Source organism: Rattus norvegicus, chromosome 19 (genome assembly GCF_036323735.1).
Source record: "Rattus norvegicus strain BN/NHsdMcwi chromosome 19, GRCr8, whole genome shotgun sequence".
NCBI lineage: Eukaryota > Metazoa > Chordata > Mammalia > Rodentia > Muridae > Rattus > Rattus norvegicus.
In genome coordinates, this window is record NC_086037.1 from 18,590,132 (window position 1) to 18,662,220 (window position 72,089).

Genomic DNA, 72,089 nt, shown 5'->3' on the forward strand with positions numbered 1-72,089 from the left:
GAACATGGCCTTCTCCTGACATGTGTGCACTGTGCATCCTCACTCTCTACCCCCTGCTTTTCTGGGTTGGAAGTCTCAGGTGTAGGAGGCGCCAACCATAGGCCTCTTCCCTTAGCATTTCAGCATTTTACCCACTTGACCTTCACCAGGCATCCTTTGCTCTACACAGTTACATCAGCCTGTGAACCTCATCCTCCAGACTCTAATGAAGCAAACACCCATGTGTGTGGAGCTCTCATAGTTAGCCAGGCTAAAGGGGAAGGCAGCAAATCCTTCATGAACTCTAGAGCTCCTGAGGCCTAGGAAAATGTCTATACCGGGGCTAAACTCATGCTGCCCTGTAAGACTACATTTTTCCTTTAAACAGAAGGATGTGTGGTGGTGGTGGCACATGCCTTTGATCCTAACACTTGGGAGGCAGAGGCAGACAGATTTCTGAATTCTAGGCCAGCTTCCTCTACAGAGCTAATTCCAGGTCAGCTACACAAAAAACAACACTGTCTCCAAGAGTAAAACAAAAAGAAAGAAAGAAAGACAGAAAGAAAGAAAGACAGACAGAAAGACAGAAAGAAAGAAAGACAGAAAGAAAGAAAGACAGACAGAAAGACAGAAAGACAGAAAGAAAGAAAGAAAGAAAGAAAGAAAGAAAGAAAGAAGTGAAAGAAAGAAAGGAAGAAAGGAAGGAAGGATTCATATTTTGTATACAATGAGATGCCTCCCTGTCTATGCCTGAACCATCATGTTAACTATAATTCTTGTCACATCTGTATTAATTCAAATACTGAAGGCTAAATGGGTAAATCTTAATGACAATACAATTGGGGGGGTGCTGAAGAGATGGTTGGTTTAGTGGCTAAGAGCAGAAGACCCAGGTTCAGTTCCCAGTGTCCACATGGTGGCTCCTATTAGCCTGTAATTGCAATTCTAGGGAATCAGTCTGGACTTCACCGGCACCACACATACCACATGGTGCACAAGCATTTATTAGGTGAAACACTCAGGCCCATAAAAATAAGTAAATAAAATATATGGTTAACAGACACTGTGATTCAGGAAGTTCTTAGTGACTTTGGTTATCATTTCTCTCTCCCAGAGACCTGTCTTCCTCATGCTCAGCCTCCCTGGCTTCTAGGACATTTCCTAGCTCTGTGGAGCATGAAGTACTCAACACCATAAGCCAAGCATTGCAAAGCCATCTGCACCTTCACTGCTACACCTTCTCCATGGCTGTGTCTAAAGGGAGAGACTTGGAATCCCACAGATGCAAGGACAAACCTGTTGGGCTATATGAGCCCAGCCACCCAATAGTCAGATCTACTCCTGTCCCTGGCTATGGCATGAGGCTCTTAAGACAAATTAATCTGAAGGATCTCAACAGCTATGCTGTTAGACCTCTCATTGCTCTGCCCAACCTACAAGCTCCTTTACTGGCTCAAATTCACACCCGAACTCCTCTCCTGCCTCAGCCACCATCAGCTCTTCTACTCCTCTCCACCTGTGCTCTGAAGAATCCACACTAAGGTGGATGTTAACCTCTCCATGGACCTCCAGACGTATGCTTGTGATTACTCTTCATTGGCTGTTTTGTATAGGTAGGCGGGTTCTTCTACTCTCATGCAGAACACTGCTCACACATTTTGGAACTTACAACACCCTCTTGATTGAGAATCCTGACTAATGACTGACTGAACCTTCCATGCCTGAAGTCACCCTCTGTCTGCCAGTCCAAGATGAGAATCCCCACCCTAAGCCCATAGTGTCCAGTTTCATCTCAGAAGCTAGGCTCTGTACTACCCAATATCATTTGGATCTTGGCCTCTAATTCTCTGTTAAATCGTTCCTCTCTTCTTTAAAACAAATTCATTTTGTTGTTTGTTTTTTGAGACAGGGTTTCTCTGTTTGGCCCTGGCTATTCTGACATGCTCTCTGTAGATCAGACTTGTCAGGAAGCCAGATATCTGCCTGCCTCGGCCTCTTAAGCACTGGGATTACTGGATTGTGCCAGCATGTTTAATTAAAAATTAATTAGTGGCAGTGCATGTTGGCACATGCCTTTAATTCCATCCGTTGGGAGGCAGAGGCATTGTGAGTTCCAGGACAGCCAGGGCTATAAATTAACACCTTGTCTCAAAGAAAACAAGCCAAAAATGAAACAAAAATGTTGCAATATGGTTTTAGGAATGTAACTGAGTCTGTTCTTGAACTCTGAATCCTTCCACTTTCACTCAGGTGCTAATCAGCAGGCTTCTGTCTTGACTTTCACTGAGCACTCAGGGCTGCCAGGACTGTTACCTCTCCCAGTGTAACTCCTGACTCTCTCATCAGCATCATCACAAAACTCCTGCTAAGAATTAAGGAAACCTGAATTCTAAGGAACAGTCGGAGCTCCAGTATTTCCAAAGCTCACTCTAATACAGATGGATCCTATGCTGCAGTAAAATGGTCACAGCTGGAGGTCTTAATTCCAGGACTTGGGACAGAGGGGTCGGAGGATCTTGAATTCAAGGTTATTTTTATGTTACAGTGTTGCTCAAAGCGAGTTGGGCTGCTACAAGATACCCTGTCTCAAAACTATACCAAACACAGCTAAAATGAAACAGAGGAGTTTGAGTGGGCACAGATGGGAAAGCTCAGCACTTTATGGCTAAGCCACCTGCTGCCAGCACCAAAGTCCATGCACAGCCCCGATTCTGAGCTGTGTCTGGGACCCCACTTAGGAGCACGCACCAAAGTAGCTCAGATCCAGGGCTTTTGGTCTAAGAGGAATTCAGGCAGTCACACTTTGGATGCCAGTTCTCCAGCTCAACTGCCTGTCAGCCCAGGATCTGGTCTTAGTCATGGCTTGGCATCCCTAAATTCCTCCCAGCTGTGCTCTGAACTCACCCTGTGCCCCGTTCTGATGAATCTGCCATTCTCCATGGGAGTAGCCTCAAGAAGTCCCTCACATCTGAAGCACCACTCTGAGTACACTAAATACTGCAGGGAAGGGGCGTGGTCAGCAGAGCACCCACCCCTTTCAGCTGTAGAACATTTAGCTCTAGAGTGAGCACTGCTGTGCATTGTGGAACTTAAGCAGTATTCCAGCCTTGGCCTGGGAAGAGCCGTTGACACCCACACTTTCTGGGGTGACATTGTCTCCTGAGGATTGAGTCAAGTCAGGAGTGGCAACTGATGTTCACGAGAGACAAACTTTCTTCACCACCTGCCCATGCTGGCCCTAGGATCTGGGCTTTTTAGGTGACATGAGTGCTGAGCCCCCCAGGTAGATGGGTTTTCAGGGGTCAGGTGGTTATTGTCACCAAAGGTATCCACAAGGATAAGTCATACTGTACTAATTCCCATATTAGATCCCTTCTCATGGGTCACAGAGGTCGTGCTGGGTCCTAAATGTGGACCCAGGTTCCTGGCACTTTTGAAGAGACTGGTCAGGGCGCAGGCTTCAGGACATTTTGTTTGAATTATTTTGGGGGATTTTATTTTTACTGTTGGGGGCAAACCTAGGGCTGCCATGTGGTGGGAAAAGGCTTTGCCACAGCTGTAGATCATCCTTAATTATAAACTCCTAAATTCTCCCAATCCTGGAACTTTCTAGGTCCCTCACATGATGCAACCTTTGGGGGATTCCTCACATAGAATCATGGGGTGGATTGCATCCCAAAGAGAGACAGTGGGAAATGTTCCCCAGTGTCTGCCTGTGGCTGTGGTGATGAGAGTGGATGTAGTGACCAGTGGATGGCAGGGCCCATGTGAAACCCTTTTGGTTTCCACTTGAGTGGAATCTTCACCATGCCTTTTTTTTTTCTTGAAACACAGGTGGGCCTGGAACTTACAGTCTTCCATCACTCTGACTCAGTTTCCCATGACTGGGATCACAGGCTTAAATTACTATGCCCATCTTTCTTTTTTTGTATTTATAAATCTTCTAAAACCCAGAAGGATCTAGAATTTAAAATTTTGCGATCCAAGGCATTTCCAACAGGGGATTCTTGACCTAGGAGTGTCCAGACCAATGTTTATTGTGTGGCTACTTCATTCCTATAACAGCTTATTTTTGACAAAGAGTTCCAAGGTGTGATGTCACTGGGCATCAGGCAGTGTCCCAAATAGCAGCACTGACTCAGGTTGTAATTTAGGCTGGAGAAACTTACTAGGACCCTTGTAATCCTAGCACCCTGGGGCCTCACATGTCCTTAGTCTGATCTAGTGATGAATCAACTGCTCTTGAGGGTGGATTGGAATTCTAGTCACTGTGAGGCAGGAGCATTAGTATCCTACAGCCACTCTGGGCTCCATAGGAAGACCCTGTTTCAATGGTAAAAGGGGTCACCTGCGAGTTCTTACTGTCTTCCCTGAGGCCTTCCTGCTGGAGTTAGAATAGCTGTCTCACCAAGTTGAAGTAGAGGGCAGAATGTTGGTGCCTTCTATAATGAGGACTAGTAACAGATAGTCTATGGAAATTCTAGAAAGTTCTACAGGTATTTATGTCCTGTGCATGGGAATTGCTGGCTTCCCTGTGTCCTTTTCCTTTAATTTGCAGTCCATGGGGCACCTGGGAATGTCCCCAAACCAGGCTGCACACAGGACTTGTCCCATGATTCTCACTTGCACCCAGTGCCTGCCTGATTGTCATAAGTCTGACAGAGCCACTGTATGCTCTCCTGACACCTGCAGAGAGCACTATATGGGATCCTACCATCCCCACACTGCCCATCAGTTTCTACAATGTCCCTATATGGCACTGAGATGATCTAAGCTGCTTCCGGCCTATGTGCTGCATCAGAATCTGACCATTCCTAATTTCCTCCTCTCTCACCCACACTAGAAGCCCTGTACCCACACTAGCCCCAGCTGGCCTGTTGCCTACTGACATCTCATGGACTCTGCCCCAATCCCCTGCCCTGCCCTGCCCTGCCCCGCCCTGCCCCACCCCAATGCCCTGCCCTGCCCTGCTGTGCCCTGCCCCAAACCCCTGCCCTGCCCCAATGCCCTGCCCTGCCCTGCCCCAATGCCCTGCCCTGCCCTGCCCTGCCCCAATCCCCTGGCCTGCCCTGCCCTGCCCTGCCCTGCCCTCACTCAGCTGACAATGTGGACATCTCAGGACAGTCACTGGACAATGGCTGACACACTTGTCTGAAGACTGGAAATGTTTCTCGATCTTGGAGAGGAAAGAAGGACCCTCCAACTACACTGAACTCTAAGGAAGTTTATTGAGGTGAGGGATGACAGGGACTGTTTTGTCTCATGTCACACATGTCAGTAGAAAATATCCTAGGTATTGGATGGCGCTGTTAGCATTTACAGAACAAAGCACATAGTGTTGGGAAGGATAATAAATTATGAGTAGGATTAGAAAACCCCAAGCCTCTTCCAGGTTCTAGGAGAGCAAAAAATACCACCAAACACAGCATTAATGTGATAGGTTGGTTAAATCTAGTTACTAGATTCTAGTGTGATGCCTATGACCCTTTGTGTGTCATGCTCAGCTTATAATGACTAGAGGACCTAAGCCTGAGAGTCACCAATGCCTCTCCCTTGCTTCTCCAGCTGCTGAGCATTGAAAAGCCCTAATGAGACAGCATCTGTTTGCAGGCATACTGGATTATTCTTCTTCACTTAATCTCTCCCAGTCACCTCCACTCTCAGTAAGTCAGTTTAATTCCATAAATTGGAAATGAGTCACGTGGAAAATATACTTTCTCAATAAAATCACAGATTTCAAGGTAAAAGGTGAAACATGAACTATCCCACCTAACTTCTGGGCTTGCACAGACCTGCTCTGGAAAAGAAACATGTGGTCACAGCTGCAGTCTGGATTCAATATGGATGCTCTTGAGGTCCTCCCTAAGCTGCATAGATTGAGATAATTATCTTGCTTTCTATCAAAAGAATTCATTATGCCAAGTTGGCCTGTAGAAGGAGGCTAGTCTCTTCTGTATTTTATCAGATGTGCTTAATGTATATAATCATCGATAGTAAGTGAAAGATCTGTTTGGAATTGAAACTGAGTGGTGCTGGAGGATGATCCTGAATGCACAATGAGCAGTGGAGGCACCAGAGCCCGGTGTGGATGCCTAGCAGGCTACCACATTGAGCAGGCACCGCTCAACCACCTGTACATACACATCTCCTGAGATCTCTCTCCTTAATTGAAGGTGATCATATCCATCTAGTATAGCACATGCCCTGGAAGGACAAAAGCTACCTACAGGAGCTGTGGTGATGACTCACAGGTTAGAGCATCTGCTTCTCTCTCAGAAGAACCACATGGTCCCTAACAATCATCTACAATGGGGAATGCTATTCCCTCTTTTGATCATGAGGGAAATGCACTCAGGAGTGGCCCAGATTCATTTGAAAAAAAAAAAGATCCATTGAGTTAAATGATAAAAATAAATATAATCAGCAACAATAAAAAACACAGCATATGAATGATCAAGTGAAACAGCACCTATAAAAACCTATTTCCCAAAATGACGTTGATGGTCATTATCTTTCTGGTTTAATAATAATGCTGTATTGTAAGAAAAACTGAGGCACATGGTTCTCGATTAGGATTATTCTATATTCCTTTGTGAAAGTTGTCATTTTTTCTGCAGCTCTACAGGCATGAGTGTGTGTTACTCAATATCTGGTGCACACAGTCAATAAGGAATGTGTGTTGTAGACTGATATAGACTAGGATGAGCAGAAGACATGAGAGCATGGATACAGTATGTCAGTGATTACATCATAAAGTGTGTTTCCATAAAAAAAGTCATACACAAAAGACACCATCACCCTGTGTACCCCTTGGTGGCTTTGAATTCACTGGACCATGCAAAGATCCATATCTAGCTGTCAGTTCTAAGTCTACAGGAGGGGAAAGGACCCTTGAATAAGATGGTCATAAGAGTCAAGAGTTACAAATCAATTTTTATTCATAAGGAATACAATTTACAAAAAACAGGCATAAAATGAACAACTAAAATGGTATAAAAAATGAAAAACAGTAACAAGAATATATAACTATGATATAACAAAAAGAAAACTTCAATGAAAATCATAACCAAAAATATTTCTTAACAGCATTTTCTTAATGAACATTTAGAAACACAGTTGTAGTGCTGTTTCTCCTCTAGGACACGAGATTTCAAGGCAGTCCCCTCAGATGTCTCTCAAATGGTGTTGTCGGTATGAGAGAGGAGAAAGACCTCAATGAGACAGGCTGGCATACGGATACATAAATTTAGGGTCTCTATACAATGAGGAAATTAACTGAGAAGAAGAATATTCTCCCCAAAAAAGTCTTTGACTGTTGAGGATTGTCGTCAGCAGGGAACTCCTGACAGAGAAACTCACTCTTCAGGGGGCTGTCTTCCTGGGATCTGTCCTATTCCATGTCTCCTGCAGTTCCTGAGACCTGGGAGGAGAAGGCAGCTATTAAGACACTGATTTGGTGGGGACACGCATACCAGCTGTCAAGTTGCTGCCTTCTGTCCCTTCAGCTGCATTGCAGAGACAGCACTGATCTTTTCACTGAAATCATTGCTGATATCTCTGCAGCCTGGGGAAAGTCACCAACAACCCTCACAGTACTGTGGGAGAACAAGCTGCTCCTCAAACTTCTACCAGTGAAAACTAAGAACGGGGAAAGGAGAAAAGACCTAACTGGGTTGCAGGAAGAAAGGAGAAGGCCACATGATACTGAGATCAAAGCCAATGACCAGGACTCATTTGCCATTTGCACTTGGTTCTTATCCCTACAAGTTGCTTCCAACCATCACATGACCCCTGTATGACCTTTGTCACACGACCAAGAACTCGTTCAAAACTCTTCATAGCATCCAATCTATGACAGGGAGATGCAGTCATGTGATATGTTATTCCTCTGTCACCATTTCTGGACTGCAGTTTCAAAAAGGGCAGAGAAGTATAATTGCCAATAATTCAGTTTCTGGAGAGTGGTTAACATCCCAGAATACTTGTGCATAGACAGAGCCATGAATAACTCTATCACATGAGGTGGGTGACTGATTGGGTGTGGGGAGATTAGAAAGATGATAGGGGAAGCAAAGATGTATCCAATAGGCAAATGGTATCAGACATTGTTAATCTGACTCAGCTGCTTTTTCCTACCACATTTTGCTGGGTCTGGAGGTTGCTGGTCTTCTCCTGTTCGTCTTCAGCATTCGGGTTCAACTCAAACAAATATCGCTGTAACTCCTTGCTCTCCTGCTTCAATGTGACCAACTTCTTCTTCATACATGCCTGGTCCATCAGGAGCCGGCTGTGCAGGTTGCTGGAAACACACTCTGCATAGTAAGATCCTGAAGCTTCTTCCTCCCATTCCAACTGCCAAATCCCACAAAGTCCACCAGGACCCAGATACCCATAAAGACTTCAAGAATACATCTCCATACATGTAAGGCTGCTGCACAAACAGCAAACGGCCAATCCAGGGAAGAATAAATTGTTCCTGTGACCCAAGCACCAATAAGAGTCCATGTCTCTCCAAAAGAACAAGGGATCTACAACTACCCATGAGAGCCCAATGCATCGGGGCAACATCAATTAGTAGGCGGCAAATAACCACAAGAGAACAGTAGAACCAAGGGAGGTCATGTAAACCATGTGGTCCACACATTGAGCTTTGTTAAACCTGGTATGACCCCAGAGCCGCAGGTTGGCCTAATAACACTCTGATGCCTGAATCAGTGTAGTTCTATCCAGAGCCTTCTAAAGATGCATAGACACTGTGGTGATAACTGACAGTCCCTTATGGAACTGAATCTGAGTCCAAAAGACCCACGGCACAGTGATATTCAAACAACAGAAGACATGGACCCAGAGCTACAGGCTCTCCAGTCCAGAACAAAGAGAGGCGGGAATGGATATTCCACAAGTGATGGGCCCTTCTGACCAGTACTTACCGATAGAAGTTAATCTCCTTCTTGAGCTCCTGAAATTTCTCACGATGTTCAATGTTCTTTGTGTCTAAGTTGTGCAGTAATGACATGACCTCTTTCTCCTTTATCTTCAAGTTTTCATAAAATGGATTTGGCCTGAAGTAGGGGCTGGCCCCAGGAAGATAGAACCCAATGAACATCGAGGTTTAGGATTAGAGGAACTCAGGCTGTGTCCTGTACTACCCCAGCCCTGGAAGGACACTTTCTGAATTCTACATATTTGAATCTTCTTCAGCTTCAGAAACTTGGAATTGTGTGCCCAGGACAACAGAAGCTAAGCACCCAGATAGAGGGTCCCCTGGCTCACATTTTTCAATCAGGAGGGCTGGATCTGCATTCAAACCTGTTATGCTGTCAAGAGCCTAGGCCACAGAGCTTACCCAAACACACACACACACACACACACACACACACACACACACACACACACACATCCAGAAACCTCTGATTTCATTTTTCCTGTTTTGACAAGTGGAATGCTACAAGCCGAATAACTAATATTCTAGAGGCAGACAGTACACATAATTCTGGAGATGAGACCAGATATTGCCACAAACTTATAATCTGCCCAAGGCATACAAATGTATAGACAAATGTGACTACACAGGCAAAGAACTGTGCTGTTGAAAGTGGGGCTTCCAAAATAAAGCACTTACACCTCCATGAAACTATTATAAAGGTAAATCCTGAGGTCAAAAAACAGACCCCTAAATTCCAAAGGTGGAGGGATAGAGAAACATATAAAGGTTGTGCATATGCATGCAGACCTGTGCACACACAGACACACAAACTGGGGCACACCCACAAGAAAAAAAAAGTAAGTTCTCCAGCTCCGAAAAAAAGAACCAAAAAAAAAAAAAAAAAGAAAAAGAAAAGAAAAGTAAACAGACTCAGAGAATGAGAAAGAGAGACAAATATGGAAAGAGCACAATGAGAATCAGTAGAAATGCATGCACCATTACTGTCTCAGAGTGTAAGGCACAGAGACAAGAAGGAGCAGGCCAGAGCCTCAGGCCTTCTACTTAAGCATTGATATGAACACTGTGGGTCCTGTCACCTAAGGCTGCTGCCAGGAGATGATAGCGTTCAGTCACCTTCCTAGCAAGTACAAACACTCTCCACAAACTCACAGCACCTAGAACCTTGCAAAACTACCACCTGTCAAGGGCTTTCCAATTGTACACTGGGAACTCATGCTCCAGTGACTTTATCCCTGAAATCTTCACTCAGATTGCAAGTTCAGATTTTCAACAGGCAGAATCAGAGAGTCCATTTTCAATCTCACTCCTCAGTAAGGGTCAGGTTCTGAATCTCCTCTCTATGGGAGATGAGGTTTAGAACAAGTTCGTTTGTTTGGAGCAATGCATACCTCTTGCTCATGGATCCACCTGTCACATAAAGGAGGCGATCTGTCAGCTCATTTCTCTCCTTGGTAGTTAGCTCCAGTTCTCTATTCAGCCTCTCCTCTTCCTCGTTGGCCTGCACCTTGTTTAGGACATTTTCAGGGGATGACGTCTGTCTGCAGGCTGCTGTAGGTAGAAGAACACAAGTGAACCCTCATGGGGCGAATGCATAGAGCATACACAGACCACAGTGAGGTCCAAACAGGAGAACATGCTTGGAAGCCAGTGTCACTGCAAGGAGTTTGGTCTATGTGAAAGAGGCATCCTAAGTGGATCACAGTTCCCCCACTACTATATAGAGACCAAGAGATGTAAGCAGCCAGGTGTTCCCTATGCCCGCCCACACAGGCTTACAAGTACCAGAGAGATGCCTTCTCCAGGATTATTATCAGGTACGCAGGCTACAACCTGGTTTCAGGACCCTACCCCTCTGGTTTCAGAAGTCAGATCATCAATTCAGCATCCACAATGACTTGATTGATCAGGGATACTCAGATATCCTACACTGTTACTCTAGTCCAATAACTTTGCATTAAAAAGTCAGGTAGGGGGAGGACATGGTCAACAGATTTATTAATTCCCCCTACTGAAATGACAAATGCCCCAGAAGTGCCAATAGGTTACAGGCTCTTTCTCTACCTGCTCCATATAGTTTGGCTACTGTAGAAAAATATCTGCCACACAGAACCTCTAATATATGAAGGTAAGATTGGCCCCGTCAGCCAGAGGTAGTCAAAGGAGTTCTAAGAATATAAGGTCATGCCAGGAGCACAGTTCTCTCCCTCTTACTACTGTCAGATAGTCACTGAATTTAAAGAAGCAATGAAAGTGAAGTACATTGATGCCCTGTTTAATTCAGAAAAGTTATACCCTCCATGACTACTTATGGTGTTATTATATCAATTTAACATACCGAATGCACTGTAAAAGTAAAGACTAGAAGTTCACCCAATAATAGCATAGGCATTGCCATATCCTCCATGTGGTTATGGAGAAACTAATAATGTGAAAACCCTGACTTTCAGGAATTGTGATAATCATGGAATTCAATATCTGTGGAGATGTTCCAGTAGTTGTGGCCCATTGCTATAAAGGCCAGCTGAAGTCCCCCATACTCACACCTGAGAGGAAGCTCAACATACACTGCCCAGAACTTACTCCACATTCCCCATGTCCTGTGTCCATCATTACCTTTAGGTTTCGTTTGCTTCACTCTAGACTCTTCTCTATCAACATCAACTCTCCCAAAGCGCCTGAGAAGACGGGCAAACATGCCTGTGGATATATCCTTTGGACAGTAAGAGAAAAAGTAGGGAATTGGTTGTCACAACGATACTGGTGACATCACAGGGATTCCAAGGTCTCTCTAGGAGACAATAGAATGTCCACGAAGGGACGGCTGATGTCATGGATAACAGACTTTGCCTCCTTGCTAATGTTCTCCCTGTACTGAGCAAAAGCTGATGGACCCTTTTCAGGGGACTTCCCTGTGGCATAGCCACTGAGCACCACATGCTTCCAAAGCCAAATTTGGCTCTAGGCTTGATTGGAAAAACCTAAGTCATTGCTATGTTTCTAAATGAGTGCTTCCTCCCCAATCCCTGCACAGAAATGTTTCATCCTACCTCAAATTCTCCTCAGTCAGCAATATTACCCATTAAAGATTACTGAGAAATCACACCAGTTCCTATAAGTAGCCAAAGAGGTCTCCTGTCTCATCATGTGCAGGTGCATGAAATCACACCCAGAAATAGCCTGTAGGGTAGGTTGCGATGTGGGTGTGTGTTATAGGTACAACCTGAAGCTTTGTGCTTAACATTTGACAGTTGCCACCAGATTCCTTAGGAGAAAGAATTGCATTCATTATGGTCCTGGCAACAATGTGGTGATCTGTTAGCAGAGGAAACTGAAATATTGGATCCACCAGTGAATGCACCCTCAGGCTGAGTGTGGGGCTCTCCTCTTTGCACTTAAGTTACCAAAGTAGGATTGCTTACAGGCCTCTCTAAGCTATAACGTGTGATTTCATCTGAAAAATAAAATAGTCAGCAGATGTTGGGGGGGATGCAGCCAAAGGAGTAGGACAAGCCTAGAGACATAACTCAGTGGACAGAGTAAGAAACAAGCATCTTCACTCCTGTTTCATGGATCACCCCACAAAACACAAACGCATCTATCCTACTTAAAAAAAAAAAACCAAGTTATTTTATTGAATGCATACACTAATACTGTTTACAGTATTGGTAGCAAAGCTCATATTTTGGTGGCAGATCCATGACTTGAACTATCTTCCTGACAACATATAAAACAATAAATAAATAAATAAATAAATAAATAAGAAAAAACAGAAAAATAAAAAAACACAAAAAGCACAAGCCTTTCATGTGAAGTTACAGAAGAGTGATCCAGTGGTCACTTCTGACCAGGCCATTTTAGCTATGACAGTGTATAGTGACCCTTAATTTGATGGGTCCTATATAAAGCTTTGTGCAATATTGTCATTTTAACCAACCTCATCCAGAACATACATAACAACACAGGATATGATCACAATGTCCTTGCCGTGTATCAAGTTATTTTTCTATGTCCTTGATTGTCAGGCATATTACAGCAACAATCTGAGATGGCTGGTAGACTTGGAAGAAAGTAGATATGAAAGATGCCCGTTTGATATCAGTACAGCCATTTCTTACGAATGAGAATCTTTTAAGCTGGCCCTCGCTTAGCCCCTACACATTAGACAATAGAACAGAAAGTACAGAAAGCACATTCCCACCCACTCTCTAGGAAGCTGCTGGACCATAAGAACAGAGGGTACAGAACATATTTACTGCAGGGCAATTAGAAGACAGGAAACATCTCTGGGAAGCTGACTGACCACTATAGAAGTGAGATGTCCTTGGTACTGAATGCAGCTGTGCTATAGGCTGACATAGCTATAGCCTTGTCCTGGGAACTCCAGAAGAGAAACACCTGCCAAGACAGATATCCTTGGTCCTTGTCCTGGGAACCCCAGGATAAGAAAACATATATCAAGTCAGACGTCCTTTGTACTGAAATAGCTGCATTGCTGTGGTTACAGCCTTATCCCAGGAATTCCAGGATGAGAAACATCTGCCTAGTTATCCTTGGCACGAAATAGCTGAGCTAAGGAAACTGTGTAATCTTAACTGACTATTTAAGCTGTATATTTCTGTTGTTTGAGGCTCCTCACATTCCTCCTGTGTGAGGACCGTGTCGAGCCCCAGTGCATTGGTATCCCAAAGTAAACTTCTTGTTTTTACATCAAGACTGAGTCCTGTGTGTTCATGGGGTGGTGATTGTCCTCAGGACTGGAGCGAGAGTCTCCTCTGTCTGAGGGTCTTTCAGATAAAGCTATAGTTGTGGGTTACACACCTCAGCTCTCATTGGCTAATGCTGTCCTCACAGTCCTTGGAGGCCCCTTTGTAAGACTACCTGTTGGAAAGTGGAAGCAGCTTTATTTGAGCTCAAAGTGAACCTGACGAGCAACTTAGAGAACAAGATGGGGTAATTGAGAACCTGTCTAAAACCAGCACTGAAACCCACCCTCCATTCAAAGCATCATCTACCAATTCTTGAATTTTTACCATTCTCTGCCAACCAGTCTTTCATTCAGGAAAGGTAGAAAAGAACTGGAAATGATCTTTGTATTCTAAGGACCTCGATCTGTCTTTCCTTAGGTCCACGTTAAGAACAAATGAAATGGGTATCACCATCTGAATAACTTAATATTACCTACTCAGCATTTCTAGCCTAATACTGTGCCTATGGCAATCTCAAGCTTCCCGAGTGTTGCTGCCCCAGCAAGCAGAATGAAGAACTGAGGTCAATCCCCAGTGAACCTTTCAAGGGGTTAGAAGAAAGCCATCAGAGATACTGCACTTCTTTGTCCTTCGATTAAATCAAGATGATACAACGTGAATCTAGTGTGCTATTCAACCATACATCTTCCTCACAACCCCACCTATCTGAGTTCATTGCTTGGCAGAATTCATGCCCCACCATCCTAGATATTTCTTGATTCATTGCTGCCAAGGGCCAGGTTTCCTGAGTTTTGTTTTTTATAGAATTGGGTGTAGTCAATCATAGTTGCCCTCTGTAAGAAATGACAAATATCTATAATAACTGAATATTCTGAAGGTTTTTATACTGGTTTTATTATACATGTAACTATGAAAAGAAAACATACATATTTGATCAATGAAATGAGTAAGATTGATTTAATGAACAGAAAAATGGATGGTACTTCAAAACTTCCATGATTACATATTATCTATTTAATTCCCTCCACAATAGCAAGAAGCGGACATTATTATTTACTTAAACCGAGAAAATATTAATTGTTTGGCCTGCTTTTCTGAGCTTCCTTAAGGTATAGTTAATTGACAGAGCTGTGGTTTAAAATTAGGGTCCATATTGTTCTGTTTTAAATGTGTGACTTTTCTTTCTATTTTTTTCTCCATCTTTATTAAATTGGGTATATCTTATTTACATTTCAATTGTTATTACCTTTCTGGGTTTCCAGGCAAACATCCCCCTAACCCCTCCCCCTCCCCTTCTCTATGGGTGTTCCCCTCCCCATCCTCCCCCCATTACCACCCTCCCCCCAACAAGCCCCTTCACTGGGGGTTCAGTCTTGGCAGGACCAAGGGCTTCCCTTTTATTTCTAGTGGGTGCTGCTCTCCCTGCTCCGTGGGAAGTGGATGGGGGGAAGGCCCGGGCCTGAGGTGAGTTGGAACTGGGGTAGAAAGCATAGGGTCTCCTAGGTGAGAATGACAAACCACCACTGCTGCTGCAGCCACCATGGAGAAGCCCTTGTTCCTGCTGCAGGGAGGAGAGTCTGGTGGCCACAAGATGGCTGAAGGGGAGCTGAGAGTGGAAAGCTTCATCACCCGCCTGCTGGAGGTATGAGGATATCGTCCGGAAAAAATTGTGCAGATGACTGGAGCAGAAGTCCGAGGGCTGTGTATCACGTCTCGTGAAATCTTTCTTAGCCAGCCAACAGCTGTGAACACAGGTTTCTTTTGGAGCGCAGGCCTGTGCAGGCTGAGAACCTAGGTGGGACAGTTCAAGCTACCCTTTTTCCATGGCCAATCTCAGATCATATTCAGAAAGTATTTCTTGGGCTAAAGAGATGGCTTAGTGGTTAAGAGTACTGACAGCTCTTCCAGAGGTCCTGAGTTCAAATCCCAGCAACCACATGGTGGCTCACAACCATCTGTAATGAGATATGATGCCCTCTTCTGGTGTGTCTGAAGACAGTCACGGTGTACTTGTATATAATAAATAAATAAATAAATAAATAAATAAATAAATAAATAAATCTTTTAAAAAAAAGAGTGTTTCTTCCAAATGAGGAATTTCCAATTTATGGAATTGAACTAATGGTGGAAGTGACACAGAGAGTTAAAGTACAGAAGGAATAATCCAGAATGTCCACCAACAGTTGCTGTCACACCAGGACTTTTAAAAGCTCAGCTGCTAGAGAAGCAATGTAGTCTTTGGTTATTCTCAAGCTTAGGTCTTCTAGTCATTATAAGCTGACCATGACACAAAAAGAGTCATCTATATCAAAATAGAGAATAGTAACTAGATTCACCGCACACTATCACATTACTACTGTATTTGAGGTTCTCAGTTAATATCCAAGAACCTGGAAGAGGCCTAGGTCTTGCTACACATACTTATAATTTATGTCCCCATTGTCAGCTGAGATTCTTCATGCAGCCTGGGGTCAAGGAGGTCATCCCACAAAGCACAAAACACCCATCTCAGATAAACATGTATGGTTTATTGAATCCAAAACATCCATGAATTTCAGGACACAATTAAATGTTGAAACCTAAGGATAATAGATATAGAAGAGAATTAAGATTTCTAGTTCATAGATCCAGTAAACACCTTCAACAAATCATAGCAGCAAACCTCCATAAGGTAAAGAAAGAAAAGGCCATAAAGGTACAACAAGCCTACAGAACATCAAACTAATTGTACCAGAAAAATTCCTCCATTCACATAATAATTAAAACGCTAAATGCACAGATCAAGAAAGAACATTAAAAGGGGTAAGGTATAAATATCTAGTATCAAATAAATTCAGACGTATTTGAATTACAGCAGACTTCTCAACAGAGATTCTAAAAGTCAGAAAATCTTGGGCAGATGTAATGCAGACACAGGCTCCTATATCCAGCATAATCCTCAATCACCATAAAAGGAGGAACCAGGATATTTCATGACAAAACCAAATTTAAACAATTCTTTTCTCTAAGAAAGCACAACAGAGGCTAATAGGAGGAAAACTCCAAGACAATGAACTAAACTATACCCAAGAAAGACCAAGAAATTAATCTTCTCTCAATAATTTAAAAAAAGATAAGCACACAAACAAAATTTCACCTATAACCAAAAAAGAAGAGAAAGCAGCAATCATTGGCTTTAATATCTGACCAGATCCTCTTTCCCTAATCCCCAAGCTCCCAGGGGCCAAACTGCCAGCCAAAGTGTATGCAAGGATGCTCTATGGTTCTAGGTGAGTCCTGTAGCCCCACCAAAGGCAGATCCTAGAGGTGTGAGGTGGGAATGGATATGTGTGGGTGCAGGAGCACTGTCACATAGGCAAAGCTGAGCAGAAATGGGATGTAAGGTTTGATGAGGGGCGTGTGGAAAGCAGGACAACAGTTGAAATGTAAATAAATAAAATAACCGATTAATAAAAAATTGCCAAAAATAAAATAACAAGTAAAAAGGTAAATGAAAATTAAACCAAACCAACCAACCAAACAAACAAAAACCCCTGTAGTGTATTGGCCTAATTCTGCTTGTATTTTAATGCTAATTTGTGGAACTCAGGACTGGTTAACCCCAAATAACTGACCCTGCTCCCAGTTAACTGTGATTATAAAGAAGCCAACAGCCAACAGCTGCACAGCAGAGAGATGGGGGAGGTGAGCTTTGAGGGCTTTGCTAGAGAGGATCATGAGGAGGGAAGAAGGAAGTAGAAATTGCCAAAGAATAAAGGAAGAACATGTGTGATGGAGAGGAGAGAGGAAGAGGACAGCAGCCATGGTTAAGAGAGAGGAGAGCCTGGTCCTGACGGCTGTCCAAGTGGAACAAAAACAGTCAAGATGCTACACAGTCAGTAAGAGCAGCTCTCAGGCGAGCAGAGATCACCAGAGACCCCAGACCAACAAGATACGCAAGCATAACTCCATCCAAACTCCCTCTCAATATCCCGTGTCCTCCATGGGTCTGGCCTCAGCGTGTGTCCTGCGTCAGCACATGTGTCTGTCTCAGCTGACATCACTCTGCCCATCAGCCCGAGCCCCAGGAAACAGGGAGAAACTACAGCAGCCCACCAGAAGGTTTTTTGCTGTGGTTCTATGAAGTCCCAACAAATGCAGCTCAACTACAGAATGCAAGGCAGACCAATGCATGTGTGTCCTTAGTGCAGAACCCTTCATCATGTGTCCTTTCACATGCGTGCTTTAGCAGAACATCCTTTTACCTGTGTCTACCTCAGTTAAATGTTCCTTCACACATCTGCCTTAGCCTTTCACCTGTGTCCGCTTCAGGGAACCACTCCTTCAGGTGTAGAATTTCTCAAGATTAGCAAACTGCATACAGAACATTCAGACCAAATCAAGGTGTGTGGTCAGCATGTCCTTGAGCCAAGTCCCTTCTCCTTGTCAGTGACAGCAGGCGTGTTACAGCAACAATATGAAATGGCTGGCAGACATGGAACAAAATAGCAAAGCTATTCTGGGGGATGTCACACCATACCAGCCACCAGCTCAGCTGAATTTTTAAGTTTTGATGTTACAAGTGAATATACTTGACCTTCAAAAACTGAGAGAGCCCACTTTTAATATGAACTATATAATCTAGGCCAAGACCGCCTCTAGGGCAAAGGCCCTCAGCCTGTGGGTCGTGACCCACACAGGGTCTCCTATCAGATAGTTTATACTACAATAAAGATTCATTACAGTAGCAAATTTACAGTTGTGAAGTAGCGACAAAATAATTTTGTAGTTGGGGTCACCACAGCATGAGGAACTGTTCTAAAGGGTTGAGGCCATAGGAAGGTTGAGAAACACTGCTCTAGGAAATTATGTTTTCTTTCTCTTTCATATTTTTCAGACAGAATCTCAAACTGTAGCTGAGATTGGCTTGGCTTGGAACACGTGTGTAGTTCATGCTGGCATCAGACTTATGGCAATTCTCCTGCTTCAGCCTCCTACTCAGGAGCCTACCAGGGTGAGATCACAACCACGGGTAATGGGATTGCTGTTCTTGGTTGTCAACTTGAGTGTACCTGGAATTAACTAATGCCAAATGGCTTGACGCCCTGTGAGGGGGATCTCTCTCTCTCTCTCTCTCTCTCTCTCTCTCTCTCTCTCTCTCTCCTTCCTTCTTTCTGTTTTCCTCTCTTCAACCCCCTCCTCTTGGTCCTCCTCCTCTTCTTTGTTTTTTTGAGACAGGGTTTCCCTGTGTAGCTCTGGCTGTCCTAGAATTCATATTGTAGACCAGGCTGGCCTTGATCTCAGAGATCCACCTGCCTCTACCTCCTGGATGCTGAGGCTAAAGGCATAAGCACCATTGGATTTTTTTTCTTAATTAAATTTTCTGAAGCAAGAAGACCTAATTGTAATCCAAATCTTGGAGATCAGAAGATAAATCTTTAATTCAGATCTTTTGAGATGGAATGGCCCACCTCTAATCTGGACCACACCTTCTTTTTTCTTTTTATTTTTTTCATCTTTATTAACTTGAGTATTTCTTATTTACATTTCGATTGTTATTCCCCTTCCCGATTTCCAGGCCAACATCCCTCAACCCTTTCCCCTCCCCTTCTATTTGGGTGTTCCCCTCCCCATCCTTCCCCCATTAGCGCCCTCCCCCCAACAATCATGTTCACTGGGGGTTCAGTCTTGGCAGGACCAAGGGTTTCCCCTTCTGCTGGTGATCTTACTAGGCTATTCATTGCTACGTATGCAGTTGGAGTCCAGGGTCAGTCCATGTATAGTCTTTGGGTAGTGGCTTAGTCCCTGGAAGCTCTGGTTGGTTGGAATTGTTGTTCATATGGGGTCTTAACCCCCTTCAAGCTCTTCCAGTCCTTTCTCTGATTACTTCAACGGGGGCCCCGTTCTCAGTTCATTGGTTTAATGATGGCATTCAGCTACGTATTTGCCGTATTCTGGCTGTGTCTCTCAGGAGAGATCTACATCCAGTTCCTGTCGGCTTGCACTTCTTTGCTTCATCCATCCTATCTAATATCTGTATAGGTATGGGCCACATGTGGGGCAGGCTGTGAATGGGTGTTCCTTCTGCCTCTGTTCTAAACTTTGCCTCCCTATTCCCTGCCAAGGGTATTCTTGTTCCCCTTTTAAAGAAGGAGTGAAGCATCTGCATTTTGGTCATCCTTCTTGATTTTCATGTGTTCTGTGCATCTAGGGTAATTCGAGCATTTGGGCTAATATCCACTTATCAATGAGTGCATACCATGTGTGTTTTTCTGTGATTGGGTTAGCTCACTCAGGATGATATTTTCCAGTTCCATCCATTTGCCTATGAATTTCATAAAGTCATTGGTTTTGATAGCTGAGTAATATTCCATTGTGTAGATGTACCACATTTTCTGTATCCATTCCTCTGTGGAAGGGCATCTGGGTTCTTTCCAGCTTCTGGCTATTATAAATAAGTGTGCTATGAACATAGTGGAGCATGTGTCTTTGTTATATGTTGGGACATCTTTTGGGTATATGCCCAAGAGAGGTATAGCTGGATCCTCAGGTAGTTCAATGTCCAATTTTCTGAGGAATCTCCACACTGATTTCCAGAATGGTTGTACCAGTCTGCAATCCCACCAACAATGGAGGAGTTTTCCTCTTTCTCTACATCCTTGCCAGGATCTGCTGTCACCTGAGTTTTTGATCTTAGCCATTCTGACTGGTGTGAGGTGAAATCTCAGGGTTGTTTTGATTTGCATTTCCCTTGTGACTAAAGATGTTGAGCATTTCTTTCGGTGTTTCTCAGCCATTCAGCATTCCTCAGCTGTGAATTCTTTGTTTAGCTCTTAGCCCCATTTTTTAAATAGTGTTATTTGTTTCCCTGAGGTCTAACTTCTTGAGTTCTTTGTATATTTTGGATATAAGCCCTCTATCTGTTGTAGGATTGGTAAAGATCTTTACCCAATCCGTTGGTTGTTGTTTGGACCACACCTTCTGCTGGCTCATATCAAGGACATGGAAAAAGGAAGTTTGCTTTATTAATTTTCCTTCTTCTTCAGGATTCCTGCATGTACTGAAGACCAGCTGAAATATCCAGCCTTATGGACAAAACCGTTGAGGTCCTGGAGTTGCCCCATAAACCACACAAACTCTGACCTCACTTAGACAGGGATGGTTTATTGAATGCCCACTGTAAGACTGATCATCAGAGACGTAGCTGAGAATTTGTCAGGCTAGGACCCTGGATATTTTTCTATGTCAGTTTATAAAGACTAAAATGTGAGCTCATAGGCAGGTGCTGGAAGGTCTGTCTGGTTGTCAGCCCTGACTCAAGCCATTTTAGACAACAAAGGTTCATACTGACTTTTTATCTGTTTAAAGATTTATTTATTTATATATAAGTATACTGTAGCTGTCTGCAGACACAGCAGAAGAGGGCATCAGGTCTCATTACAGATGGTTGTGAGCCACCACTGGGATTTGAACTCAGGACCTCCGGAAGAGCAGTCAGTGCTCTTAACCATGGAGCCATCTCTGCAGCCCTCATATTGACCTTTAATTTTATTGGTCCTACATGAAGCTTATAATTATGAAATTTAAGATTAAGAAACCTCACAACATAAAGAACTTCCTTCCAGTGGTTCGGGAATGGGTGGGTGGGGGAGCACCCTCAAGGAGGCTGGGGAAGGGGGTGGAATGCAGGGTTATTGTAGGGGAAACTGGAAAGGGGGTTAACATTTGAAATGCAAATAAACAAAATAACCAATAAAAAAACATACACAAGTTATGTGATCATTCCTGACCCTGCTCTGAGTTAAATTATTTTCAGACAACCATGACAGGCAGACATATTACAGCAAGAATATGAACTATCTGGCAGGCATGGAACAAAACGGCTACAGCTATGCTAGGGGGATTGGCTTCAACAGGGGCAACTACTGCATTTTAGACCTTCCATTCCTTGTTGAATTAGCTGTACCACAGCCTATAAACCATTCTAATAAATTTTCTTTCTCTATATACAGTCATTCTAGGAGGGATGATTGGTTATGCATTGTTAAATGCAATGCTGATCATGAAACCCCATCACTTCCACAGCAATATGCAAGTGTAAGTAAGTTACTGAACAATTGAACAGAAATTAAAATTTACTGCATTTATTGCGTGTATCAGAAGGCATAGGGAACACCTGGCTGCTTATATCTCTTGGTCTCTATAGAGTAGTGGGAGAACTGAGACCCACTGAGGAGGTCTCTTAAGCGAAGACCAAAGTCCTTGCAGTGACACTGGATTCCAGGCTTGTTGTCCTGTTTAGGCCTCACTGTGGTCTATGTACACTCTATGCATTCTCCCCATGCAGGTTCACATGGACTGAACTCAGAAAGCTGGGGTTGGCAGAAAGATGCATGGTTAAATAGCCCACCAGGTTCACATTGTATCAGCTTGATTTAATCTAAGGACAAAGAAGTGGAGTTTCTCTGATGGCTTTCTTCTAACCCCTTGAAAGGATCACTGGGGTTTGACCTCAGTACTTCATACTTCTTGCTGGGTCAGCAACACTCAGGGAAGCTTGAGATTGCCATAGGCACAGTATTATGCTAGATATACTGAGTAGATGATACTAAGATGTTCAGATGGTCATACCCATTTGCATGAGTTCTTAATGTGCACCTAAGGAAAGAGAGATCAAGGTCTTCAGAATAGGAAGATCATTTCCAGTTCTTTTCTACAATTCCAGTCTGAAAGACTGGTAGGGAGAGAATGGTAGATAATCAAGAATTCATAGATGATGCTTTGAAGGAAGTGTGGGTTTCTGTGCTGGTTTAGACAGGGTCTCAATTATCCCATGTTGCCCTCTTCCTACCTGGCCAGGTTCACTTTGAGCTCAGATAAACCTGCTTCTACTTTCCAGTAGACAGTCTTACAAGAGTGGCCTCCAGGGACTGTGAGGACAGCATTAGCCTTTGACAGTTGAGGTGTGTAACCCACAACTATAGTTTTAGCCACTTTGTTCCATGTTTACCAGCTATTTCAGATTGTTGCTGTCTATGGCTGACAATCACGGACACAGAAAAATAACGTGATAGAGAGCAAGGACATGGTGATCACATCCTTTCCTGTTCTGTATGTTCTGGATGAGGCTTGTTAAAATTCCAATATTGCAGAAAGCTTTATATAGGACCCATCACATTAAGCATCCCAGTGCACTGTTCTATCTAAAATGGCCTAATCAGAACTGACCACCAGATCACACTTCCTGCAATCCTCATATGAGAAGCTTGAGCTTTTTGTTTTGACTTTTTTCTTTCTTTCTTATTTTTTGCTGTATAAGTTGAGAGGAAGATATTTGGGGCCATGGATCTGCCCCCAAAATCTGGGGTATGGATCTGATCAATCAGTGTTGGTGTGTGCACTCAATACAGTATCCATTTTTTACTGTGACAGGTGCTTTTGTGTTTGTGGGGAAGCCCATGACCCAGAGCACAAGTGCTGGGTCCTTGCTCTATCCACGTAGTGATGTGTATAGCCTCGTCCTACACCTTTATCTGCACCCCCTATATCTCTTGACTATTTTATTTTTCTGATAGAGGCTCAGCTTCTGATAGAAGGCCTGTCAGCAGTGCTCCTTTGGCGACATTGGCGCAGAAAGGAGAACCCCACAAGCAGCATGAGGTTCCCTTCATTGGTGGCTCCAATATTGCACTTTTGTCTGCCAACTGGTCTCCACACTGTTCCTAGCACCATAAAGACTTCAACTCTTTTAACTAAGGAATTTTCTGGCAATTGTCAATTGCTAAGCACACGACTTCATGAGTGTTCCCCTAACACACGCCCATGCTGTAACCTACCATGCAGACTATTTCTTGATGTGATATAAAGCACCTGTACATAATGAGACAGGAGAACTTTTGACTGCATATTCAAGCTGGTATGAAATCTCAGGAAGTTTTAATGGCTAACATTGGTGAATGAGGACAATTTGAGTTAGTGAGACATTTTTTGGGAAAGATTTGAAAGGAAACATTCATTTAGATGCATAGGAATTACTAAGGTTTTATAATCAAGCCTTGAGGAAAATTTGGCTTTGGAAGCAGGAGATGCTCAGTGGCTCTCCCCAGGAAAGTCTCCTGGAAAGGGCACCTCAGCTTATGCTCAGTACAGGGAGAACATTAGCAGGAGGCAAAGTCTGCTCCCCATGACATCAGCTGTCCCTTCTTGGACATTCTATTGTCTCCTAGAGAGTTCTGGCATCCTCTGTGATGTCACCAGTGTTGTAGTGACGACCAGTGCCCTAGTTTCTCTCAGTCTGAGTCTGGCGGTTACAAGCTAAGACATGTTTTCCCGTCTTCGCAAGCGTTTTGGGAGGGGGAACATCGATTGTGGAGAGACTAGAGTGAAGGAGTCTGGCCTTTCGTCTCAAAGTAATGATGGACAAAGACAGCACTTCTGGGGAATGTTGAGTAAGTTCTGGGCAGTGTATTTTGAGCTTCCTACCGGGGGGCTGCAGGCTTAAGCTGACCTTTCTAGCAATGGGCCACAACAACTGGAGCATCTGAAAAGGAATTGAATTTCCATGAATATCACAATTCCTTAAAGTCAAGGATTTCAGAACTTTAGTTTCCCCATCCCCACTGGGAGGATATGGTAAGGCCAATGCTATTATTCTGTGAACTTCTGGTCTTTACTTTTCAGTGCATTTGTTATGTTACATTGATATAATAACACCATCAGTATTCATGGAGGGTCCACCTTTTCTGAGTTTAGACAGGGCAGCAATGTATTTCACTATCACTGCTTCTTTAAATACAGTGGATATCTGACAGTAGTAACAGGGAGAGATTGTGCTCCAGGCAATAACCTTATGTTCTTAGACCTTCTCTGATTTCTTCTAACTGGCAGGGTCATCGTTTGCTTTATATATTAGAGGTTGTATGTTACAAAATTTTTTTTTCAATACCAAAACTATTTGGAACGTGTAGACCAAGATTCAGCCTGTAACCTATTCACACTTCTGGGGCATTTGGTATTTCTCATAGGGACACTGATAAGTCTGTTGAACATATCCTACCTGGAAATGCGTTTTAAATCCATGTTTCTAAAATACCAAAAGTATTTGGAACATGTGGACCAAGATTCATCCTGTAACCTATTGGAACTTCTCGGGCATTTGGTATTTCAAATAGGGGAACTGATAAGTCTGTTGACCATGTCCTCCATGGAAATGTGTTTTAAATCCAAAGTTGTTGGCCTAGAGTATCAGGGTAGGACATCTGAGTGTCTCCAATCACTCAAGTCTTGTGGATGGTGAATTTATCATCTGAGTTCGAACCCACAGGGGTGAGGGTCCTGAAACCAAGCTGTACCCTGTTCAGCTGATGATAATCCTGGAGAAGCCATCTCCGTGGTCCATGTAAGCACCTGATGTCCGGCATAGGGAACACCTGGCTGCTTACATCTCTTGGTCTCTATAGAGTAGTGGGAGAACTGAGATCCACTGAAGAGGCCTCTTAAGCATAGACCAATCGCCTAGCAGTGACACTGGGTTCCAGGCTTGTTCTCCTGTTTAGGCCTAACTGTGGTCTATGTACACTCTATGCATTCTCCCCATGCAGGTTCACTTGTGTTCTTCTACCTACAGACGCTGGGAGAGAAACATCATCCCCTGGCACTGAACTAAGCGAGAAGCAGGCCAAGAAGGAAAAGGAGAGGCTGATTAAAGAGCTGCAGCTCATTACCGAGGAGAGAAATGACCTGAGAGATCGCCTGAGGTTTCTGACAGAGAGATCCATGAAGAACAGGTATGAATCGCTCCAAATGCTCTTGTTTCATTCCTGGGTCAGCAAGGTCACCTTCATCTTATCCTATTAAGGTTTTGGGTTCTAGAAAGCTGTGCCTCCCTAACCACCCTGTACTAAACCTCACCTCCCATATAGAGGAGATTCAGAACCTTGACCCTTCCTGAGGAGCGAGATGGAAAACGGACTCATCTGCTTCCATTTATTGAAAAGCAGATCTTGTGGTCTGAATGAAGAATTCGGGGATAAAGTCAGGGAGAGTGAGTGTCTAGTGTGCATTTACAAAGCCCTTGACAGATGGTGGCTTTGCAAGATTGTAATTGCAGTGAGTTTATGGTGAGTCTCTGTACTTGCTAGGCAGGGGACTGAGTGCTGGAAGATCCACGCAGCAGCCTGAGGGGCCTGGTACCAAACTGTTCATCTCAATGCTTGAGTAGAAGGTCTCAGGCTCAGGCCTGTTTGTTATTGTCTGTGTGTCTTGCCCTCTGAGACAGCAATGGTGGATGCATTTCTCCTGGTTTTCACAGTACTCTCTGTTTCCATATTTCTCTTTCTCTTTCTCTGACTCTGTTTTTACATTTCTCTTTTTTGTGGGTATTTCTCAGTCTGTGAGTCTGTATGTGCATACATCCAAATGCATATGTACAACATTTATATGTTTATATTTCCCTCCACACTTGGAATCTAGGGGTCTATGTCTTGGCCTGAGTATTTACCTGTAACACATTCATGGTGAAGTGAATGCTTTGTTCTGGGAGCCCCACTGTCAACAGCACAGTTCTTTGACTATGTGGCCACGTTTGTCTGTTTATTTGTATTCCTTGTGCAGATTATAATTTTGTGTTGATATAAGGTCTGTTATCAAAACAGGAGAAAAGAAATCACCGGTTTCTGGGTGTGTTGGGTTGGGGGAGCATGGAGAGGTGTGGCCTAGGCTCTTGATAGCTTAACTGGCTGGACTGCAGATTTCCTCTTGATTGAACAAAGGGAGCCAGGGAAGCCTCCATCTGGATGCCGAGATTCTGGTGTCCTGGACGCAGAAAAACACGTTTCTGAAGCTGAAGAAGATCCAATATGTAGAATTCAGAAGGTGTCCTTCCAGGACTGGGGTAGTACAGGACCCACCCTGAGCTCATATATTCCTAAATGCTGATGTTCATTGTATTCTATCATTTGGGGCCAGGCCACACTTCAGGCCAAATCCATATTATGAAGACCTGGAGAGAATGGAGGAGGCGGTCATGTCAATTCTGCACAACTTAGAGATGGAGAACACTGAGATCCATGAGACCAACCATAAGCTGAAGAAGGAGATTACCTTCTCTAGGTAAGTCCTGGTCAGAAAGCCTATCACCTGTGGAATGGCCATTTCTGACTTTCTTTGTTCTGGATTGGACGGTCTTCAGCTCTGGTTCTATCTCTTGTGCTGTTTACACATCAGTGTGCCAGGGTCATTAGGACTCAGTTTTCAGTTCCACAAAAGACTGTTACTCATCCCAGGATTGTCTAGGCATCTTCAGAAGATAGAACAGCACTGATTGAAGTCAGCAGGTTATTAGGCTGACCTGGACCTATGGTGTCATACCAGGTTTTACAAAACTCAGTGTGTGGACCACATGGTTAGCATGACCTTCTCTTGGTTCTACTGACCTCCTTTGAGGGTGTTTGCCCACTACTAATTGATGTTGCCCCCATGCATTGGGCTTTCATGGATAGTTGTAGATCCATGTTCTTTTTGAGAGATGTGGACACTAATTGGTGCTCAGGCCAAACAAATAATTTATTCTTCCCGGAATTTACTCTTTGTGGTTTGTGCAGCAGCCTTATATGTATCAAAATGAATTCTATTAAGTCTTCATGGGTATCTGGGTCCTGGTGGAGTTAGTGGCACTCGGGAGTGGGAATGGGAGAAAGGGGCAGCATGATCTTACTATGCAGACTGTATTTCCAGAAACCTGCTCAGCCAGCTCCTGATGGAGAACACATGTAGGAAGGAGTTGGTCCCACTGAAGCAGGAGAGCAAGGAGGTACATCTTGATTGTGCACTGAACCAGAAATATTTGGTTGACTTCAACAAGAAAGATAAAGACCAGCAACGTCCAGACCCAGCGTCATCTGGTAGGGACGAGCAGCTGTGTTAGCTTAAAAATATCTGATAAAGGTTGCCAATTTGATACATCTTTGCTCTCTCCTACCACCTTTCTAATTTACACTGACAACCAGCCAACCACCTCATGTAATGGAATTGTTCATTGCTCTGCCTATGCACAAGTATTCTGGGAAGCCAACCACATTTCAGAAACTGAATTATTTTGCAAGTATATTTGTCTGCTCTTTTTGAAGCTGCAGTATAGAAATGGTGACAGATTAATAACATACCTCATTATTGCATATCCACGTGATAGATTGGATGCTCTGTAGAGTTTTGAACAAGTTCTTGGTTCTTTGACAAATGACACTCTGTGGTCATGTGACTTCTTGTGTAGGAAGCACCTTTGCGGGATAAGAACAAAGTGCAAATGTCAAATTAGTACTTGTCATTGGTTTTAACCTTGGTGACATATGAACATCTACTTTCTTCCTGCCAACCCAATGAGGTTCCTTCCATTGCCCTGTTCTTGGTTTGCACTGGTATAAGTCTGGGTCCCATATTGGCAGCCCACATTACTTTGAGGCTCTCTGGAGATTTTGCCCTTCCCAAAGAGTTAGCAACAATGATATCAGTTAAAAGGTCCATGTTGACTGTCCAATAGAACTGAGATGGTAGTAGGCAGCCTTCCGACAGCTGCCTTGCATTTCCCCACCAAATCAGTGTCTGAAAAACTGCCTTCCTCTCCCAGGTCTCAGAAAGTGCAAGAGAGCTGGAATTGGACACACAGCAGTAAGAAAGCTTCCTGAAGAATAAGTTGCTTTCTCAGGAGTCCCTGATGACAAATATCCTGAATGGTAACAAATTTTTTGGATGAGTATTCTTCCTCAGAGTTAATTTGTCATTGCTTAGAGACCCTAAATTTATATACCACTAAGCCAGCCTGACTGATTGAGGTCTTACTTTCTTCTCAGAAAACAGCACTTGAGAGACAACTTGGGGGACCTCCTTTCATTATGTGTGCAAGAGGAGAAACAGCAATACATCTGTGCTTCTAAATGTTCATTAAGAATGTGCTGTTTAGAAATATTTTCGTTATGATTTTAATTGAAATTTTCTTTTTGTTGTTTCATATTTATATGTTCTTGTTACTGTTTTTATCTTTTCAAATATTTTTAAATATTTTAATTTATTTGTTTTAATCCTGTTTTGTTGTAAAAATGAATTCCTTATGAATAAAAATTGAATTCTATCTCTTGACTCTTAAGACCATCATTCTTATTCAAGGGTTCTGTCCCCTCCTGTGGACTTAGAACTGACAGGTGGAGATGGATCTCTGCATGTTCCATGGATCCTGGGCTAATTAGTGAATTCAAAGTCACCAAGGGGTACCCAGTGTGACAGTGTCTTTTGTGTGGATAATGTGGCTGTTTCTCGGACACACACTTTATGAAGTAATCACTGACATGCTTTACCCAATTGTTAGGGTCCATGTGGTTCTTCTGAGAGAGCAGCAGATGCTCTACCCTGTGAGTCATCACCACAGCTCCTGCAGGTGCTTTTGTCCTTCCACATCATGTACTGTATTAGGTGGACAGGATCACCTCCAATCAAATAAAGAGATCTCAGGAGATGTGTATTCACAGGAAATTTACTGAGCTGTGCATGCTCAATGTGTTAGCTTGCCAGCCATCCCTACAGGGCTCTGGTGTTCCCACTGCTCATTGTGGGTCAGGATCATCCTGCAACATCACTTAGTGTCCATATTAGAGCAGATCTTTCACCTATTATCAATGATGACCATATTTATTCTGCACATCTGACAAAATACAGATCGAAATTAGCTTCCTGTTGGCCAGATTGGCATAATGAGTTTTTTGATTGTTAGCATGAAAATTATTTTAATCTAAGCAGTTTAGGGAAGAACCTCAAGGACACCCATAGTGAATGCAGCCTGCAGCTGTGAACACAGGTTTCTGTTGGAGAGCAGGCCTGTGCAGGCCCAGAACCTAGGTGGGACAGTTCAAGCTACCCTTTTTCCATGGCCAATCTGGGATCATATTGAGAATGTATTTTTTCCAAGTGACTGATTTCCAATTTATGGAATTGAACTAACTTACTGAGAATGGAGGTGACTCAGGAGTTAAAGTACACAAGGACCAATCCAGTATGTCCACAAAAGCTTGCTGTCACCCCAGGGCTTTTAAAAGCTCAGCAGCTAGAGAAGCAATGTAGTATTTGGTTATTCTCATGCTTGGGTCTATTCATTCAGTATAAGCTGAACATGACACAAAAGAGTCATCTGTGTCACAATAGAAGCTAGTTGTAACTAGATTCCCCCCACACTATCACATCACCACCGTATTTGAGGTTCTCAGTTACTATCTAAGAACCTGGAAGAGGCCTGGGTCTTGCTACACAAACTCATAATTTATGTCTTCATGACACTGTGTGCTTTGTTCTGTTGATGCTACCATTGGCATACAATACCTTGGATACTTTGTGCTGACATTTGTGACATGAGACAATAGTTCATGTCATCCTAACCTGCATAAACTGTCCTTAGAGTACGGTGTAGTCAGAGGGGCCTTTTTTTTCTCTCTTAATTTTCAAAATATTTCCAGTCTTCAGACAAGTCTTCAGCCATTGTCCAGTGCCTGTCTTGAGATGTCCACATTGTCTCCTGGGAGTATTCATCCAGCCTGGTCTGTAATTTTGTAGAAGAGTAATAGGGTTCCAGCCCTAGGATTTAATTCAGTGTGATTGTACTTTCCAAACATGGTCAAAGCCCTACATTCCACCATAGCCTGTGTGCTTTAGAGAAAGAAAATAAAGAACCACATTGCACTTGAAATTTCTCCTCCAACAAAAGGAGAGCCTGCATAGGGCCTTTAAGTAACTCTAAGTCCCAGCTTCTGCATAACTCCCTCCATTGACTCCATTATTGGTGTATTTTCATTACTGCTCACTTTATTTTTGGTGTGCAAAGAACGTGTACCATGTCAGTAAAGTGTGTGTGTGTGTGTGTGTGTGTGTGTGTGTGTGAGAGAGAGAGAGAGAGAGAGAGAGAGAGAGAGAGAGTTTGTGTTTGTTTGTGTTTCTGTGCAGATGTTTGTGTATGTTCATCCATGAACTCACTATCAATTTTCATAAAATGACTTAGAAGACTGTAATGAAAACTGTCGAGGTGCATGCAGACGTGTGTTACTAGTGTCCCACGGCACCTGGCAGGTAACACTGAAATGGTGGTCTACTATAATACAGCCTAAAAACAGGCTGTGGATGGTTTACACAGAGATTGTGACGTCATCACCACTAGAGAGAGCAGCAAAAGCTTCATTTATCACATGCCGCTGTTACCAAGATGAGGCAAAGCCTTATCCTACAGAGAGTCTGGTATGATTTGATGGCAGGAAATAAACTTAGTACTAAAATCATTCAATTACAAACGAAGAGGATAATACAAAGAGTCATAGGAAGCAAGAGCTGTTTTTTGAGGAGATCCATAAGAGAAACAACCCCTTTCTGAAACGAAGTACACACCACAGTGTCAATACCTAAATTATCAAATCAGAAATGAAAAGGGGGATGAAGCAATAGACATGTGAGTGAATTCAACAATCATTAGGGCTTCTTCAGAGTCCTTCACTATAGAAAAGTGAAAAATCTATTTGATATTGGTAATTTTTCTACACAGATAACAAATACCAAGTTAAATCCAAATGTGGGATTTAACTCATAAGATTATTCTCATAAGAAAATAGATTTAAACGATGCCACTACAAAAATTAAAAAATATATATGAGGGCCACTAGGCTTTAATGCAGCCTTTCTACCAGACGTTTAATGACGACCTAATAACAATAGTGCTTCAATTATTCCTCTGATTTGAAAGAGAAGGAACATTGCCAAACCCCTTCTCTGAGTTTCTCTTTTTACCTAGAATTCCTGAGTCTGTTGCTTCTTCCATTGTCACCCCATCAATAGAGCTGCAGGGCGAGTCTGTCCCGCCCCAGAGCATATCTGCCAGTTGACAGGGCTGGGTTTTGCTCTGCTTGCCCCTGCTCCTGCCCCCGCCCCTGCTCTTGCCCCTGCCCACGCCCCCGCCTCACACCCGCACTCTACATCGCCTCCGACCCATCCCCCCTCCCAGTCCCACCACCGCCCTCGACTCAGACCCGTCCCAACCCCCGCCCCCAGCCTGCCCTCGCCCCTACCCTGCCCCCGCCCCGACCCCCCCACACCTGTCCTCTCCTTCACCCCCCCCCCCGGCCTCCGCCCTCGCCGCCGCTGCTTGCGTTGCTACCATTCCGTCTTCAACTCCCCTGTCGACCCCACCGCCACTGCTGCTACCTTCTCCCACTTCTTCAGCCCAAGACTTTTGAGATCCCGGCTTGCAGCGCTCTGCACTAGGAGGCTAACGGAGGTGAGGAGAGCCTAAGGGACAGACCCCAGGCCTGGCCCCAGAGACTTGTGTCTCCCCCCTCCCCCGAAGTGCATTCCCCCAGTTCTCCATTCTGGGTTCAGTTTGTGGGGACCCCAGCAGGTGGCAGGCTTTGCTGATCCTCAGGTGTGAGTCTGGGACAGTGGTGGGACTTATGGTTGAGGGAAGTCTTTCAGGTAAATGCAGGCTTTTCTCAAACTCTTGGACCATCTGGTGCCCTCCCTGGGGTCACAGGACCTGTGGAAGTTGGGAAGCCACTTTTCACTGTCCTGTGTGACTTTCCCTGCAGAGTGAGCTCTCCTGCAGGAGATACTCTCACATGCTTCTTTAAAAGCACCTGTTCCTCAGATCCAGATCAGTTATGAAAACAGGCTTCTTCATGTCAGTGTGCCAGCTCGGCCTCCCAGCTCAGAGCTGCCACACCTAAGGATCCTCCAGCCCCAGTACTGGTTGGGTCTCATGGAGGAGTTAGAGCAAAGCGCCCCTTCTGAGAAGTGACTCAGAACAGAAGGTTCCTACAACCCAATGAGGTCTCTTCCAGTTGCCCTGTTCTTGGTTTGCACTGGTGTAATTCTGAGTCCCAGATTGGCAGCCCACATTGCTGTGAGGGTTGCTGGAGATTTTGCCCTGCCCACAGAACAGAAGGTTCAGAAGAAAGGCCAGTTTGGCATAATGAATTCTTTTGATAGATGGCAACAAAATTATCTTAATCTAAGCAGTTTAGGGAGGAACCTCAAGAGCATCCATAGTGAATGCAGCCTGCAGCTGTGAACACACGTTTCTTTTGGAGAGCTGGCCTGTGCAAGCCCAGGACCTAGGTGGGACAGTTCAAGCTACCCTTTTTCCATGGCCAATCTGTGTTTGTATTGAGAAAGTATTTTTTTCCAGTTGACTGATTTCCAACTTATGGAATGGAACTGACTTACTCAGAGTGGGGTTGACTTAGAGAGTTAAAGTACAGAAGGAATAATCCAGATGTCCACAAAAGCTTGCTGTCACACCAGGGCTTTTAAAAGCTCAGCAGCTAGAGAAGCAATGTAGTATTTGGTTATTCTCATGCTTAGGTCTAGTCATTCATTATAAGCTGACCATGACACAAAAAGAGTCATCTGTGTCACAATAGAAACTAGTTGTAACTAGACTTATACCACATTATCACATTATTACTATATTTGAGGTTCTCAGGTATGATCTTAGAAACTAGAAGAGGCCTGGTTCTTGCTACATATAGTCATATTCTATATCTTCACAACACTGTGTGATTTGTTCTGTTAATGCTACCATTGGCATACAATACCTAGGATATTTTGTGCTGACATCTGTGACATGAGACAATAGTTCATGTCATCCCTTACCTGAATAAGCTGTCCTTAGAGTACAGTGTAGTGGGAGGGGCCTTCTTTTCCTGTGAGATTGCAAACCATTTCCAGTCTTCATACAAGTCTGTCAGCCATTGTCCAGTGCCTGTCTTGAGATGTCCACATTGTCAGCTGAGAGTCTTCATCCAGCCTGCCCTGTAATTCTGTAGAACATTAATAGGGTTCCAGCCCTAGGAATTAATTCAGTGTGACTGTACTTGCCAAATATGCTCAAAACCTAGTTTCCACCCTAGCTCTGTGTGCTATACAGAAAGAAAATAAAGAACCCCATTGCACTTGAAGTTTAGCCTCCAACAGAAGGAGAGCCTGCACAGGGCCTTTAAGTAACTCTAAGCCCCAGCTTCCCCACAACCCCGTCCATCGATTTCTTTATTGGTGTGTTTTCATTAATACTCACTTTCTTCTTTGTGTGGAAAGAATGTGCACCATGTCAGTAAAGTGTGTGTGTGCGTTTGTGTTTGTGCATGTTCATGCATGAACTCACTATAAATTTTCATAAAATCACTCAGAAGTCCCTAGTGAAAACTGTCGAGGTGCAGGCAGACTCATGTTACTACTGTCTCATGGCACCTTGCAGGGAGCACTGAAATCGTGGGCTACTTTAATACAGTCTAAAACGAGGCTGTGCATGGTTTTCAGTGAAATTGTGACGTCATCCCCACTACAGAGAGCAGCAAAAGCTTCATGTATCACATGCTGCTGTTACCAAGGTGAGGCAAAGCCTCATCCCATAGAGAGTCTGGTAGGATTTGATGGCAGGAAATAAACTCAGAACTAAAATCAATCAATTACAAACAAAGAGAATGATACAAAGAGCCAAGCAAAGCAAGAGCTGGCTTTTTTTTTTTTTTTTTGAGAAGATCCACAAGACAGACAAACCACAGAGCCTATATCTAAAGTACCAAATCAGAAATGAAAAGGGGGATATAACAAAGGACACTGAGTGAATTCAACAATCATTAGGGCTTACTTCAGAGGCCTTTACTAGAGAAAAGTGAAAAATCTATTTGATACTGGTGATTTTTCTAACAGATAACAAATACCAAGTTAAATACAGATCTGAGAAGGTAATGAATAATTCCCATAAGAAAATAGATACAGTCATTAAAGGCTGCCACTCCAAAAATTAAAAATAATAATAATCAGGGCCACATGGCTTTAATGCATCCTTTCTACCAGACTTTTAATGAAGACCCAATAACAATAGTGCTTCAATTATTCCACTGAATTGAAAGAGAAGGAACATTGCCAAACTCCTTCCCTGAGTTTCTCCTTTTACCTAGAATTCCTGAGTCTGTTGCTTCTTCCATTGTCACCCCATCAATAGAACCATTTAAAATGGGATGTAATCGATGTCTGGAGCCTCATTCTTTCCCTTGACCTCCATGCGGTGTCCAGAAGGCATGCCTGTTCTCATGGACATGGATTCATCTCTTTTTGCTGCAGCAAGAAGAAAGCCAGCAGAGGAGGCAGGAGCTTACAAAGAATCAGTAGGATTTCTAGAAAAGAAGCATCCAGATCTCCATTCTCAGAAAACCCCTGGCTTGCTCTCATGTGACTGGGTCCTCAGACACCAGCAGCCTTAGATGAGACCAAGGAAAGCTGTGCAGAGTCCTGGGTCCCCAGGTTCTTGACCTCCTGAGTGACAGCTGTAGACAAGTCCTCCAGGGAATCCTTACAGCTGGTGACATCTGGACAAGGTGAACCAGATGCCAAAATGAGACATGGGAGAGAAATCCTAGGCTGTTTGGAAGGAATCAGTCTCTGCTTTTGCTTCTGTCTCTGTGTGCCCTGCTGCTATGATGTTCATGGGGAGCTCTCATGCCAGTGGGTCTCCTCCTAATGTGTTTGTTGTTGCAGATGTCCTGGATGTTCTGGACCCCATCAGAACTCAGCCCGTGCTCAGTCACGGAGGTCAGCACCTTCCTGTCCATCAGGTCATGAGACCTGAGACAGTTGAGGTAACGGCAGTTGGCCTGGGTGAAGTGCTCACAGACTTGGACTCTCTTGCATGGCTGTGGCTTCAAGCAGATCTGTTTGTGGCTGTCTCCTTTGTAGTAACTTTTGCAGGAGAAAAGCATTCCCCTGTACCAGGAAGAAGGCCGGCTCCTCTTGGTTAAGCCCAGAAAGCTCATGATTCTTCAGGACCTGGAAGCTCTGTTCCTAAAAACTTGGTGTGGATATTTGCAGAGGTTTCTCTGGGATTTTGCATAATGACTCTGTCCTAGAAGTTTGAGCTTGCAGAGGCTTGGGCAATCTGTAGCATGGTCCCTGGATGCACTTGAGATTGAAGCCACAGGCTTCAGTAGTAGCCGCCACCTACAGCGTGATCCCTGCCTGATCTCCAGTCTCCAATAGGAATAAGCAGTCTTGCCCAGCAGCTCATAGAGCTCTGCCTCTGGAGCCTGATCCTACTCTGCAGTTCCTTTAAGGTCATGCAGCCCCTGTGGGTCCACAGGATCTTGGTGATGAAACAGTCTGCCCCAGGATCCCCCATGGTGCACTATGGCTGCAGCTGCTCAGGCTTGTGAGCTGGACTCTGCTTCGTGGAGAAAGGAAACTGGAAAAGGGGATAACACATAAAATGGAAATGAAGAAAATAACCAGTAAAAATTAAAAGACTTAAAGTCATCATCTCAGGAGAATGAGTGGGAAGCCAGGTCCTTAAGCAGGCAGGTTCTCCACAACAATGCATGCTGGGTTCAAGACTGGACATGAGGTGCCCTGAGCTTGGGACTGCCAGGCTCCTACTGGGAAGAGAGCTTTCTTCTTCATTTCCGTAAGTCTCTCTAGTTTTCTTTTAAGGCTTTCATCTCATCATTGACTTTCCCAATGACCTTTTATGACAAGCCATTATGGTTAACAAGAATTAAGTAAGGGCTCATTGAGCTGTTGGTAGTTGGAGGTCTGGGGGAAGCCCTGGACAGAGAGATCTTGCCTGCCAGGGGTGGGATGTGCATGGTGGGAGGGACTAGTGGAGTGTCATTGGCCTCAGTATGCACAGGCTTGGGGCTGGTGCCTGGCTGCCTGGTGCGCCTCTGTGGCTACTTGGCCTGGGTCCCACCGCAGATGCCCATGGTGGTTGCTGGCCAGTTGTGCTTGCTCTACCTGTCCTCGGGGCTTCTGGCGGGGCTGACCACAGCCTTGAACATGGACAACCGTGGACAAAGTGGGCCGGAAATCAGAGGATCATGGGAGCATCTTCAACTTCCCCCTCCCCAAGCACTGGCAGTTGCAGCTGGAGGACAAGCCACTGTGAGTTTCCCCACATCCAGGCAGGTGTTCTGCACCACCAGGAGAGCAAGGGCAAGCACTGCTGCCACCAGTCCCACATGGGCAAGGCCTATTTGCTGACTGGCAGGGCTTCACTTTGCTCTGCCTGGCTCTGCTTTGCCTTGCTCTGCCTGTGGGCTCTCACTTCTTTGCCCAAAGACTGTTGAGATCCCAGCTTGCCTCACCTTTCAATAGGCACCTCTGTGAAGTGAGGAGAACCAAAGGGACAGAAGGCTGACCTGGCCCTGGAGACTTGTGTCTCCCCCTCCACCAAAGTGCTTTCCTCAGTTCTCCACTCTGGTTTTAGTTTGCAGGGATCACAACAGGTGGCAGGCTTTGCTGAGCCTCCCCTGTGAGAAGGGGACAGTGGTGGGACTTATGGTTGTGGGAAGTCTTTCAGGGAGATGCAGGCTTTCTCAAACTCTCCAACCATCCATCCAGTGCCCTCCCTGGTTCCCATTCCCTGTGTTTGTTGCGAAGTCACTTTTCGCTGTCCTGTGTGACTTTCCCTGCAGACTGGGCTCTCCTGCAGGAGAAGCTCTCACATGCTTCTTTAAAAGCCCCTGTTCCTCAGATCTAGATCAGCTGTGAAAACAGGCTTCTCCATGCCAGGGTGAGAGCTACCCCTCCCAGCTCAGAGCTGCAACACCATAGGATCCTCAGGCCCCAGTGCTGGGTGGGTCCCATGGAAGAGTTAGAGGAAAGCTTCCCTTCTGAGAAGTGACTTAACACAGAAGGTTCACAAGTGACAGTCAACCCCCAAGTATTTCTTCCAGGAGAAAGCACTCAGCTCTCCCCTTTAAACAGTTTAGGCTCCCACATGGCCCAGTTTTGTGATTGGGGAAGATTTTCTGGAGCTTAGTTGGCCAGTCAGAGTGGGGCTACATTCTTTTTTTTTTTTTCTTTATTAACTTGAGTATTTCTTATTTACATTTTGATTGTATTCTCTTTCCCGGTTTCCGGGCCAACATCCTCCTAACCCCCCCTCTTCTATATGGCTGTTCCCCTCCCCATCCTCCCTCCATTACCACCCTCCCCCCAACAATCACGTTCACTGGGGGTTCAGTCTTGGCAGGACCAAGGGCTTCCCCTTCCACTGGTGCTCTTACTAGGATATTCATTGCTACCTATGAGGTCAGAGTCGAGGGTCAGTCTTTGGGTAGTGGCTTAGTCCCTGGAAGCTCTGGTTGGTTGGAATTGTTGTTCATATGCGGTCTTAACCCCCTTGTGCTCTTTCAGTCCTTTCTAAGATTCCTTCAACGGGGGTACCGTTCTCAGTTCAGTGGTTTAATGATGGCATTCGCCTCTGTATTTGCTGTATTCTGGCTGTGTCTCTCAGGAGAGATCTACATCCAGTTCCTGTCAGCCTGCACTTCTTTGCTTCATCCATCTTATCTAATTGGGTGGCTGTATATGTATGGGCCACATGTGGGGCAGGCTCTGAATGGGTGTTCCTTCTGCCTCTGTTTTAATCTTTGCCTCTCTATTCCCTGCCAAGGGTATTCTTGTTCCTCTTTTAAAGAAGGGGTGAAGCATTTGCTTTTTGGTCATCCTTCTTGATTTTCATGTGTTCTGTGCATCTAGGGTAATTCAAGCATTTGGGCTAATAGCCACTTATCAATGAATGCATACCATGTGTGTTTTTCTGTGATTGGGTTACCTCACTCTGGATGATATTTTCCAGTTCTATGCATTTGCCTATGAATTTCATAAACTCATTGTTTTTGATAGCCGAGTAATATTCCATTGTGGAGATGTACCACATTTTCTGTATCCATTCCTCTGTTGGGTTTTTTCCACCTTCTGGCTATTATAAATAAGGCTGCTATGAACATAGTGGAGCACGTGTCTTTTTTATATGTTGGGGCATCTTTTGGGTATATGCCCAAGAGAGGTATAGCTCAGTCCTCAGGTAGTTCAATGTCCAATTTTCTGAGAAACCTCCAACTGATTTCCAGAATGGTTGTACCAGTCTGCAATCCCACCAACAAAAGAGGAGTGTTCCTCTTTCTCTACATCCTCGCCAGCATTTGCTGTCACCTGAGTTTTTGATCTTAGCCATTCTCACTGGTGTGAGGTGAAATCTCAGGGTTGTTTTGATTTGCATTTCCCTTGTGACTAAAGATGTTGAGCATTTCTTTCGGTGTTTCTCAGCCATTCGGGTGGGATCATCCCAGGCAGGGAGGGGATCTGACTCTGCAGGCCTGGCCACCCTCTGCATTCTCCCAAAAATAATTTTTAGTCAGTTGTAAATCTGAAGTGAAACTTGTTTTTTGTCAACTCAAACGGTTGACATTTCAAGTCTCACACACCGTGTGAGAGACACACATTTATCCACAGGGGATTTGAACTTACTTCTATAGAAATGACTGTGGGCCAACAGAGGGAAAGAATTCTTGCCTTTAGCATTCTGTCTGTATCAGAGACTACATGGACTGGCTTCCTGGACAGACATGTCCAAGCAGACAGACATTGTAATGAGGGAAAACTTAGGCAAGAAATGTCCTGGGGACAGTGATTTCAGATTGTGCCTTTAGCCAGGAATCTCTGTTGTCATTAAGGCAAGCAGTCTTGGGCCTGCCAAAACTTGCCAGTATTTCAGGGCTCTTACAACTGCTCCAGGCACTTCTGAGGTGAAAGCCTTTCATTAAAAAAAAAAAGTTTATAGAGCAATATTTCTCAACCTGTGGGTGGCAACTGCTTCACAGAGATTGCATATCAGATACCTTGTACATTATGACTCATAAGAGTAGCAATATTATTTATGAAGTAGCAATGAAATAATTTTATGGAGGGGATCATCACAGTATGAAGAGCTGTATTAAAGGGTTGCAGCAGTAGGACTGTTGAGAACCACTGCCATAGAAGCTGACACATGGGAGCTGACTCCTCAGCTGAGTAGAGAACCAAGACAAGGGATACTGTGTCCCACCCTAGAACCCAGAGGCAGAATCTATCCCAGGAGTCTGTGGGCTCACCTTGTCTTAAATTCTCCCAGGGTCAAGAATAGCATTGATCATCACAGCAGAATCAGCTTGCACAGCCCACATCAGGCCCATGGCTTCCCTTTACAGAGAAGGATGTGGGTCTGAGTGACAGCCAGTGAGACTGAGGGGACCCTGATACTCATTTGCTTTGAGCTGTGGTTTCTTCACCTGTAAAATGGGGGTGTTTCTGCTGAATTGGGTTGTAGTGGAGATTAACAGAACATACAACCTGCTCAGTGTCTGCCTGGCATGGACCCTGCTGGTTAAATGGAAGCTGTCGATGGTGACGAGATTAAAAGCAGAATTTCTAGCCAGATAGTGTTAGTTGTGGGGCGCCATACAAGTGTTCTAAGCATTTTCTGATTCTAAGACCGCCTCACCTTACAACCTAAGGCTCTTGCTTTAAATTTTAAAAAAAGAATAAATATAAAATACCAATATGAAAAAATCATAATCAGAAATGAGCTAATTCCTGTGAAGTCATTTAGCTTTACATTTTCTGCTTCTATTTCCAAGGCATCTAGAGTAGCACTATCCGAGATCCTAAAGCCTTCTATTATGGTGCTACCCATTCATTCCTCTCTCCTTGAGGACTTCTCAGGTGACTTACCAGAATCAGATGGCTTTTAAGATTGTTCCCATCAGGTGCGATCTCTTTGTCCATGGGCCTTGCCCAAAGCTGCAGGGCCAACCTGTTGTTTTACAATCCAAAATTCCAGACATTAATTTTACCAATGAAGTTTCAGGAGTCAGATGCTGAAGTCAAGTAAAGCTCCCAACTGTCTTTCCTGATTCACTGACCTCCCAGAAGAAGAGCAGTCCTGTTCCCTCTGAACACTTTCTTAAAAATCCTTTAACTCAAAAACTTTCCATTGGTTTAGTTATCTAGATTTCCTTTCACGTTGTGTCTTGATCTGCTGGACCTAAGTGCACTTTTTACCTTTGCCATAAATGTGTGTGGTAGGTGAGCCATACCGTAATTAAGTCCATGTTTACATGAATAAACAACTCTTGCTTTAAATGTCTGTGCCATGGCCCTGCTATACCACACACTAGTTTTTCAGTAAATAATACATTCTTGGAGATCACAGTGTGATCAAATATTTTGTAACATGACTTAGTAACGTTCCCTCGATTTTATAAATCAATTTCTTTGACGAGGATTCTGGGTGTTGTCTGTCAGGTCTGAGTGCATCATCTTGGGAATCCCAAGGAACATCAAACTTGGGCTTTTGAAACTGTTGCATATGGCCAACCCGGAGCAAAAACCACCCAGGAATCTACTGATACTTGACACACATTAATTCACCTGCCTTTTTCATATAGTTTATGGCAAGAGGTCACCATTCTTGACCTTGTTTCATTATAAAACGTGGTACTAGATGTAAGAGTTGGGATCAAGGAGATCACCCCACAAATCACAAAATACCCATCTCAGATAACCATGTATGGTTTATTGAATACAAAACATCCATGAATTTCAGGACAGAATTAAAAGTCCAAACCTAAGGATAATAGAATAGAAGAGAATTTAGATTTCCAGTTTACAGGTCCAGTAAGCATATTCAGTAAATCATAGCAGAAAACATCCATAAGGTAAAGAAAGAAAAGACCATGAGGGTACAACAAGCCTACAATATGCCAATTTAATCATACCAGAAACAATTCCTCCATTAACATAATAATTAAAACACTGAATGCACAGATCAAAGAAAGATCATTAGAAGGGGTAAGGTATAAATAACCAGTAACAAATAAGTTCAGACCTATCTGAATTACACCAGACTTCTCAACAGAGACTCCAAAAGCCAGAAAATCTTGGGCAGATGTAATGCGGACCAAGGATCCTATACCCAGCATAATTCTCAATCACCATAAATGGAGAAACCAAAATATTTCATGACAAAACCAAATTTAAACAATATTTTTCTCTAAGAAAGCACAACAGAGGATTGTAGTAGGGAAACTCCAAGACAATGAGCTAAACTATACCCAAGAAAAACCAAGAAATAAATCATCTCTCAATAATTTCAAAAAATGAAGCACACAATCACCATTTCACCCATAACCAGAAAAAGAAGAGAAAGCAGCAACTATTGGTCTTTAATATCTAACCAGACCCTCTGTCACCAATCCCCCAGCTCCTAGGGAATAAACTGCCAGCCAAAGTATATACAGGGTCTATGGTTCTAGGTAACTGTGTAGAAGGGGACTGATTTAAGTGGCACCTATGTGGTGGGAGGCCATTGACTACGCTGAGGCCTGTTGCCCACCAAAAGTAGATGCTGGAGTTGTGAGGTGGGAATGGATATATGTAGGTGGGGGAACACTGTCATATAGGCAAAGCTGAGCAGAAATAGGATGTAAGATATGATGAGGGGAGTGTGGAAAGCAGGACAACAGTTGAAATGTAAATAAATAAAATAACCAATTAATAAAAAAATAGCCAAAAATAAAATAAAAAGTGAAAAGGTAAAAGAAAACTTACACCAAAACAAAACAAAAGAAATCCTTGTAGTGGATTGGCCTAATTCTGCTTGTATTTTAATGCTAATATGTAGAACTCAAGACTGGTTAACCTCCAAAAACTGACCCTGCTCCCAGTTAACTGTGATTATAAAGAAGCCAACAGCCAACAGCTGCACAGCAGAGAGATGTGGGGGGTGGGGGGAGCTTTGAGGGCTTTGCTAGAGAGGATCATGAGGAGGGAAGAAGGAGGAAGAAGCTGACAGAGAATAAAGGAAGAACATGTGTGATGGAGAGGAGAGAGGAAGAGGACAGCAGCCATGGTTAAGGGAGAGGAGAGCCTGGTCCTGAGGGCTGTCCAAGTGCAACAAAGAGCAGCCAAGATGCTACACAGTCAGTAAGAGTTGAGCGTTATTGTTTGGAAAGTAGATCTGATACCATGGAGGGCAGGCAGCTGCCCAGCTACTGTGCTGATTAAGGCATATGATGAATAAATTTACAAAATATGTATAACCAGTAAGGAGCTCTATAGAGGATCCTAAAAGGAATACTTTAGTTTGAAGAGAAGGATAAAATACCAGAGGAAACAGGAAATAATTTAACAAAACTAGAACAGTCAATCAAAAGAAGCCAATAAAACCCACAAAAATTAACAAAATTAAATACATAGGTTTAAATAATATTTGCACGTTACTAAACTCAATTCCCCAGTAAACAGACATACATTTAGCCAGAAACAGGATCACCATCATGAGAGATGTAGAGGATATACTAGGGAAACAGACCTAAGACACAGGTCCCTATAGCAATTCTATGCAGTTTCTCTATCCAGCTGACAGAATAGATTTCAAACCAATCCTGTCCTGAAGATGTAAGGACATTCATTTCATACTTTGCAATTACCAAAAGATACTACAATTCTAAATATATACATATTAAACACAGCAGTCACAAATTTAAATATATAATTATCAGATAGATGTGAAATTACCCATTAGCTATAATAGTGGTTGTGATTGTTTTTAATAGTCTATTCTGACCACTTGGCAGATCACATGCAAATAAACAAAAGAGGAGGAGCAGAATTCAGTGACATCATCAGTCAAATGGACCTAACAAACTACACTGAACTATACATATATTTTCTATCAGCCTGTGGATCTGTCTCCAAAATTGACCACGGATTAGGACACAGAACAGCCCTCAGGAAAGATAAGAAAGCTGAAGTAGTGTCACGCATTCTATCTAAGCACAAAGGAATCAAACTGGTATCACACAATAGAAAGTGCAGTCAGGACACACTCTCGTGGAAGGTCAGCAACACAAACAACACACTACTGAAAGGGCCAAGGGAGAACACATAAGGAAAAATTAAAATTCCTAGAAATGAGTGACAATGAAAACACAACCACCACAGATCTATGCGATACAACATAGTTTTAGGAATTATGTTGCAGTCAGCAAAGCCAGAGCAGTGGATCCATCTAATCCCTTTGTCATGCATCAGAAGTAGAGAATGTGGACTGTGCCCTGTTGGGTTAATGCCTTGAACTGGCTCACCACATTCCCAATTTCCCTTTGCAATGATAACATATTTTTGGCATTACACATTGGATGTATGCAATTTGCCTTTTGATTTCATAGGGGAATAATTAAGGGACTTCCTGGAGGGTCGAAAAGCACTGTGGATAAACTGTGTAGAGACTGAAAGACTACAGGGGTTTTGGAAGCTGAGCTAATGTATTTTTATTATGATATGTTTAAGAACCTATGGGGAATTGGGAGTGGAATATGGTGATTTGAATGATAATGGCCCCCATAAACTCACATATATGAATGTTTGTTGCTGGTTAGTGGAAATATTCGGGAAGAATTATAAGATACGGATTTGTTGGAGGAGTGTATGGGATTGGGCTTTGAGGTTTCCAAATTCAACACCATCTATAGTTAACACTAGCTTTCTCTGTCTCTGACTTGCACATATGATGTAAGCTCTCAGCCAGTTCTCTAGAAACATGGTGTCCTACCTCCTGCCGTGTACCCCAGCATAATATTCATAGACTCATGATCCTTGAAACTGTAAGCTGAAATAAACTCTTTCTTCTACAAGTTCCCTTGCTCATGGTGTCTCTTCACAGCATAGAAAAGAAACTAAGATTGGAAGGAACAGTTAAGTGAAAATTTTCTCAATAATATCCTGGAAAATAAAATTCAGACATTTACCAAAAGTGTCAGGTACCGTGATCAAGCTGGCTTGACTGCAGAGGTGCAAGAATGTTTCAACAAATACAAATGAATAAACAATTCACCACAGAAAACCAAGAACAGGAAACACATGATCACTGCAGTAGAGGCAGACAATCTCTTTGGCAAAATCCCACAGTGATTAATGCAAAAGTCCTGGAGAATCCGGGATATGGAGAAGACATACCTTAACATTATAAAGGTGATATGCAAGGCCAACAGCATCCTAACTGGAGGAAATCATAATGGATTTCCACTAAAATCAGGAATAAGTCACAGATGTTCATTCTTTTCATCTAATTCAACTAGTATGTGAAGTCTTATCCAAACAATATGACAATAGAGAGATGGAAAGGCATGTTAATACGAAAGAAAGCAGTCAGAGTATTCTCATTTGCCGGCGATATGATCCATATATAAAGACCACGAAACCACTAGCAAACTCCTATGGCTCATGGACACATTCACTAAAATCACAGTAAAATCAATAGAACTCCTGTATACTAACAATAAATATGACGAAAGAAGCCAAGAAAACAAACCCATTCAGAATAAAAATCTTGTAATATCTAAGGAAGTAAAGACTTGTTAAAATGAAATCATTAGGAAAAATAAAAAAAACTGAAGAAACCAGAAAATGAAGAGGCCTCTCATTTTCATGTATCAGTATGATTTATATTATTATATTGTATCCTACCAGAGTCATCTACAGGTTTAAATCCATCCCATTATAATCCCATTACAGATCTTCATGGGAATGAAAAAAAATCTCAGAACTCACATGAAAGCACAACTGAGCAGGGCAGTCAGACACTGCTAACTAATAAGACAGTAAAGCACTGCGGGAGGCATCACCTTTAATGATTTCACCTTCATTTTGGGGAATAGTAAAAAAGAAAAACCAGCATGTTAATATCATGAGAGCAGACACAGTGCCTAATGGAATAAAATTGAAGAGCCTGATATTGGCCTATGTTCTTATCAGCATTTGGGTTTTGAGAAAAAGGAAAACAAACAAACAAAACAAAAAACTCACAACCCCCCCTCCCACCACCACACACAAGTGCAGTTTTCAACCTGTGGGTTGCAAGCCCTTCAGGGAACAACCACATATGAGACATACTTTATACATGCTATTTACATTACAATTCAAAACAGTAGCCACCTTACATTTATGACTTAGCAATGAAATAATTTGGTAGTTGGGGTTGGTTACCACAATGTGAAGAACTGTATTCCTTGAGTTGTTCTTGGTCATAGTATTTTTCTGCAGTAACAGAAATGTGACTGATATATAAACTGGTACCGAAGTGAGTGGAGATGTTTGTGAGGAATCTCTTGATTTTTTGGAGGAGGGTGGGAGACTTTGGATTGGGAAAACTGTTGAATTATTTAAGGAGATCTTAACAGTTCTTTTAGTTTGCCACATGGGAGACATAAGTATTGTGAGTCTGTGCAAAATAGAGCCTCTCTGATGAAACTTCAAAGGATGGCAGGAACTCAATTGGTGACTGGCTTAGAAGCAATTGATATAATTTTGGCAAACAATCTGTCTCTTTACTGCCTGTTTACTAAGAAGTGACCTGAAGATAAATAAAAAGCTAATTGACTAATTGTTTTGAGCAAACTTCAAGGGGTAGATATCCGGTGACCTTCCTCATATGGTAAGAATGTATGTTTGTATTTTTCATTGTTAATGTAGCCAGGACTTCAGTTAATCCCGCCACATTCAGGGTCTGGACGCATAGGAAACTGCAAGATCTCCCAGGATTTGGAAAATGTCCCAATTGTTGTAAGGTCCCTAAAACATGTTGTCACCCCACATACATTGGGAAGCAACTTAAAGGAACATGACCCCCTCATTCTCAAGAGGAAGGGTGGGTGGGTGGTTATTTGTCTGCCGTGGGCTGTAGATGATTATTGTCAGTTAGGGGGTTGGTTGCAAGTTCTTACTGGCCATGGTCAGGGAGGAAACAGTAAAGCAGATTCGAATCAGGGGTGTCTTTCTTCCTTTCTCTTTCTCTCCTCAATTCTCTGTCTAATGTTGTGGGAAATCAGGAGAAGGGACTAAAATGACAAAATCATAGATCACTGTATCTCTATTTATACTAGAAAGCAATACCAAGTCTCAAATATTTTAGGATGGCATGGATTTTTGAATGATGATAGAATTTAAAATTGTACTTGCATAAATGATTCAATTCATTTTTAAGATATAAGTATATGCAACTTATTCACAATGTGGTGTAAAATTCTAATTTTATAAAATTACTACTGCACACTGCCGTGGATAATTAAGGAATTCAAGCTAGTACTTTCCAACTATAAATAATCAGTCTTCCAGTCATGTTAGGTACTGCTTTAGTTAGGTACAGAAATAAGCTTTATTTAACTTCCTGTGTATGTTTTTAAAGTTAGGTAGGAAGTAAATCCCTTGGGAAAAAAAGCCACATTTGTCCACTGAGATAGACATTACATACAAAGGTGGTTCTCAAATCCTTTAGAGATCTGAAGAATCTGCCATTTCAGATGTTAAAGGCTTTTCACAGTGGGAGAGACCTCAACTCCTGGTAGTGTCCCCAATCTATTCTGAAAAAGATGATGGGCTCTAAAGAACCATTGGGTGAAATACTACCTACTTACCTCTACTGCTGCCAGAAAGCTGTCCAGACTGTGCAGAAGTTGATCATGGGGAAGTCTGTGTCCCAGTTTTTGGAAAAAAAAAATAGGATAGTCCTTCAAGTGACCTGCTTCAAAGGATTGTTGTCAGAGCTCCTGGCCCAGTGAGTTGAAGGTGGATGCCACAGTGACACAGGAATATTTGCTGACTGACTCCCAGGGTAGCCAACCATTTCTGTTATTTCTTAGGTTTGGAAGCTGTTTGCTCTGAATTTCCTTTTTTTCAGGCAATATTTCTCCTCCTCAGATCTTGGATGGGGTTGAAGATTAGATAGTTTAGTCTTAACCTTTTCTTGTTATGAGAATCAGAAAAACAAACTTGTTCACCATCGTGCAGAGATGTGACAGCCAGGAACCTGGACAGGAACAGGGTGGACATGGGAGGCTCAGAAAGCAGGGCTCTATGGACACTCCACAGCAGTATCAAAACTCCTGTGATAACCGCTCTGGCACCATAAGTCCTGAGAGAGGATGGGGATGCCAGGAGAGTGTGCGTGGTCTGCCCACTGCCTGGGACTTTTAAAAGCTTGTACCGGGGGTTGGGGATTTAGCTCAGTGGTAGAGCGCTTGCCTAGGAAGCACAAGGCCCTGGGTTCGGTCCCCAGCTCCGAAAAAAAAAACAAAAAAAAAAAACAAAAAAAATAAAAGCTTGTACCACCCCCGAGCACATAGAAGAGCTTGAGCAGAAAGAGGCCGATGCCCAGAAGCCTCTGCTGTGGTAGGAGGCAGTTATGGCGGTTGGAGGTGGGGGTAGAGGTGGAGGAGGGATGGGAGAAGACCGAGGAGTTTCCCCAAAAGACAAGAACAGACACCATCCTTACTACTCCAGAACCCACGCCAATCCCACACCACCCCTAAAATGCCCAGTCCACTGCCAAACCTCCCCATGCCAAGCATTCACAGCTTCATCCCCACTGTGCTTATTTCTTATTTTTTTTAACTTCTTATTTATTCTCTGTGAACCTCACATCCTGCAGCTCAACTCCATTCATCTGCCCTTCCCTCAGGTCTGCACTTCACCCTTGCATCCTGCTCTAAATCAGAGCAAAAATAATCTTCATGTGGAAGCTGAATAAAGAAAAAGAAAAAGAAAATTTGTACGCAAAAAATGTGTCAAATTTTAAGGATGAAAGACATAAACGCTTAAATTGTTTGGAATTAATGAAAGTACATTTGGTCTCAGAAGACTTATTATGGTTAATAAATGCAAGTTATGATAGATAAGGGATACAAAGCTTAAAAAGTGATAGAAAATGATTTAGGTACAAAATTTTAGACTAATATAATTTAGATAATGAAGTACCTTCTCCAATTTTGCAAAATACGAATGGACAGAATATTGTGACAGTAATTCTTACCTGATGCATCTCATAAGTTTTCTTATTTTATCTAGCTTATTAATGTTAAATTAAAGGTATTTCTTGGAGTAAAAGGGGAAATGCTGAGGTGACCTCCCTTTGTACTAAGGTGTGTCAACTTTCAATTGTTAGTTCTGTACTGGCAGTGAGCTAAGTGCTGGCAGGATTTCTCTTGTCATTTCTATGTCCCATCATCAGCTTTGCTATTTTGTGGATGTTTGTCCTTCTCACCAGCTCAACAGAAGCTAAGAGATGTATCAGGTGTTGTCTCACTGCCGATTGGATGTAATAAAGATCTGATGGCCAAGAGCTGCGTCAGGAAGTATGTGGGCAGAACTTCCGGGCATAGAGAGGGACATAGGCAGAGGCAAGCTGAAGCAGGAGATTCAGAATAGACATGGGCAGGAAGAGATATGGAACAGACCACGGCAGAGGGGTAAAGAGCTAAGCAGCAGGTGGGTCTCAATGGTAGAAAAATGGGGTTAATTTTTAGAGAAGATGAGGGACTGCCCAGTGAAAGGCCTAAGATTCAAACTATGTTCGAATTCTCCATGTCCCATTTACATCTCAGGCAGCTCTGTGAAAATAGTACACAATACAGTATTAACATGGCTTTGAGCCTGTGGTTTGGTTACTTTTGGTCACTGTTCCTCAAGACTGCAGGAGAAGGAACAACACACAGGGCAAACACATGAAAACCATGTGCAGCTTAGAGTGGAAAAGATCACTAAGAAGTTTAATGTCACAGCAAATTCATGTGCTGAAGAGGAGGGTGACATAGTTAAGGAGATGAATGTTATTAACGATAAGCCTCCTGCCTCTGTGCTGGAGAGAAGTGGAAGGTGTCCTCAAGGCAAGACTCTTACCAATTAAAGTTCCAACTTGGAAAAGGGAGCTCAATAGATTTCGTGCTCCTACAAAGCAAGTGCATAGGGAAGCTGCTGCAGTTGTCATCCAAGCAGGCAGCTGACAGGTCAGTGCACCTCATGTGGCACAGAATTTGGAGGAAAAAAGATTTTAAGATTCAGGATGACATGAACAGGACCAGGCGACTCTCGCATTTATGTTTTTATTATTTGAGGCTTGAATTAGAATGATACTCATAGTCTCATGTTTTTTAGTTTTCTTTCATTATTTTATCTACATTTCCAATTTATCTCCCACTCCATGTTCCTCTACATGACCCCCTCTTCTGTCCCCCCACACCCTCTCCCTATGAGATTGCTCCTCCACCCGCCAATTCACTCCCACCTCAGAGGCCTAAGTTCCAATATCATGGTTCATGAAGCTTCCTCAGAAACAAGGTTCTCCCGTCCCAGTGATCCCAGATAAGCTAGTCCTCTGCTACATATCTACCTGGAGACATGGGCACACCCTGATTCTTTTATTAGTTACCTTAGTTAAGGTGTCTTTTCACAGCAATAGAGCAGTGACTGACAGGCTTAAATTCACTTTGCATCCCAATTGCTGTCCTTTCTCTTGTTACTTCTCTCCCATAGTTCCTCCCCAATGTCCTCACACCATCTCCTCTGAGAGAGTAGAGGAATATCCCTCAGAGTGTGCCTCCACCAAGACACATCAAGTTTTTGTAGGGCTGGTGCACCTTCTCCCACTGAGGCCAGGGAAGACACCTGAGTTAGGGTATCAGATTTCACAGACAGGCAAACCTTTGGGGATAGCCTCGGCTCCAGTTACTTACAACAGTGTATGTAATACTGTATTAAACTTAGTAAGGTTTATTTACCTTCACCTGGCAACTCATCCTGAGAAACAGTGCTCTGGCCTGATGCTTTTGTTTTCAGCCCTATCTTCCTCTTTCTTCTGTGCTTACCACTGTAACACAGGAGAAGCTTCTAATATTAATGTTGCCAGATCTTTCCGGTCTTGGGGGATAATTCTATTCTGAGTTGTATATGGATTTAATATCTTCTTTACGTATGATGAATGTATACTTCAGGAAAGGACTGCTTCCTTGTTTCTATTAAGATCTAATATGACGAAAGGATTCTGATTAATATTCCAGAATCGTAGGCCACCAGGTTGGTATGTCATCACTCGCTGAAGTGAGGTGAATTTTATAACACCTTTTGGCCACCCACTTTCAATGTCATTATGTGGTATTGCCTTAGGCTCTTTTCTACATTCCCCTGCCTTTGGCTGAGTATATGTTTGAGGTCTCTCTGTGACTGTGCAAAGAAGTAAGAGCTAGGGCTGGGCCACAAAATAAGAAAGTACTTGTTCATCCAAAAACAAAAACAAAAAACAAACAACCAACCAAAAAAAGCTCTAGGGTAAAATATCGGTGCTAGTGCTGAACTGAACTGTCAGAGGTAATTTTTTAAAGTAAATAACACTATCTTGGGGCTGATAATATGAATCAAATATCCTGCAACATAAGTTTGCAATGTTGCCTGCATTTTATAAATCAAGTCTGACCACCGTTTTGGTTCTTTCCAATCATGTCTGAGTGCATCATCACGGGAACCCCAAAGAAAATCAGAAATGGGTCCTTGAAGCTGATGCACAGGGCCAGTATAGACCTGAATATTACAGAGGACACCTTGATTCTTAACACAAGGGATCATTTCTCCATCCCTCTTGTCACATAATTTATGACAAGATGTCACCTTTCCTAACCTTAGCTTCTTTTCCTAAGTGCTGCTGAAGGGAAGATTTGGTGTCAAGAGGTCTGGACTCAGACCACAGGAACACTGATTCATTTAAATAGGTGTAGTTTATTGAATGCACACACCAATACATTTCAACCAGAGCAACAGCTCACAACTGTGTACTGGACATTGCTAGGCCCAGCTCATTGCAAAATCCACATGGGCTAAAGCACAAGTGCTGGAAATGCTGCTGTCTATGGGCCCTGACTCGGGTCATTTTACACATAATTGTTCCTATTTTCCTTGAATCTAATGGGTCCTATGTGAAGCTCATAGTTGGGGAACTTGTTAAGATTAACAAACCTCGTAACATACAGAATATAACAGGGTATGTGACCAGCACCACACAGTTCAATAGGTTTTTTTGTTTTTTATTAGTTTGTTTGTTGGCATCCATGATGTGGAGGCGTATTACAGAACAATAGGAAAGAGCTGGCTGCTGTGTAACAAATTTGCTGCTATTAAGGTAGGTATGGGGGCAAGACCTCAGCAACAGCCCTTAAGATGGAAAGGAGATGATGTGTTTGATACCTGAAAGGAGCTGCCTCAGCTGTGTTTCTCTGCCTGCTCAGTGCCCATTCACCATCACTCTGTCCCTGAAGAGGACCTCAAGGTCTGCCCCCTGCTGCCTGTGAGCCAGGACTAGGCACAGAAAGGCAAGGCCACAGCACTGGTTTCCAATTCCTCAGTAATGCTGGATTTCCAATAATGTACTTGTATACACAAATACACTGTGGTAAGTTACAATATATACTAATCATTTCTTACATAGGACAACAGTTGATTGACTAAAACTAATTCTATTTTAAAAAAAGAAAAGAATCCTGGCTCTTGTGGAAATATACAAAGAAATATCTACGATGGTGGGCAATGAATTCTGCCATGGACTGAACTCAGAAAGGTGGGGTTGTGAGAAAGATGCATGGTCAAATAGCCCACCAGGTTCACATTGTGTCAACTTGATTTAATCTAATGACAAAGAAGTGGAGTATCTCTGATGGCTTCCTTCTAATCCCTTGAAAGGATCCCTGGGGATTGGCCTCAGTACATCACACTTCTTGATGGGGCAACAACACTCAAGGAAGCTTGAGATTGTCATAGGCACAGTATTATGCTACATATACAAAGTAGATAATACTACGATGTTCAGATGATGATATCCATTTGTATGCACTCTTAAGGTGAACCTAAGGAAAGAGAGATCAAGGTCCTTAGAATGGAAAGATCAGTCCCAGTTTTTTTTTTTTTTCTACCATTCCAAACTGAACGACTGGTAGGGAGAGAATGGTAGATAATCGAGAATTGGTGGATGATGCTTTGAATGCAGGGTGGGTTTCTGTGCTGGTTTTAGACAGGGTCTCAAGTATCCCATGTTGCCCTCTCCCTGGATGGCCAGGTTCACTTTGAGCTCAGATAAACCTCCTTCCACTTTCCAATAGATAGGCTTACAAGAGTGGCTTCCAAGGACTGTGAGGACAGCATTAGCCTTTGACAGTTGAGGTGTGTAACCCACAACTATAGTTTTAGCCACGTTTTCCCATGTCTACCAGCTATTTCAGATTGTTGCTGTTCTATGCCTGACAATCGGGGACACAGAAAAAAAAACTGATAGAGAGCAAGGACATGGTGATCACATCCTTACCTCTTCTGTACGTTCTGGATGAGGTTTGTTAAAATTCCAATATTGCAAAAAGCTTTATATAGGGCCCATCTCATCAAGGGTCACTGTGTACTGTTCTATCTAAAATGTCTAATCAGAACTGACTACCATATAACACTTCCTGCAGTCCTCATATGAGAAACTTGGGATTTTGTTTTGACTTTTTCTTTTCTCTGTCTCTCTTATTTTTTGCTATATAAGTTGAGAGAAAGATAGTTAGGGCCATGAATTTGCCCCCAAAATTTGAACTATGGATATGATCAATCAATGTTAGTGTGTGCATTCTGTAAAGTATTCATTTTTCACTATGATAGATGCTTTTGTGTTTGGTGTGGTGGCCATTTCCCAGTGTACAGGTGCTGGGACCTTGCTCTATCCACTTAATGATGTTTATAGCCTCATTTTAGACCTTTCTGTGCACCCCCTATATCTCTTGACTATTTTATTTTTTTGATAGAAGCTCATGGTATATCTTACTCAGGCCTGTGAGCAGTGCTCCTTTGGCGACATTGGTGCAGAGAGGAGAACCCCACCACCAGCATGAGGTTCCCTTCACTGCTGGCTCCAATATTGCACTTTCCTCTGCCAACTGGTCTCCACACTTTTCCTAGCATTTAAAGACTTCAACTCTTTCTCCTAAGGAATTTTCTGGCAATTGTGGATTGTTAAGCACATGACTTCATGAGTGTTCCCCTAACACACACCCATGTTGTAACCTACCATGCAGACTATTTCTTGATGTGATTTAAAGCACCAGAACATAATGAGACAGGAGAACTTTTGACTGCATATTCAAGCTGGTATGAAATCTCAGGAAGTTTTAATGGCTAACATTGGTGAATGAGGACAATTTGAGTTATGATGAGACATTTTTGTGTAAGATATGGAAGGAAACATTCATTTAGGTGCATAGGAATTACTAAGGTTTTTTATAATCAAGCCTTGAGGAAAATTTGGCTTTGGAAGCAGGAGATGCTCAGTGGCTGTGCCCTGGGAAAGACTCCTGGAAAGGGCACCTCAGCTTATGCTCAGTACAGGGAGAACATTAGCAGGAGGCAAAGTCTGCTCCCCATGACATCAGCTGTCCCTTCTTGGACATTCTATTGTCTCCTAGAGAGTTCTGGCATCCTCTGTGATGTCACCAGTGTTGTAGTGACAACCAGGGCCCTAGTTTCTCTCAGTCTGAGTCTGGTGGTTACACCCTAAGACATGTTTTCCCGTCTTAGCAAGCGTTTTGGGAGGGGGAACGTCGATTGTGGAGAGACTAGAGTGAAGGAGTCTGGCCTTTCGTCTCAAAGTAATGATGGACAAAGACAGCACTTCTGGGGAATGTGGAGTAAGTTCTGAGCAGTATATATTGAGCTTCCTGTCAGGGGGGCTGGAGGCTTACGCTGACCATTCTAGCAATGGGCCACAACAACTGGAGCATCTGAAAAGGAATTGAATTTCCACGAATATCACAATTCCTTAAAGTCAAGATTTCAGAACATTAGATTCTCCATCCCCACTGGGAGGATATGGTAAGGCAAATGCTATTATACTGTGAACTTCTGGTCTTTACTTTTACAGTGCATTTGTTATGTTACATTGATATAAAAACCCCATCAGGAGTCATGGAGGGTCCACCTTTTCTGAGTTTAGACAGGGCATCAATGTACTTCACTATCATTGCTTCTTTAAATACAGTGTATATCTGACAGTAGGAAAAGGGGGAGAATTGTGCTCCAGGCAATAACCTTATGTTTTTAGACCTTCTCTGATTTCTTCTAACTAGCAAAATTTTTGATCACACTGTGATCTTCATGAATGTATTATTTAATGAAAAACTATTGTGTGGTATAGCATCGCCAGGGCACAGACATTTAATGCAAGAGCTCTTTGTTTACTGTGAACATGGACTTTATTACTGTTCAGCTCACCTACCTCACACCTTTACTGCAAAGCTAAAGGGCACTTAGGTCTAGAGCAACTCAAGGCACAACTTGATAGGAAATGAAGATAAGTAGGGCAATGGAAAGTCTTTCAGTTGTAGGATTTTTAAGAAAGTGTGCAGAGAGAGCTACAATGCTCTTCTTCTGGGGGAACAGTGAATTAGGAAGGACAGTTGGGAGCTTTACTTAAATACAGCATCTGACTCCTGAGACTTTATTGGTAAATTAATGTCTGGAATTTTGTGTTGTAAAACAATGCATTGCCTTTGCAGCTTTTGGCAAGGGCCATCGACAGAGAGATCACACCAGCTGGGGACAATCTGAAAAGAAATCAGGTTTTCTTAAATCACCTGAGAAGTCCTCAAGGAGAGAGGAATGAATGGGTAGCACCATAATAGAAGGCCTTAGGATCTCAGATAGTGCTACTCTAGATGCCTTGAAAATAGAAGCAGAAAATGAAAAACTAAATGACTTCACAGGAATTAGCTCAATTCTGATTATGATTATTTCATGTTGGTATTTTATACTTGATTCATTTTTTAAAAGTTTTAAAATAAGAGTCTTCGGTTTTAATTTGAGGCTGTCTTAGAATCATGAAATGCTTACACTCTGGGCAACTAAACTCCAGGAAATCTTCTCCAGTCATACAGCTGGGTCATATGTGAGGCAACAACTGTTTAAAAGGGAGAGCTGGTTGCTTTCTCCTGGAAGAAGCACTTGGGGGTTGACTGTCACTTCTGAACCTTCTGTTCTGAGTCACTTCGCAGAAGGGGCACTTTGCTCTAACTCCTCCATGGGACCCATCCAGCACTGGGGCTGGAGGCTCCTATGGTGTTGCAGCTCTGAGCTGGGAGGGGTAGCTCTCACCCTGACTTGAAGAAGCCTGTTTTCACAGCTGATCTAGATCTGAGGAACAGGTGCTTTTAAAGAAGCATGTGAAAGTATCTCCTGCAGGAGAGCTCACTATGCAGGGAAAGTCACACAGGACAGGGAAAAGTGGCTTCCCAACTTCCACGGGGCGAGCGAACCAGCGAGGGCACAGGATGGTTGAGGAGTTTATGAAAGGCCTGCATCTCCCTGAAAGTCTTCCAGCAACTCTACATCCCACCACTATCCCAGGCTCACAGGTGAGGATCAGCAAAGCCTGCCACCTACTGGGGTCCCTGCAAAGTAAACCTGGAGTGGTGAACTGGGGAAAACACTTCAGGGGAGGGGGAGACACCAGTCCCCAGGGCCAAGCCTGGCATCTGTTCATTTGGCTCTGGCTTCTAGGTGTTGCCTAGTGCAGGGCTTGGTGAGCCCAGATCTCAAAAGTCTTTGGCCAAAGAAGTGAGAGCCCACAGGGCAATGCAAACCACGGCAGGGCAGGGCAGGGCAGAGCAAAGCCGCACTCCAGCAGACAGTGTATAAGCTATGGGCTCGCGGGACTGGCAGGAGCAGGGCTAACCCTTGCTCTTTGGGCAGGGCAGGGCGGGGCGGGGCGGGGCGGGGCGGGTCGGGTCGGGCAGGGCAGGGCAGGGCAGGGCAGGGTGTTCCGCACTCCAGCAGACATTGTATAAGCTATGGGCATGCGGGACTGGCTCATTATAAGGCAGGGGAGTAACACACTCCTTCTAAACAAAGAATGACTGTACTAATAATCTAACCTTAATATTTTGAATTTCTTGTCCCATATAAAGAACTGCCTCTTCTAGAGCATTCGCCCTGTCTTCAAACCCTCCATGTATCTTTCCTTGAATCAATAAAGCAATACTAACATTCTTAGATAACTTAGATGAGCAGTGTGGACCTCTCTAACCAAAGAAGTAGTAGATAAGGCAAAAGGAGACATTGCACCAATCAGAGCAGTAAGACCCAGAATTAAGGCAACCACAAAACGCCTACCTCTACGAAGTACAGAGGAGGCATGATGAATGGCCTCTATGCCAGGATCAAAAAACCATGTCCCATTAACATAGACAGGCAAAAGTACATAAGGAGGTTGTCGTACTATGACAAAAACATTTTTCCTTGTAACAGTAAGACAATTAGATAATTGACAATTTATGCAAGTAACATGATAAACACCATGACCATCCTGACAAGGGAAAAACCGCCATGCTCTTCAGAGGAAAGAAAGGAGAAAGGAGCAGCCACACAGGCTAAAACGGAAGCAGAAACTCTCTTAACCTCAGAACGAGGTCTAATAAGGGTTACTTTATGAGGAGCAGCCCAAAGACGCTATAGATCAGGCTGAACAGGAAGCAAGTGGGAATTAAAAATTGGGGGAAAGGTAGGGGAAGCCCATCCAGGGGCGAACCAGGCATTAGCAGGGGAGGTCGGTAAGGAAGCATCTCCTTTGGTAAACCTATACTGTTTCAATTGCATAGATAATCATGTTCTGGACTACTAACAGACCAATCTAAAAGTTTAAAAGTTTGAGCTGTAGGGCTAAAGGGAGTAAAGTACGCAGCTTTGGAGAGAAAACCGCAAGACCACCATTTAGGGTAGCCATTAATAGCAATATTCTCCCAAACAGAGATCAGCTCCTCGCCATTCTAACAAGCAAACAAAAGGGAAGGCAAAGGACCTGAAGAAGATGGAGGAGAATAATGAAAGCCTCCTTTAAAAGGTAAAAATAATTTTAGAAACTGAATGTCTCGCTGACTGGTGGAATCGTCACTACAAGCATATTTTCGAGGAGTTGGAGACTCTGAAATTAACTTTCTCTCCTCTAAAGAGAAACACCCTTTAATGTCATTTTTAACAGTAAAGCATGTGGGAAGGGAGTCAGCGATTCCAGAATAGTTGTAGCAAGTCAAAGTTCGTTCTTTGAAATAAGAACTACTTTCTCCTCACCTTGACAAGGCCAAATTCCCAAGGGGCCACATGAAACAAGGGAGGGTCATGTAAATAAGCCCAGTAGGAGTCTTGGGCAGCAGCATAGAGAAAAATAATTACCTGGGTGAAGAGAAGTGAAAGCATAGCAGGAGAAGATTGGAGGGAGTAACTGGGAGGCGGAGAGGAAGCACGCTATCTCTTGCAGCAGAGACCAATTCTTGAAGCTGATCCCAAGTTGGCAACAGCGTGGTAGATGAGCGACCATGCAGCTGAAGCCTGGTGAAAGCAGAAGTGAGGCGCTGCTCAGAGCTGTCTGGCGTCTTCAGGAATGAGGCACGCTCCGCTCTCATCTTTCGCTGTCGGTTGTTGAGGGGAGACTTTCTGCTTTTCTGCCCTGGGATTGTATGATCTGATGAGGCGGTCCGGAATCCAGACTGGTGACTCGGCATCCTGTGGAAAGACACATGCATGCCCCCTTGCGGAGGAGAGAAGAACATCTGGTCCCTTCCACGTAGATGAAACAGCTTTCTGCAAATCTGACGGACGGTGATGTTCCCTAGGATCGCAATGGCGCTGTTGCAGATCTACCTTGAGAATCTTTTTTTCCCTTTTCTTCTTTTTCTTCCATCTAAATTAAACTGGGTATTTCTCATTTACATTTCAAAGGTTATTCCCATTCTCATTTCCAGGCCAACATTCCCCTAACCCCTGCCCCTCCCCTTCTATATGGGTGTTCCCCTCCCCACCCTCCCCCCATTACCGCCCTCCCCGGAGGAATCCAGTTCACTGGCGCTCCAACCTTGACAGGACCAAGGGCTTCCCTTCCACTGGTGCTCTTACTAGGCTATTCATTGCTACCTATGAGGTCAGAGTCCAGGGTCAGTCCATGTATAGTCTTTGGGTAGTGGCTTAGTCCCTGGAAGCTCTGGTTGGTTGACACTGTTGTTCATATGGGGTCTCAAGCCCCTTCAAGCTCTTCCAGTTCTTTCTCTGATTCCTTCAACGGGGGACCTATTCTCAGTTCAGTGCTTTGCTGCTGGCATTCGCCTCTGTATTTGCTGTATTCTGGCTGTGTCTCTCAGGAGAGATGTACATCTGGTTATTCAAATAATTACTTACAAAAAGAGCATGATAATAAGTGAGTGGTGGAGACATATTTTAATTCTCCTCCCTGTACCTTAGCCATTTGTGTCTTTAATATTTGGTTAGATCTCTCAATAATTGCCCGCCCTTGAGGATCATATGGAATGCCTGTAGTGTGTCTAATAACAAATTTAATACAAAAGTTTGCAAAGGCTTTAGATTGATAAGCAGGACCATTATCAGTTTTCAGATGCAGCAGGATGGCAAGAAATGCAAAAGAAGCAAACAAATGCTGCTGTACATCCTTGAATGCTTCTCCCGTCCTGGCTGTGGCCAAAATAACTCCAGAAAGGTATCAACAGTAACTTGAACAAAGGAAAAATTTCCAAAACATGAAACATGAATTACATCCATCTGCCTTAGGATTCCAGGCTTGAGTCCTTGAGGGTTAACTCCAGGCAGAGAAGCTGGAAGTGTTGTAGGACAAGCAGAACAATGTTTTACAATCTGACGAGCTGCCTCTCTAGTCAAAGAAAATTGATATCTCAGTGCCTGAGCATTTTGGTGGTGAATACCATGGGAGGCGATTGCTCTACTAACATCATCTAAAAGCGCACCCTGAGTCAATAAATTTGCATATGAGTTTCCTGTGACTAAAGGTCCAGGAAGATTAGTGTGAGCCCGAGTATGTCCCACAAATTCCAATTGTTTAAGAATCACAACATCAAGCAACATCTAGTTTCACAGAATTCACCAGAGGAGAAGGAGAAGGAAGTAGGAAAGTCAGATATAATAGAATAATTGTGCACACCGAGGCCGTCTGAAAGGCAGCCACACAGAAATGAAATCTATACAGCCGTTGTCCAGGGCTAAGGTTAGGAGAAATGGGAACAACCAGTCTTTACAAAGAGCTGCTGTGGGCTGCTGAGATGTCTCCATCCTGGCCTGCTGCTGGGAGTCCCTGTCATCTATGTTGTCCCCAGCAATTATTGACCCTATGCACCACATATTGAGTAATATACAGAAAAATTGCCGCAGAAAATTGACAACATTCACAATGGAATACAGAAGTCATCCTAATGGAGAACCATGTGCTTCAGCTTTTCTTGCAATACAGCATCAATATTAACCCCAGAAATACTGACCTTCAAAGTCTTGTTGGGAAATAGGTTTTGATAGGTGCTCTTGTCCTTGACCAGAAGTATGCTGTGTTTTTATTGATGTAGATTAGACATAGTTTTATCATTTATGTCAATGGGTCTTTTTTTCTACAGTCTGTCTGTGGCCTGTCCTGGGTGAATTTCCCTCATAGTCCAAAGGAAGGAATCCCATTCCCCATTGTATATTATTGTTAGGGACCACGTGGTTCCTCTGAGAGAACAGCCGATGCTCTAACCTGTGAGTCGTCACCACAGCTGCTGCAGGTGGCTTTTGTTATTCCACATTAGGTGCTGTATTAGGTGGACAGGATCACCTCCAATTAAATAGAGAGATCTCAGGAGATGTGTATTCACAGGTAACATACTGAGCCGGGCGTGCTCAACGTGTTAGGTTGTCAGGCATCCCTACAGGGCTCTGGTGTCCCCACTGCTCATTGTGGGTCAGGGTCATCCTCCAGCATCTTACTTATTTTTATAAGTCTTTCTAGTTTTCTTCTAAGGCTTTCATCTTATCAATACACTTTCCCAATGAGACTTCATAACTAGCCATTATGGTTAACAAGAATAAAGAGGGTCATTGAGTGGTTGCCAGCTGTGTTTGTGGGAAAGCTCCTGACAGAGAGTGCAAGCCTGCCAGGTGGTATCGCTCATGGCAGGAGGGACTAGCAGAACTGCTGTGGCCTGGGTGCACATGGGCTAGGGGCTGGAGCCAGGCTGCCTGGTGCCCCTCTCTGGCCACTTGACCTGGGTCCCAACATGTGTCCATGGAGGTCTTAGTCCCGTTGTGCTTGCTCTACTTGTCCAGTGGCCTTGTGGCAAGGCTGAGCACAGCCTTCAACCTGGATACCCGTGAGGAAAATGATATCCGGAAATCAGGAGATCCTGGAGTCTCTTTGGCTTCTTGCTAGCCAAGCACTGGCAGTTGAGGCTGGAGGACAAGGGTCTGTGAGTTCCCCAACTTTTCCCATCCCACCTTGGTTACTTGCCCCACCAGAGAGAACAAGGGCACTCTCTACCACAGCACTTCTTCATGCTCATAGCCTATCAGCCTGCTGGCAGGGGCTTGAATTTGTTCTGCCTGACTCTGCCTGACCCTGACCCTGACCCTGACCTGTCCCCAGCCCTGGCCCTGGCCCCTGACCCTGACCCTGACCCTGACATCTCCTACTTCTTCAGCCCAAGACATTTGAGATCTGGAGTAGCCATTCCCTGCACCTGCCCTGCCATTGGAGTCTAAAGGCAGTGAGGACAGGCCCAGCTGACACTTGTGTCTCCCCATCCCCAGATGTGTTTTGCACAGTTCTACACTCACTGCTTAGTTTGAGGGACCCCAGCAGGTGGCAGGCTTTGCTGACCCTCAGGTGTGCACCTGGGGCAGTGGGGGGACTTATGATTGAGGGAGGACATTCAGAGAGACGCAGGCCTTTCTCAAACTCTCTGATCATCCATCCAATACCCTCCCTGGTTCTTGCCCAGTAGAAGTTGGGAAGCCACTTTTCGCTGTCCTGTGTGACTTTCCCTGCATAGTGAGCTCCCCTGCAGGAGAAGCTCTCACATGCTTCTTTAAAAGCACCTGTTCCTCAGATCTAGATCAGCTGTGAAAACAGGCTTCTCCATGTCAGTGTGCTAGCTCCTCCTCCCAGCTCAGAGCTGCAACACCAGAGGATCCTCTGGCCCCAGTGCTGTGTGAGTCCCATGGAGAAGTCAGAGCAAAGTGCCCCTTCTGAGAAGTGACTTAGAACAGAAGGTTCAGAAGTGACAGTCAACCCCCAAGTGCTTCTTCCAGGAGAAAGCAACCAGCTCTCCCTTTTAAACAGTGAAGGCTCCCACATGACCCAGTTCTGTGACTGGGAAAGATTTTCTGGAGCTTAATTGTCCAGAGTAGGGCTACATCCTTGATCCATGCTCATTTCCACAACAAAAAGTCCTCCTCCACAACCCAGGCCTTGAGGTGAACCCAGGTCTTTCCAGGACCAACAGACCTGAGAGAACAGAGGGCAGTCCAGGGGAGAGAAGAGACCAGAATGATTTTAAACTGGAGAAAACTCCCATACTAGCCATTTAACAACTTTTGTCCAGACCGTGGACTGCAGAATCTTAAGATAACACTTTTCTGATAACAGCTGATAAGTGAAGCTGAAGTCTAACCTGGGTGGGATCATCCCAGGCAGGGAGGGGATCTGACTCTGTAGGTCTGGCGAGCTTCTGTGTTCTCGTGAAAATAATTGTTGGTCAGATGTAAATCTGAAGTGAGAGTTGGTTTTTGTCAACTCAAACGGATGACATTTCAAGTCTCACACACTATGTGAGACACATATTTACACTCCAGGATTTGAACTTACTACTGTAGAAGTGACTGTGCCAACAGAGGGAAAGCATTCTTGCCCTTAGCATTCTGTCTGTATCAGACACTACAGGGACTGGCTGCCTGGACAGACACGTCCAAGGAGATAGACATTGTAATGGAGGAAAACTGAGGTAAGAAATATCCTGGGGAGAGTGATTTGTGGTGGTGCCTTTAGCCAGGAATATCTGTTGTCATTAAGGCAAGCAGCCTTGAGCCTGCTAAAACTTGTCACTACCACAGGGCATCTCTGCTCTTATAACTGCTCCAGGTCCTTCTGAGATGAAGGCCTCTCTTTAAAAAAGAAAAAGAAAAAGTTTATTGAGTAATGTTGCTCAACCTGTGTGTTGTGACCCCTTCTAGGAGAGTGTATGTCAGATACATTGCATATCAGATACTTAGCATGCTATGACATAAAAAAGTGGCAATATTAGTTATGAAGTAGCAATGAAATAATTTTGTGGTGGGGGTCACCACAGCATGAAGATCTGTATTAAAGGGTTACATCATTAGGAGGGATTTGAACCACTGCCATAGAAGCTGACACATGGGAGCAGACTCCTCAGATGAGTAGAGACCCATGCAAGTGATACTGTGTCCCACCCTAGAACCCAGAGATAGAATCTACCCCAGGAGTCTGTGGGTCACCTTGTCTTAAATTCTTCCAGGGTCAAGAATAGTATTGATCATCTCAGCAGAGTCAGCTTGCACAGCCCACATCAGGCCCATGGCTTCCCTTTACAGAGAAGGATGTGGGTCTGAGTGACAGCCAGTGAGACTGAGGGGACCCTGATACTCATTTGCTTTGAGCTGTGGTTTCTTCACCTGTAAAATGGGGGTGTTTCTGCTGAATTGGGTTGTTGTGGAGATTAACAGAACATACAACCTGCTCAGTGTCTGCCTGGCATGGACCCTGCTGGTTAAATGGAAGCTGTCGATGGTGATGCATTTAAAAGTAGAATCTCTAGCCCGATAGTGTTAGATGCCGGGCGCCATACAGGTGTAAGCATTTTGTGATTCTAAGACAGCCTCACATTAAAACAGAAGACTCTTTTTTAATTTTTTTTAAAAAAAGAATCCAGTATAAATCACAACATGAAATGATCACAGTGAGGATTGAGCTACTTCCTGTGACGTCATTTAGTTTTTCATTCTCTGCTTCTATTTTCAAGGCATCTAGAGTAGCTCAGTACGCGATCCTAAGGCCTTCTCTTATGGTGCTGCCCATTCATTCCTCTCTCCTTGAGGACTTCTCAGGTGACTTAAGAAAACCTGATTTCCTTTCAGATTGTCCCCAGCTGGTGTGACCTCTCTGTCCATGGCCCTTGCCAAAAGCTGCAGAGCCAATGTGTTGTTTTACAACACAAAATTCCAGACATTAATTTTTACCAATGAAGTTTCAGGAGCCAGATACAGAAGTCAACTCCCAACTGTCCTTCCTAATTCACTGACCTCCCAGAAGAGCATTCTTCTTCCCTCTGCACACTTTCTAAAAATCCTTCAACTCAAAGACTTTCCATTGGTTTACTCATCTTCATTTCCTTTCAAGTTGTGCCTTGATCTGCTCTGAACCTAAGTGCAGTTTTAGCTTTGCAATAAAGGTGTGTGGTAGGTTAGCCTTACCAAATAAAGTCCATGTTTACATCAAACAAACAACCCTTGTGTTAAATGCCTGTGCCATGGCAATGCTATACCACACAATAGTTTATCAGTAAATAATACATTCTTGGAGATCACAGTGTGATCAAATATTTTGTAACATAATTAGTAATTTTCGGTCTATTATATAAATTAAGTTCTTTGACGAGGATTCTGTTGATATTTGTCATATCTGAGTGCATCATCATAGGAAACCCAAGGAACATCAAACCTGGGATTTTGAAACGGTTGCACATGGCCAACTGGGAACCAAAACCACCCAGGAGACTACTGATACTTAACACACATAAATTAACCTACCTATTTTCATATAGTTTATGTCAAGAAGTCACCATTCCTGACCATGTCTCATTATCCAACGTTCTACTAAATGGAAGAGTTGGCATCAAGGAGGTCACCAACAAAGCACAAAACACCCATCTCAGATAAACATGTATGGTTTATTGAATCCAAAACATCCATGAATTTCAGGACACCATTAAAAGTCCAAATCTAAGGATAATAGATATAGAACAGAATTAAGATTTCCAGTTCATAGGTCCAGTAAACATCTTCAACAAATCATAGCAGAAAACTTCCATAAGGTAAGGAAGAAAATGCCATAACTGTACAAGAGACCTACAGAAGGCTAAATGAATTGTACCAGAAAAAACTCTGCCATTCACATAATAATTAAAACACTAAATACGCAGATCAAAGAAAGAACTTTAAAAGGGGTAAGGTATAAATAACCAGTAATAAATAATTCAGACCTATCTGAATTAAACCAGATTCTCAACAGAGACTCCAAAAGCCAGAAAAATTTGGGCAGATGGAATGCAGACCCAGGCTCCTATACCCAGCATAATTCTCAATCACCATAAATGGAGAAACCAAGATATTTCACAACAAAACCAAATTTAAACAATATTTTTCTTTAAGAGAGCACAACAGAGGAAAATACGAGGAAAACCCCAAGAAAATGAGCTAAACTATACACAAGAAAAACCAAGAAATTAATCAACTCAATAATTTCAAAAAAGGGAAGCGAACAAACATGATTTCACCTATAACCAGAAAAAGAGGAGAAAGCAGAAACCATTTGTCTTTAATATCTAACCAGATCCTCTGTCACCAGTCCAGCAGCTCCTAGGGACCAAACTGCCAGCCAAAGTATATGCAAGGATGGCTCTATGGTTCTAGGTAACTGTGTAGAAGAGGACTGACTTAAGTGGCATCATGTGGTGGGAGGCCATTGACTACCCTGAGGCCTGTTGCCCACCGAAGGGAGGTCCTAGAGGTGTGAGGTGGGAATGGATATGTGTGGGTGGGGGAGCACTGTCACATAGGCAAAGCTGAGCAGAAATGGGATGTAAGATATGATGAGGGGAGTGTGGAAAGTGGGACAACGTTTGAAATATACATAAATAAAATAACAAATGATTAAAAAATAGCCGAAAATAAAATAAAGTAAAGGGTAAAAGAAAAATTAAAACAAAACAAAGCAAAAGAAATCGATGTGGTGGATTGGCCTAATTCTGCTTGTATTTTAATGCTAATTTGTAGAACTCAAGACCTGTTAACCCCAAATAACTGACCCTGCTCCCAGTTAACTGTGATTATAAAGAAGCCAACAGCCAACAGCTGCACCCCAGAGAGATGGGGGAGGTGAGCTTTGAGGGCTTTGCTAGAGAGGATCATGAGGAGGGAAGAAGGAGGAAGAAGCTGCCAGAGAATAAAGGAAGAACATGTGTGATGGAGAGGAGAGAGGAAGAGGACAGCAGCCATGGTTAAGGGAGAGGAGAGCCTGGTCCTGAGGGCTGTACAAGTGGAACAAAGAGAAGCCAAGAAGCTACACAGTCAGTAAGAGCAGCTCTCAGGCGAGCAGAGATCAGCAGAGACCCCAGACCAACAAGCTACGCAAGCATAACTCCATCCAAACTCCCTCTCAATATCCCTTGTCCTCCATGGGTCTGGCCTCAGCCTGTGTCGTGCTTCAGCACATGTGTCTGTCTCAGCTGACATCACTCTGCCCATCAGCCCGAGGCCAAGGAAACAGCGAGAAACCACAGCAGCCCACCAGAAGGGTTTTTGCTGTGGTTCTATGAAGTCCCAACAAATGCAGCTCAACTACAGAATGCAAGGCAGACCAATGCATGTGTGTCCTTAGTGCAGAACCCTTCATCACGTGTCTTTTCACATGCGTGCTTTAGCAGAACATCCTTTTACCTGTGTCTGCCTCAGTGAAACATTCCTTCACATATCTGCCTTAGCCTATCACCTGTGTCCACTTCAGGGAACCACTCCTTAAGGTGCAAATTTCTCAAGATTAGCAAACGGCATACAGAATATTCAGAACAAAACAAGGTGTGTGGTCAGCATGTCCTTGAGCCATCTCCCTTCTCCTCCTCAGTGACGGCAGGCATGTTACAGCAACAATATGAAATGGCTGGCAGACATGGAACAAAATGGCAAAGGTATTCTGGGGGATGTCAGACCGTACCAGCCAGCAGCTCAACTGAATTTTAAAGTTTTGATGTTACAAGTGAATATACTTGACCTTCAAACGCTGAGAGAGCCCATTATAATATGAACTATATAAACTAGGCCAAGACCGCCTCTAGGGCAAAGGCCCTCAGCCTGTGGGTCGTGACCCACACAGGGTCTCCTATCGGATAGTTTACACTACAATAAAGATTCATTACAGTAGCAAATTTACAGTTGTGAAGTAGCGACAAAATAATTTTGTAGTTGGGATCCGCACAGCATGAGGAACTGTTCTAAAGGGTTGAGGCCATAGGAAGGTTGAGAAACACTGCTCTAGGAAATTATGTTTTCTTTCTCTTTCATATTTTTCAGACAATCTCAAACTGTAGCTGAGATTGGCTTGGCTTGGAACACGTGTGTAGTTCATGCTGGCATCAGACTTATGGCAATTCTCCTGCTTCAGCCTCCTACTCAGGAGCCTACCAGGGTGAGATCACAACCACGGGTAATGTGATTGGTGTTCTTGGTTGTCAACTTGAGTGTACCTGGAATTAACTAATGCCAAATGGCTTGACGCCCTGTGAGGGGGAGATCTCTCTCTCTCTCTCTCTCTCTCTCTCTCTCTCTCTCTCTCTCTCCCTCTCTCTCTCTCCCTCTCTCTCTCTCTCTCTCTCCTTCCTTCTTTCTGTTTTCCTCTCTTCAACCCCCTCCTCTTGGTCCTCCTCCTCTTCTTTGGTTTTTTTGAGACAGGGTTTCCCTGTGTAGCTCTGGCTGTCCTGAATTCATTTTGTAGACCAGGCTGGCCTTGAACTCAGAGATCCACCTGCCTCTACCTCCTGGATGCTGAGGCTAAAGGCATAAGCACCATTGGATTTTTTTTCTTCATTAAATTTTCTGAAGCAAGAAGACCTACTTGTAATCCAAATCTTGGAGATCAGAAGATAAATCTTTATTTTTTTTTCTTTTTTAAAGCATTTTTATTGGATATTTTTTATTTACATTTCAAATGTTAACCCCTTTCCCAGTTTCCCATCCAAATACCCCTTATCCCATCCCCCTCCCACTTCTTGCACAAGGATGTTCCCCACACCAACTACACACTCCTTCCCACCTCCCCATCCTGACATTCCCCTACACTGGGGCGTTCAGCCTTGGCAGGAACAAGAGATTCTCTTCCCATTGGTGCCCAACAAGGCCATCTTCTGCTACATATGCAGCTGGAGTCTTGGGTCTATCCATATGTACTCTTTGGGTAGTGGTTTAGTCTACCGAAAGCTCTGGTTGGTTGGCATTGTTGTTCTTTTTTTTTTATTAACTTGAGTATTTCTTATATAAATTTCGAGTGTTATTCCCTTTCCAGGTTTCCGGGCAAACATCCCCCTCCCCCCTCCCCTTCCTTATGGGTGTTCCCCTCCCAACCCTCCCCCCATTGCCGCCCTCCCCCCCATAGACTAGTTCACTGGGGGTTCAGTCTAAGCAGGACCCAGGGCTTCCCCTTCCACTGGTGCTCTTACTAGGATATTCATTGCTACCTATGGGGTCAGAGTCCAGGGTCAGTCCATGTATAGTCTTTAGGTAGTGGCTTAGTCCCTGGAAGCTCTGGTTGCTTGGCATTGTTGTACTTTTGGGGTCTCGAGCCCCTTCAAGCTCTTCCAGTTCTTTCTCTGATTCCTTCAATAGGGGACCTATTCTCAGTTCAGTGGTTTGCTGCTGGCATTCGCCTCTGTATTTGCTGTATTCTGCTGTGTCTCTCAGGAGCGATCTACATCCGGCTCCTGTCGGTCTGCACTTCTTTGCTTCATCCATCTTGTCTAATTGGGTGGCTGTATATGTATGGGCCACATGTGGGGCAGGCTCTGAATGGGTGTTCCTTAAGTCTCTGTTTTAATCTTTGCCTCTCCCTTCCCTGCCAAGGGTATTCTTTTTCCTCATTTAAAGAAGGAGTGAAGCATTCACATTTTGATCATCCGTCTTGAGTTTCATTTGTTCTAGGGATCTAGGGTAATTCAAGCATTTGGGCTAATAGCCACTTATCAATGAGTGCATACCATGTATGTCTTTCTGTGATTGGGTTAGCTCACTCAGGATGATATTTTCCAGTTCCAACCATTTGCCTACGAATTTCATAAACTCGTTGTTTTTGATAGCTGAGTAATATTCCATTGTGTAGATGTACCACATTTTCTGTATCCATTCCTCTGTTGAAGGGCATCTGGGTTCTTTCCATTTTCTGGCTATTATAAATAAGGCTGCGATGAACATAGTGTAGCACGTGTCTCTTTTATATGTTGAGGCATCTTTTGGGTATATGCCCAAGAGAGGTATAGCTGGATCCTCAGGAAGTTCAATGTCCAATTTTCTGAGGAACCTCCAGACTGATTTCCAGAATGGTTTTACCAGTCTGCAATCCCACCAACAATGGAGGAGTGTTCCTCTTTCTCCACATCCTCACCAGCATCTGCTGTCACCTGAGTTTTTGATCTTAGCCAATCGCACTGGTGTGAGGTGAAATCTCAGGGTTGTTTTGATTTGCATTTCCCTTATGACTAAAGATGTTGAACATTCCTTTAGGTGTTTCTCAGCCATTCGGCATTCCTCAGCTGTGAATTCTTTGTTTAGCTCTGAACCCCATTTTTTAATAGGGTTATTTGTTTCCCTGCGGTCTAACTTCTTGAGTTCTTTGTATATTTTGGATATAAGGCCTCTATCTGTTGTAGGATTGGTAAAGATCTTTTCCCAATCTGTTGTTTGCCGTTTTGTCCTAACCACAGTGTCCTTTGCCTTACAGAAGCTTTGCAGTTTTATGAGATCCCATTTGTCCATTCTTGATCTTAGAGCATAAGCCATTGGTGTTTTGTTCAGGAAATTTTTTCCAGTGCCCATGTGTTCCAGATGTTTCCCTAGTTTTTCTTCTATTAGTTTGAGTGTGTCTGGTTTGATGTGGAGGTCCTTGATCCACTTGGACTTAAGCTTTATACAGGGTGATAAGCATGGATCGATCTGCATTCTTCTACATGTTGCCCTCCAGTTGAACCAGCACCATTTGCTGAAAATGCTTTCTTTTTTCCATTGGATGGTTTTGGCTCCTTTGTCAAAAATCAAGTGACCATAGGTGTGTGGGTTCATTCAGAAGATAAATCTTTAATTCAGATCTTTTGAGATGGAAAGGCCCATCTCTAATCTGGACCACACCTTCTTTTTTCTTTTTATTTTTTTCATCTTTATTAACTTGAGTATTTCTTATTTACATTTTGATTGTTATTCCCCTTCCCGATTTCCAGGCCAACATCCCTCAACCCTCTCCCTCCCCTTCAATTTGGGTGTTCCCCTCCCCATCCTTCCCTCATTAGCGCCCTCCCCCCAACAATCATGTTCACTGGGGGTCCAGTCTTGGCAGGACCAAGGGTTTCCCCTTCCACTGGTGCTCTTACTAGGCTAATCATTGCTACATATGCAGTTGGAGTCCAGGGTCAGTCCATGTATTGTCTTTGGGTAGTGGCTTAGTCCCTGGAAGCTCTGGTTGGTTGGAATTGTTGTTCATATGCGGTCTTAACCCCCTTCAAGCTCTTCCAGTCCTTTCTCTGATTACTTCAACGGAGGCCCCGTTCTCAGTTCAGTGGTTTAATGATGGCATTCGGCTACGTATATGCCGTATTCTGGCTGTGTCTCTCAGGAGAGATCTACATCCAGTTCCTGTCGGCTTGCACTTCTTTGCTTCATCCATCTTATCTAATATCTGTATAGGTATGGGCCACATGTGGGGCAGGCTCTGAATCGGTGTTCCTTCTGCCTCTGTTCTAAACTTTGCCTCCCTATTCCCTGCCAAGGGTATTCTTGTTCCCCTTTTAAAGAAGGAGTGAAGCATCTGCATTTTGGTCATTCTTCTTGATTTTCAGGTGTTCTGTGCATCTAGGGCAATTCGAGCATTTGGGCTAATATCCACTTATCAATGAGTGCATACCATGTGTGTTTTTCTGTGATTGGGTTATCTCACTCAGGATGATATTTTCCAGTTCCATCCATTTGCCTATGAATTTCATAAAGTCATTGGTTTTGATAGCTGAGTAATATTCCATTGTGTAGATGTACCACATTTTCTGTATCCATTCCTCTGTGGAAGGGCATCTGGGTTCTTTCCAGCTTCTGGCTATTATAAATAAGGCTGCTATGAACATAGTGGAGCATGTGTCTTTGTTATATGTTGGGGCATCTTTTGGGTATATGCCCAAGAGAGGTATAGCTGGATCCTCAGGTAGTTCAATGTCCAATTTTCTGAGGAACCTCCAGACTGATTTCCAGAACGGTTGTACCAGTCTGCAATCCCACCAACAATGGAGGAGTGTTCTTCTTTCTCTACATCCTCGCCAGCATTTGCTGTCACCTGAGTTTTTGATCTTAGCCATTCTCACTGGTGTGAGGTGAAATCTCAGGGTTGTTTTGATTTGCATTTCCCTTGTGACTAAAGATGTTGAGCATTTCTTTCGGTGTTTCTCAGCCATTCAGCATTCCTCAGCTGTGAATTCTTTGTTTATCTCTGATCCCCATTTTATAAATAGTGTTATTTGTCTCCCTGAGGTCTAACTTCTTGATTTCTTTGTATATTTTGGATATAAGCCCTCTATCTGTTGTAGGATTGGCAAAGATCTTTACCCAATCTGTAGGTTGTTGTTTGGACCACACCTTCTGCCGGCTCATATCAAGGACATGGAAGAAGGAAGTTTGCTTTATTAATTCGCCTACTTCTTCAGGAGTACTGCATGTACTGAAGACCAGCTGAAATATCCAGCCTTATGGACAAAACTGTTGGGGTCCAGATGTTTCCCCATAAACCACACAAACTCTGACCTCACTTAGACAGGGATGGTTTATTGAATGCCCACCCGAAGACTGATCATCAGAGACGTAGCTGAGAATTTGTCAGGCTAGGACTCTGGACATTTTTCTATGTCAGTTTATAAAGAGTAAAATGTGAGCTCATAGGCAGGTGCTGGAAGGGCTGTCTGGTTGTCAGCCCGGACTCAAGCCATTTTAGACAACAAAGGTTCATACTGACTTTTTATCTGTTTAAAGATTTATTTATTTACATATAAGTACACTGTAGCTGTCTACAGACACACCAGAAGAGGGCATCAGGTCTCATTACAGATGGCTGTGAGCCACCACGTGGTTGCTGGGATTTGAACTCAGGACCTCTGGAAGAGCAGTCAGTGCTCTTAACCATGGATCCATCTCTGCAGCCCTCATATTGACCTTTAATTTTATTGGTCCTACATGAACTTATACTTATGAAATTTAAGATTAAGAAACCTCACAACATAAAGAACTTGCTCCCAGTGGTTCGGGAATGGGTGGGTGGGGGAGCACCCTCGAGGAGGCTGGGGAAGGGGGTGGAATGCAGGGTTATTGTAGGGGAAACTGGAAAGGGGTTAACATTTCAAATACAAATAAACAAAATAACCAATAAAAAAAACATACACAAGTTATGTGATCATTCCTGACCCTGCTCTGAGTTAAATTATTTTCAGACAACCATGACAGGCAGACATATTACAGCAAGAATATGAACTATCTGGCAGGCATGGAACAAAATGGCTACAGCTATGCTAGGGGGATTGGCTTCAACAGGGGCAACTACTGCATTTTGGACCTTCTATTCCTTGTTGAATTAGCTGTACCACAGCCTATACACCATTCTAATAAATTTTCTTTCTCTATATACAGTCATTGTAGGAGGGATGATTGGTTATGCATTGTTAAATGCAATGCTGATCATGAAACCCCATCACTTCCACAGCAATATGCAAGTGTAAGTAAGTTACTGAACAATTGAACATAAATTAAAATTTACTGCATTTATTGCGTGTGTCAGCAGGCATAGGGAACACCTGGCTGCTTACATCTCTTGGTCTCTATAGAGTAGTGGGAGAACTGAGACCCACTGAGGAGGTCTCTTAAGCGAAGACCAAACTCCTTGCAGTGACACT

The 72,089-nt window shown here is 43.5% G+C and overlaps 1 protein-coding gene and 1 pseudogene across 1 annotated transcript; both read right to left on the reverse strand.

The window, feature by feature from the left end:
• Positions 1–6,899: 6,899 nt before the first annotated feature.
• LOC134483200 (disks large homolog 5-like) lies at positions 6,900–28,464 on the reverse strand. Its single transcript, XM_063278469.1, has 5 exons — positions 27,774–28,464; positions 10,315–10,474; positions 8,910–9,053; positions 8,116–8,278; positions 6,900–7,399 (listed from the first exon to the last, which is right to left on the reverse strand). Exons 2-5 carry the CDS (start codon positions 10,323–10,325, stop codon positions 7,370–7,372), a joined length of 348 nt encoding a protein of 115 aa, XP_063134539.1. The 5' UTR covers positions 10,326–10,474; positions 27,774–28,464; the 3' UTR covers positions 6,900–7,369.
• Positions 28,465–34,392: 5,928 nt separating this feature from the next.
• Zc3hav1-ps4 (zinc finger CCCH-type containing, antiviral 1, pseudogene 4) lies at positions 34,393–35,871 on the reverse strand (annotated as a pseudogene).
• Positions 35,872–72,089: the final 36,218 nt, after the last annotated feature.

Excerpts from the sequence above, each read along its gene's own strand:
- LOC134483200 (XM_063278469.1), bottom strand. Across the intron at positions 8,279-8,909 it reads AAGGAGATTAACTTCTATCG|CAACCTGCACAGCCGGCTCC; the intron begins GTAAGTACTGGT and ends GTGTGTTTCCAG. Across the intron at positions 7,400-8,115 it reads TCCAGACCCAGCAAAATGTG|GTCTCAGGAACTGCAGGAGA; the intron begins GTAGGAAAAAGC and ends TTCTCCTCCCAG.